The sequence below is a fragment of the Aedes aegypti genome, chromosome 2 (genome assembly GCF_002204515.2).
Source record: "Aedes aegypti strain LVP_AGWG chromosome 2, AaegL5.0 Primary Assembly, whole genome shotgun sequence".
Classification (NCBI taxonomy): domain Eukaryota; kingdom Metazoa; phylum Arthropoda; class Insecta; order Diptera; family Culicidae; genus Aedes; species Aedes aegypti.
The window spans coordinates 204,178,613-204,241,087 of NC_035108.1; the positions used below are offsets into that span (position 1 = coordinate 204,178,613).

The following is a 62,475-nucleotide window of genomic DNA, read 5'->3' on the forward strand; positions in this document are numbered from 1 at the left end:
ACGGTGGGAGAGTGTTGAATAATTCGATACTAAAAATACCGCTGATGCCAATTTTTGCCTATCGATATTCCTAGTGGAATAGGAACCTGAATCGACTGTTCTGACCTTTCACAATTATTTCTGGCGAGTTATTATGGGTAAGTGATCGCTACCATGGGGATCATCGATCACCTTCCACAGGCAATCGAATAATAGTGAACTTGAGCCCAAATACAGGTCAAGGCAGATTTCTTTGCCGTCAGATGAAATACGTGTCACTTCACCTACACAGATAAAAATATTTCAATTCCAATGCAGTGTAAACTGAGGCATAGAGTAAAAATAAACCAAATTCATCTATGTTTACGGCATTTCGTTTAGTTTTCAACCAACGATGCTTGAATGTTACATGATCGTGTAAATTTAAAATACATTTGATTGAAAAATAAGCGATTTATCATTGACATTTCAGTTTATTTTGATGCTCCAAATATGAGCACAAATATAGCGACTAGTCGAGTCTAGTACACGGCACTGAAGACGGCCTTACAGTTGAAGTCGAAATTCGCGTATTTGTCAAAGGATACAAACTCTAGTGGAATTAAATGGTATAGTACTAAATTCGGTTTTTTCATCTACTTAAGAAATTACTGCCGTGTGTGAGTAAACTGTGAAAATACGAGACAATAAGTCAAAAAGATGAGCCAACTCATCCATGATTTTTTGACTGCTGCGTTGCGTGATTGACAACTCACGCATGAAAAATCTCAAGCGTGAGTTATGAGAAATTGAGTTTTTCACTACACTGCCTTCTAATTAGAGGGTATGAGTATAAATTCTGAAATATTACTAACCTTTTACTTAGACTATAATCTGTCACTTTTTCGAAGACAATTGGGTCTTTGGACTACGTAAGTATCTTACAATTCGCCAAAAACTCGCCAGAAGATCACAATGGTTTGGCTTTCTGATATAAAATGTTCTCAAAGTTATTGTTTGAAGTATGTCAAAAATAACAGAAAGAATCCTCTTTTATTAACTGTCGCTTAAATTTTCATCCAGAATCTCGCCAGGAATTCACCAACAGAAATCCTTCAAAAATTTGCCAAGGGTCTCGAAATATTTATCAAATATTCAAAGAAATCCTGCTACAATCTCGCCAGCAATATAAGGATGATTTTCAAAGAAATCTGCTAACTGTCTGATCAACATCTCGCTAAATCATTAACAAGCAGTAGCGTAGCTAAGGGGGTGCGGTGGGTGCGGTCCGCACCGGGCCCCGATTTCGTAGGGGCCCCAAATTGTGGTAAGAATTTCATTTAATATTATGATATTGATTTCTAGAAAACTAACACATAAACAAGCAGATAAAAATTCAGTTAGAAGGTGACCTTGATCGGCAACGTGTAGAGGCCCCATGATGAATGTTATTAGTGATTAGAGTAGCCTAAATACCTATTCAAAATTCATTCTCGATAACTTGGTTTAATTTTTTAATACGATTGTGTGCCATTGACAATATTCTTAAACTAGCCGATTTTCATTTTAATTGCAGTTGAAAACAAATAAATCAGTTACTATTTTCAGGACAAGGTTTGTACATATTCAAGACTGATAGTAGATCTCATTTTAGAAGTTTAGTTTCTATTTTGATACAAGTCTTTGTTTTTAACGGTAGGTCTTGAAAATCTCTGATTAGGCAAAATTGTCTTTAAAGTCACTTTTTTTCTCTATTCTGCTTGCAGAGAATCTTCAAGAGATTTCTAAGATACCTTCAGAAACTATTACGTGATTTTTCACTTTTAGTTTTTTCAGGAATTTCTTTTCAGATTCCTAGAAGAAAAACTAAAGGAATCCTTATAGTGATTTATACAAAGATCTCTTCAGGTTCACTACTGAGATCTCCTTCAGAAATTTATCTATTGATTCCACCACCAAGCTCCCAAAAGTCTTTCAGCATTGTTTAATGGGATATTTAGAAGATATTTTTATAATTTGCTCCGAGAAATCCATGAGCACCACAACGCTTTACTTGATTATTTGATTTCCCTAGGTGTAACTTTAGAAGATCCAAAGTTTCCTACAGGAGTTATGTTGAGCAAAAAAAAAACATTCAACAGTTCTTACAGACATTTTTTTCTATCTTTTAACGAGATTTTTCGCCCTGGGCTAGTTCTTAAAGAAATATATTTAGGGATATTTCCATAAGATCCTCGAGAATTCCTATGCCAGTTTCTTCAAATCAGGAATTACATGGATTCCTTCAAGCATTCATCCACATTTTCCCTAGGTGTTGCTCCTAAAATTCCTCCTGGGAAATTTTACCTAAGATTCTTCAAGCTCCTGAAGCTCCTTCAGAAATTACTCTAAAGATTTCTCCAGCATTTCATGCGAAATTACTCCTGCAATTCTTCCAAACAATTTCTCAAGCATTTTTTCAAGTAAAATCTTCCACACTACTGCTAATACTACAGTAAATATTCAGGTTATTTCAATCATTTTAACAATTCACTTATGAAAGCCTTCGAGACCTTCTCAAGAGCTGAAGAGTTTGTTTTAGAGTACTTTGTGAGAGTTCATCAAGGGTGACTTTCAAACTAAATCGAGTTTCATCAGATGTTACTTTAAGATTTCCTTCTGAAATATCTCCGGAATTTTGAAAAATTTCCCCAATAATTACTGTAAAAAATCCTTGATCTCTTTCGGTAGATATTCTTGAGAAAATTACTGCAGAAATTGTTTAAGACAACTTTGGGAAAATTCTCTCTAGTTTCTAGAATAATTTTTGAAGGAATGTTAGCAACATTCACTGGAGTAATTCCTGAAGAAATTCATTGGTTGACATCCTAACGATAATTCTAGAAAATTCCTGGAAAAAAATTGTAGTTGAAATTTCAAAGATATTATAAACGAGAATCTTGATGGAAGTTTTAAGAAAATATTTTTTTTTCTATCTTTATTAACGAGATTTTTAGCCCTGGGCTAGTTCATCTCGGGACCAACGGCTTTACTTCCCTTCCAAAGGAAGTCGTCACTGAAATTTTTAGTGACTATCTCGGGGATGGGATTCGATCCCAGGTCCTCGGCGTGAGAGGCGTGTGTTCTAACCACTACACCAGGTCCGTCCGTGATGCTAAAATCATTGGATATAATTCTTGAGCACTTATGATTTTCTTGAGTTTTTTTAAAGAATCTTTGAAGGAATTCATGATGAAATCTGTGAGGTAACTTGAATTTTTGAAGATCTAAAACGAAATTCTTAGGAAGTCCATGAATATCACAAAATGAACTTCTGAAGAAATCATTGAAGTTCATTTGGTAATTTATTTTAAGCAAACCTTGGGCAAATCGATCGTAAAAGTATTTCTTTCATCCAGAATTTCAAATTCAATTACGACTCAAAAACACAAAATTGGGGCAATTTCCAAACATTCTTAAAATACCTTATTAAAGCTGTTATGAATAATTGTTTCCCAGCGCTAGCTTATATTTTCACCATTTCATGTTTTTTGTAAGTACTCTCAATATTTTTCAGTAAACTAATGTGTTTCTGAACAAGAATTCAGAAAAGAATAACTGTAGGCTTATTAATTGACATTTTTGCCGTTAAACTAATACAACAACATATCAACAAAAGTCCCATCACTTAATTCATAATTTTACAAAAGCTATTTGTTCAATGTTTATTTCAACAGTCGATTTCACATAAGACGGCATTCACCTTAATTTTGAGGGCCCCTAATTTGAACTCCGCACCGGGCCCTAAAAACCCTAGCTACGCCACTGTTAACAAGAACATAAAAAAATAATTGGTTATGTTACAATGTAAAAAATGTATAAAAATTCCACTTATAGAAGTTATTGGTAAGAATTTAGAATAAAATTGTATGATATTGTTGAGTGTGCCTAGAGGCATTTTCATAGATTTATTGAAGATGCAAGGAAATTGCGCTGGGATTCCTCGAATTATTGTTTTATAAAAAAATCTGGTAAGAATCTTGTTATAAATTTCACAAAGAAGCTTCCTCTATGGTTTCATAAAAATCTAGTGGGTGTTCGCCAAGAATCTCGCCTAAATACTATGATATGACCATTCAATTAATAATCATGAAGATAAAAATGAATGATAATAATCTATATTTTTGGGAGAAATCTGACAGAGATCTTATGATTCTGAAAAGCATTTGTGTAGCATATCTCTAAAAAATACTGGTAAGCTATGTTGAGTGCGACATATAAGGGATGGTACACAAATTATGTTACGCTAAATTTCGACTTTTATGACCACCAATAAATCAGGACACCTCAATAGAATCTCAAAATCAGGACATGTCCTGCAAAATCAGAACGGATGGTAACCCTACAGGCACAGATAGTTATGTTAGAAGATTCTGATAGACGTCAGAACGTGAAGTTTGTACCCCTTTGTATACAGTTTTAGACACGATTCTCACATGAATTTAACGAAAACCTTGTGCAGGATTTTCAAAAAAAGTTAGGCAAGTTTGTCACATAATCCGAAGCAGGATTCCACAGAGGTTTTAACCTAGAAAAAGTTCGCACACAATCTTTAAGGAGCTTCTCGTAGAATTCTGAGATTTGAAAACAGGATTTTGAAATGGGTCTTGGTGGTCTTTCACGGAATCCTAAGGGAAATTTTAACATATTTCGGTAAAGGATTCTCACGGGACTTCACTCTAAAAAAAACTTGGTCAGGTTTTTTATATAATACTAGAAGAGATACTGGAAAAATCCAAGAATCCAGGACTGGATTCAGACGAAATCCGGAGCACATTTTCGGCAAGATTTTCAAAGAAGCAAATATCTATGTTCAATATCTTAAAAAAATATCACCTATTTTTACCGAAGAAAAATACTACAATTGTTTGCCCGTCACACAATATTGTATCTAAGATTTCGCCCGCGAATAAAAATGGTCGGACAGGACTCCCTTTGGGTATATTTACCCCAAATTTGTATGGGAAAATGATCCTCGATAGACAAATTTTCTTTTAACATCCTGTGAATTAAATTAGCCTAAGATTTCATTCGGTGGGTGTGGCAGATATACTTCTTATGGCAAAGGTTCTTCTACAAAAGACATCATAGAATGCTCAAAACGTATCTTATTGAAAATCGATTCGATAAAGGCTGAAAGTACAAAAAAGATTGTTGTAGATACCGCTAGTTTTTCAACCCAATTGTTGTAATAATCCGGCAATCAAATAAATACATAGCGGTAAAGAGTGTCTCGATTATCCGACACCTCTTTTGAAACCGAAAAATTTAGGGTAACAGTAGCAGCGCTTGTGCTGAACACTTGAGATACAATATTATAATCATCTAAATAGATAAAAAGGTGGCAAGCAAGCCGCCGAAAATAGGCTACATTTCAAATTGCTTGAACGTCTCCATTATAGCAAGTATGTCCCGCACTTGGCGGCAGCTGTGCGATGTGATTCTGTTTTCTAATGATCCCATTGTAAGCCACAATGACCATCCAGAGAAACCGCACGCCAATAATGGTACATGTAGCTTATGTTGGAAAGCAATCGTTCATTAACCAGTCATTGGCAAGTGTACTCCAGTCAAAGCAGTGAAACGAAATAAAGCATGGCACGATAGTGAAACAGTACATTCCATCAGCCATTTAGAAAACGCCTTGAAATGAGAACGATAAGATGATCTCTTAAGACGGCCATCCAATTATCATCATCAACCTCGAATGCGAGATGGGAAGATTATCAGCCAAACCGGTTCACCACGAGAGGAGAAATTTCTTCGAAAGAATTTTCTGACGTTCGTCCTTCACCCCGAATGCTGAACACACATCAGCCGGGGAGAAACTTTCTATTCTGTCTCAGTTCAATAGCCGCGATGGCAACAGGTTTCAATCTGAATGGTCGATGTTTATGTAGATACCTAAGAAAGACGTGTCGGTTCGCGGCTCTCACTATCTATCAATTTGATGTTTTGCAGTCTGCACATCTCTTTCAGCGGATATTCCCTAAGCTGGACATGTTCTTTGTGTGAATATTTAAATAACTGTCTCCACTTGTCACTTTGAGTTACGCCTCGAGAGCGAATGACCTACATGTGATTTCGATGAGGTTCCTGGATAGATGTAAATTAACATACCCGTGTCTACATTTATGATCCCATTACGTGAATTAAAATAACATTCCGTCAGTAACCTACTTTTTCATAATAATTAAGATAAACTACATTACAAGCATCTGGTTGCTGGTACAAATGTACAAAATTCGGGATGTTCACAAGGACGAGAACCTCACATTCAACTATGAAGGGGAAGTGCAGGTAAAATAAACACCTTAAGGATTTCATCTCGTTGCCAATGAAAAAACGTATGTTTTTTATCAGTATTGTGACGTGGTAGTTTTTGAAAAGTTCCCATATTCCCTTGCTTCTGAGAAAAGAAACCATTGTAAGAATCAGCAACTCCAACAGAATTTGTTTGAAATAGTAGTGTCATTACTAATACTGTCTATTCGAAATGATTTGTCATTTGAGTGTCTCTTTTAGTCATGCTATTGTGGTTACACCTGTCTTTTACGTAAGATTAGAGTCTTAAATGTCAATTATCGTCAAATCTGAACAAATTACGCTGTTTAGTCGTAGTTCTAGTTTATTTCGTTGTTCTTGTTGGGGCCTGTTCACAAATTTCATAACGCTGAAGGGGGTGGGTGGGTGTCCTCGAAATGTTAAAGCTCATACAAAAATCGTAGAACATTAATACAAAAAGCGTTACGAGGGGGTGGGTGGGTGTCAAAATTGGCCATTTTTGGCGTTATCAGGGTGGCCACCGAACCGGGAAAAACGGGAAAAGCGGGAAAAAGACGGGAATTTGAATCCATCGGGAAAAAGACGGGAAAAACCGGGAATTTGGGATGGTCACCGGGAAAATAATTTTGAACGGACATCTTCAAGCCTTAAATCTACAAACCACCAAAAATAAGTTGTTGAAAGTATGATATTTCCATTAAGCATCTGTAACCTTGGACAAATTACATATAAATATTAATGATTCAACTACTTGTAGAAATAGTTTACTTTGTTGTTGAAGTTTATTCTTAGAAATGTTTCAAATTAGTTGGTAATGTTTCGAAATATTTTACGATTTTTTTTTCTCTTAGTGTTACTGTTCTGTTCTCTGGCTTATCTGACTCGAAGTTTTGAATCAGAGTTTTAAAATTTATTGCAAAAGTACTTGTTATTAATTATGAATCGTGGTTTACGGCCAACCAGCCGAGTGGAAGTTTAACAACCACCGAAAAGCTAAACATTACATATAATTTTCAATTGGATTAGATGGACAAATTGATGTGAAGATTTGCGAAAAAGTTACACGTCTTCTCAGTGAGAATCGAACTCACGACTCCTCGATCTCTAGTTGGGGCGCGTTACCACTACGCCATGAGAGGACTCATGAATGCAGATATGTATAGATATATATAGAAAGCGTTGTGTTTGGATGGGCATCTAATTCTTCCGAAAGAGGTGCACTTTGCGAAAAAGGACCACGTGATTATTGAGCTGAAATCGAATTCAGGTTAACTTCTGCGTTCATGAGTCCTCTCATGGCGTAGTGGTAACGCGCCCCAACTAGAGATCGGGGAGTCGTGAGTTCGATTCTCACTGAGAAGACGTGTAACTTTTTCGCAAATCTTCACATCAATTTGTCCATCTAATCCAATTGCAAATTATATGTAATAGTTAGCTTTTCGGTAGTTGTTATTGCAAAAGTTTTAAGCACTCAAACATATTGGATTCATTATATTCTTTAGTTTCTGAATAATACATCGAAAAATCTGAATATTTTTGACTACAATGCTTTATTTACAAGAGCTTCTAATGTATCAATCGTTATCTAATCGGCTAAAAATTAAATAAGTAAGGTAAGACACATGCTTCAACATGTGAAGCTTTGTTTCATCATTAGCTTAAACTTATTTACTTAAGTGAACACTTCATTTCTATGAAAAAAAAATCGAAAGATTAGGAATTGAAATACTTTTAAATAGGCTGGTAACAAAATGTACAAAAGAGGCATATCTATATAAACTAAATTGGAATGGTGTTTGTATGCCACGAGTTGGCTTGAGAACGTGACGATCGATGTGAATAATGCTTTCACTTTTTTTCATCAAGGACTCCAACGTGTGTTTGAAGAATAATATTTTTATAAATCCTCTGAGAATGTTGAAAAAACGGGAAATGCAAAATGGACATAAACTTCGGGATTTTTGTCAAAACCACTACGGCTTACTCTTCCCATAAAGGCATAACTGTCCCATATGAAATTAGTATGCATTGAGAAAACAACGCTCAAAGTTTTAAGTTTGCCATCTCATACAAATCTTTATAATTTTCTAGATATTTTCTGGATGACATTTTCATTCAACACCAACACACAGATTACTCATTTTGCTTCTATTGATCAACAAAAAATATAAACTTAGACATAAATCCAAATTCGCAGTTGATTTTGGGCTTGAAAGTTCATAAAGCGATTGTTATGCCTTTATTTTTCAATATGGGACTACACCAACTTCATATTTTTCCACTACATTTTCAAACAAAATGTGTTAAGTTTTATATGTTTAGTATAGTATATAGTATAACATGAATGTTGCGATGTAAAAAGGTGTTGGTTCGAAAATCAATATGGGACAGTTATGCTTTTATGGGCAGTACTGGTCAATATAACGTTTGCCAGGACAGCTGACAGTTGATTAATATGGACTTGGTAGCTTTTAAATAAACCCATGTCAAAATGAATCAAAAGTACCAAGAGCAGAAACCGTCCTATTCGCACAATTGGGGGGATTAAAAACTCAGTTTTGAGAAAATCGACTTATTTTTTTTTTGTTCCATACTAATTTTACGGGAGCCAAAAAAAAACAATCTTCTACGAATAATATAGTTTTATTTTATTGGATTAACTGATTTAATTTTTTAGTATATTCAATTAAAAACCGGCCAAAGGGTCATCCTTTTGCGTTTGGGCCCCTCAATTAAAAACCGGGAAAATTTAGAAAATTATACCGGGAAAACCGGGAAAAAAGCGGGAATTTCAAAATGGATATTTGGTGGCCACCCTGCGTTATGAAATTTGTGAATGAACCCTTGTTGAAACTATTTATTGGTCATTGCGTTAACATGTCCTTAAAGAAATGAGTCACTTTCCTTGTCTGTTCAACAATTTCCCGAAACTAGCATGTGTACCCTAATGATCAATCTCACACGGGAAAAAATTCTGTGGTAAAAATAAATATTTTAGCTGACTATGCCCATTCTTGAAACTACCATGGAAATTCAGACCAATTTACTATGTTTACGGTACCCCACCGCATTACTGGTACATTTGACAGAAATAATTTACAACAATCTGATTCCGACTACAGACATGGTAAAATCAAGCGCATTTCTGGTCTGCTGAAAATTGCCGGTGAGTTCTAATACTGGGTGATATGAACTCACATGGTACTGGATGGGGCGAATCTTATGACGATTATAGAGCGGCTATTTTCTATGATTTATGCGACGATTTCAACTTGAACATTTTGAACACAGGTGAAGTGACACGTATTTCATCCGACGGCAAAGAAAGCCGTCTTGACCTGTCTTTGGGAACAAGTTCACTATCATTCGATTGCATGTGGAAGGTGATCGATGATCCCCATGGTAGTGATCACTTGCCCATAATAACCTCTATCAGAAATAATTGTGAAAGGTCAGAACAGTCAATTCAGGTTCCTTTTGACCTCACTAGGAATATCGATTGGCAAAAATTTGCATCAGCGGTAACTTTTGGTATCGAATCATTCAACACTCTCCCTCCGTTGGACGAGTATCGATTCCTAACAGAATTGATTTATAAAAGTGCATTAGAATCCCAAAAGCAACGAGTTCCAAGTGCATCCTTCAAAAGACGACTAGCCACACCTGGTTGGGATGATGAATGCACTCTGTTGTATCGAGAAAAATCTAATGCCTTTAAAGCTTTTCGCAGATATGGTACCTCAGAACCTTATTTAGAGTACTCGAAGCTCGAAAAAAGACTGAAGAATCTTATTAAAGCGAAAAAGCGTAGCTATTGGCGACGTTTCATCGATGGTCTCTCACGAGAAACTTCAATGACGACGCTTTGGAGAGTGGCTCGCAACATGCGAAACCGCTCATCCTCAAATGAGAGTGACGAATACTCCAATCGTTGGATATTCAAATTCGCAAAAAAGGTCTGTCCAGACTCAGTTCCAGCTCAACCGCCATTCTGGGAAACCCAGAGTGACGATGCGTTGGACAGACCATTCACTATGCTGGATTTTTCTATGGCTCTTCTTTCATCAAACAATTCCTCTCCGGGACGCGATATGATTAAGTTTAATCTTCTTAAAAATCTCCCTGATATCGCTAAAAGACGGTTGCTTGATCTGTTCAACTCATTCATAGAGCATAACATTGTTCCACTTGAATGGAGACAGGTCAAAGTAATAGCTATTCAAAAGCCTGGGAAACCAGCGTCTGATCATAATTCGTACCGCCCGATCGCTATGTTATCATGTTTAAGGAAATTGTTAGAAAAAATGATCCTATCCCGACTCGATCACTGGGTCGAATCAAACAACATGCTTTCCAGTACACAATTTGGCTTTCGCAAGGGCAAAGGAACAAACGATTGTCTAGCGTTGCTTTCATCAGATATTCAACTAGCCTTTGCGGACAAGGAGCAATTGGCTTCAGTTTTCTTGGATATCAAGGGCGCTTTTGATTCAGTTTCCATAGAAATATTGTCAGAAAACTTGCACAATAGTGGACTACCTGGAATATTGAATAATTTTTTGTACAATCTGTTGTCAGAAAAACACATGAGCTTCACTCTCGGTCAACTGACAACTTCCAGAATTAGCTATATGGGTCTGCCCCAAGGCTCATGTCTAAGTCCCTTGCTTTATAATTTTTATGTTAAAGATATTGACAACTGTTTGGAAGAACCATGCACGCTTAGACAACTTGCAGATGATGCTGTGGTCTCTATGAAGGGCCCACGAGCGGAAATCTTGCAAAGACCATTGCAAAATTCCCTTGATAATCTATCCACATGGGCTAGAAATTTAGGGATCGAGTTTGCTCCGCAAAAAACTCAACTGGTCGTATTTTCAAGGAAGCGGAATCCAGCCCAACTAAAGCTTAAGCTATTGGGAACAGACATCGATCAGTCTTTGACTTCAAAATACCTTGGGGTCTGGTTTGATTCAAAAGGCACTTGGCGAACCCATATTAGATATTTAACGGAAAAATGCCAACAAAGGATCAATTTTCTACGAACAATTACCGGAACATGGTGGGGTGCTCACCCGGAAGACCTCATAAAACTCTATAAAACAACCATTCTATCTGTTCTAGAGTATGGCTCTTTCTGTTTTCTCTCAGCAGCAAACTGCCACCTGATTAAATTGGAACGAATTCAATATCGTTGTTTGCGTATCGCCTTAGGGTGTATGCACTCAACACATAATGCGAGCCTAGAGGTTCTGGCAGGGGTTTTACCGCTACAGAACCGATTCTGGGAGCTCTCGCTAAGAATACTTATTAAGTGTGGAGTGAGCAACACACTCGTTATCGAAAATTTCGAAGAATTGCTCAAACTGAATGCTCAGTCAAAATTCATGAGAGTTTATCTCTACTACATGTCATCTGACATTAGCCTTCCATGTTATAACCCTCCACGTGTACGCTTCACCAATGACAGTTCCTCTGTTGAATATGATCTGTCCATGAAACAAGCTATTCATGGAATTCCAGATCAACTTCGATGTATTACTATCCCACGTATTTTTAACGCAAAGTACCAGAATGTCGATTCCTACAGGAGATATTTCACTGACGGGTCCCGTATAAATGGATCCACTGGCTTCGGTGTCTTCAATGAAAACTCTTCCGCCTTCCGAAAACTTCAGGAACCTTGCACGGTTTATGTTGCTGAGCTGGCAGCAATCAACTTCGCTTTGGGGATGATCTCAAACATGCCCGCAGACCACTTCTTCATCTTCTCGGATAGCCTCAGTTCTATTGAGGCACTCCGATCGATGAAACCTGCAAAGCATGCATCTTACTTTCTTACAAAAATAAGAGAGCAGATGTGTGTACTGGTCGAAAGATCATATAAGATTACCTTTGTATGGGTCCCCTCACATTGCCTAATTTATGGCAATGAGAAGGCGGACTCTCTCGCAAAGGTGGGCGCTGAGGAAGGTGAGATTTATGATAGACGAATTTCACACGATGAATTTTTTCATTTAGTACGTCAAAGTTCTCTTCGCGGTTGGCAAAGCGATTGGCTAAATGGCCAACTGGGACGGTGGTTACATTCCATAATTCCTAGAGTTTCCTTGCGAGCGTGGTGGAAAGGTTTGGAGGTAAGTCGAGATTTCATTCGCGTGATGTCAAGACTTATGTCCAACCATTACTCGCTAGATGCACATTTGCACAGGATTAACCTCGCGGTGAGCAATATTTGTAATAGGTGTGGTTCCGGTTATGATGACATCGATCACGTAGTTTGGCAGTGCCCGGATATGAACGCCTCCAGAGCGCAACTTTTGGATACCCTTGCGGCCCGAGGTAGACAACCCTATGTTTCAGTTAGAGATGTGTTGGGAACCCGTGATTACATGTATATGGTCGCAATTTACGATTTCCTTCGCTTGTGTGGTATAAAAGTTTAATTCTCTTGTGTTTTCTTCCCCAGTTTTTTTTTTTCTCTGTGTTGTCCCCTTTGTGTTGGATTGAGGATCCTGGCCATCCGGCAGACGAATACCGACACGAAATTGGTACCAACGCCATGAGACGAAAGTTACGATATACCTCCCGGATGTGCTGCAGAGAACCCTAAACCCAATCCTTACCATGTCCTTCCTTCAACAATTGTGACCACTAACCTCGAGTTGCCACGAGTACCCTGGCTCCATCCCGTACTAATTTTGGCACTCAAAAAGTCAATACATTGTAAATAATACAAAAGATGAATTTCGGCTCCGTAAAGCGTTAAACGCGATTGAGCCACAAATAAATGAACTAGATAAAAAAAAAAAGAAAATTGCCGGTGCGAGCGCTTAAGTTAACCCCCTAAAATGGTAGTTTTTACCGCACAATTTTTTTGCGTGCAGCGTCCTACTTTTCCAAAGTCATCAATATAGTGAATAATTTGGGGGGACGCCCCAGCAAACCAGAGATCATATAAGGATGTTAATTTCGAATTATATAAATGAGCAGTTTACGTTGGAATTGGATATGAAGCAGAATTGAATTGATTGAAATTGTTTATAGAGCAAGTAATTTGATCTGATTCGAATTTGCATCTAAACAAACTCCAATTTCAAATAACAGAATATGTAACTTCCAATTGTCATTGCTTTACGATTTACACTTCACTTGATTTTATGCTATTATGATTCTGAATGTGAGATTAGATATGAGTTCATCTGAGGCAAATATCAAATCATACAGGGGAAGATGATGTGTACTCTGATTGCATCTAAAAAAACAGGCATAATCCAAACAAGAGGTATTCACGAATAAATCGACATTCTGAACAATATAATATCAATGTTTTACATTACCAGAATAACATCACTTTAGGTAACCATTTCTGTTAATTTCTTCAATAATTAACTCACTACGAGGTGGATGTACTGGGGGAGCGACTGTGGTCACAAATCGGACCGCAGATTTTTTGTTCTCCAGTCTTACGGTGCTGTTACAGCTGCATACGTTCATTCGACGGCAATCATACATGAGAAGAACTTACTTACTTATTACGTTTTACTTTCTTGTTATTATAACTATTAATATTGTATTAACTTGATAATTGATGGCCACAAATTTGCGGACTGCCTCACGATTGTTTGTAAAAATTAAATCATATAAAGTGCAACACACTGTCATACAAGTTAGTTCTAGTAAACGCCAAATCAACTTGTCTGGAGTTGCAATGGCCATGATGAATTGCCTCCAAGTTTGTACGAATAGAGAATTCGCGCATTCTTATAATTTGTATTTATCGAATAAGCGTTTTTTTATGCGGACATTGTTTTTGGCTGGGTAATAATTATAATGCCTAACGTTTTATTTTCAATTGAGGAACAAATTGATTACTTCAGAACAAAGCTGTGTCAATTATTGGAGTTAACTTGTGTATTTACGGAATGCACCGATGACAAATTCTGTTTAACATGGGTTTCAGTATGGATGAGGTAGAGACGTTCGTGCAGATGAGTTATATTGTTGGATTTATATATGCCAGATTTCCGTGTCATTCAATAGTGATTGAACGGCACAGCGGTACCCAATATGATTAGCGATCTGAAGATCATTGTATGGAGGCTTGCACTCACTTGTTTACCTTTTTTATTTTTTGTTTGTTTGTTAAACCAAAGTCATATAAAGTGCAATATACTATTATATAAAAGATTATAAAATGCACCAATCGAACTCGTCTGAAGTTGTATTAACCACACTGCATTTTCTAGAATGTACGTATATGGCCTCCACATTTGTCTACATAGATGGAATCTATGCATTTTAAACAATCTTTTATCTCCGAATAAGCATTCACTTCACTGAGTTGGATCTTAGTTATGTGAACAAATTTGTTGGCTGGGGCCATTTGGCATAAAGCCGTTTGGCATAAAATAATTTGGCATAACGGTCGTTTGGCATAATAGTCATTTGGCATAATGGACGTTTGGCATAATCATTGAAAACTGAGTTGCTATGTTTTTGGCATTACCATTGCTAACATTCTCATATGTGATTTACCCTTATTTTGGTCATAGGCTGTTCTTTCTCATTACGTTGTTAAACTAGTGGTTTGCATTGTAACTACTAACATTTTCATTGACAATTTTGCCTTCTTTCCCACGTTGGCATTATAACTACTAACATTTTCATCGACGATTTTCCCTTCTTTTGATCACCAGATCTTCTTTTAGATAGCACTATTAAAATTTCTAATTTCTTTTCTTTTATGCCAAACGTCCATTATGCCAAATGTCCATTATGCGAAATGACCATTATGCCAAACGACTTTATGCCAAATGACTTTATGCCAAACGGGGTAGCCCCGCAATGCTTCACAACGCCTCTTACTGGTTGTAAATTTTGCGAAAATGAACCTGGAATTAGATTTTAAATAGCGTTGTAGTATTTTTCATACTAAAAGCGTTATGGAGGGGAAGGGGGTCATAATTTCCAATTTTTGCGTTACGTAATAAATGGACGCTGCCTTAGTTCGGAAAATATTCACAAGATGCCGCTAGTGGACAGAGATTTTATTTGTTTGTATCTCAGTCCAGTTATGAGATACAAAATTGGTGTCTTCGACAAAGTTGAAAAACTAAATGATACCTATTCGCATAAAACCATATTAGTTCGGAAAGCGCTCACAAGATAGCACCAGTGGTCGAACATTCTATACTGCTTCGTGACTAAAAATGGGAGAACCAACGTGCGAAGTTCGATTTTTGACCAACTTGGATCGCATCTCAGCAGGCAACAGATCGGCTTGCTCTGACCGGGCGTGCTTCTCAGGCACAAACATCGATAGCGAAGGACCACTCCCCGCTTGTCTTGCTTCGCTCGAATCGAACTGACCGTCGATCGACCGAGTCAAGATGCCGTCCGAAACCAAAGCCTCACCGCTGCCGCCGCCAAGAAGAAGAAGAGGAAGCAGTCCACAGGAGAATAAGATGATTGTGGCCGCCATCGCCGCCCTAAACGAACGGAAGGGGCCTCTCTGCAGGTGATCGTAAAATACATCGGCGGAAACTACAACTGCGATGTCGGCAATATTGGCAAGAGTGAAGTGAAGTCCCGGAAAACTGTGGCTGTGGCTGACATCCGAGAATCATCAAACCTTATCAGGTCAAAATGTGTCCGTGTTACTCGAATTCAACAATTAAATCGGCCCTTTTCAGTGCCAGCAAATGTGTAATATTTCCTAATGTGTTTACCACATACTTGCTATAATCTCTTAATTCATCTCGTCATACAATATCTGATTTATTACGAGTAATCGACAATACGGCAATTTGAGGATGTTTCCGAGGACGCTGCTGTAGTGCCGTCGGGATGCAATAACAGCGTAATGCATATCTTGTACATCCCTTGCCAAAACATCAGTTTCATATAGCCTATTTCCCAGATCAGAAAGCGAAACGAAAAGCAGGAGCATCATCTGCTATTCTAAGGGTATAATATATTATATATAATATATATTATAATCAGCGCTGTAAAACGGTGTACAGAGTCTGTTCAGGCACACCAGAAAAATGCTACCGCATCGGTGGTTCATTTTATGCGATTGCGTTCTTGCTTTCTTTGCTCACGATCGCCCGAACACATATACTGTAAAGGGCATCGCATCACTTTTTTTTGACATGCAATCACGCGTCCGATTCCCTGTGATATTTCTACAATAACGCCACATATCGGTCAATTTACTCAATACTGTCGTACATTAGTTTGTAATCTATCTATTATAATCATAATCCATCCAATTATTCACGCTCTTTTTACATTTTTGTTTTGTTCTGGTTCTCCGATGCAAGAATCTGTGAACAAATCGATCGCTGTTGGTTCGTGAGCGTGTGAGCGTGGATCCTGCTTAATATTGGTTCATTTTGCGTAAACGGCATGATTCTTTCCACCACTGATTATAATATATATTATGGTATGCTTCCTTCGTTGAATTCGGTTTCATTCTATTTTTGCTTTCGAGCTGATAAAAACTCTAGAACATCAAGCTGCTGCAAATCCAGCGTCCGGATTGTGAAATCGCTCAAGATTTCTAAATTAACTTTCGCCTCAAGAATTGGCCCTGAAGGAATCGGTGCGCTAACGCAAGATTTGTACGAGATGGCTGAAGAAAATCGTCTAAAAAAATCGTCTTGTTGAAGCACCCACCGTCATCGCCACCGCAAACCTTATCGGGCGAGGAGGATTTCAACCAGTGCGCTCTCGAAATGTGTCCGTGTTACTCGAATTCAACAATTCAATCGGACCTTTTCTGGGCCAACAAATGTGTACCGTCAAGTCACCAGTCACCGTGCGGCCTCCATTCACCGTGCACATATACTAATTCCTACAGAATATTCATACAATTTTATTTTAACAAATTATTCATTGGTCAGCAAAATAAGATAAAATTAATGAAATGAAGTAGTTTTTGTCACAAAGCATTTTGAAAAACCTAGTTTATGTAGTCAAAATCATGTAAATTTTGTTGGATAATGATATTTTTCAACACTCTTAGTAGAAACGCCAAAAAATCACATTTTTCATTTTAACGATAGAGTATGAAGTTTTTCAAAATTTCAACATGTTTTCACTGTGGATACTAGAAGAAAGCTAGAAAGCTTGCAATTTATGACAATCGACTTAAATTCAAATGCAGCAAATCACATGGCGTAGTTAACGTCATGCGGTCGTGTCTTGTACACAACCCTCACTGATTTTCTAAAGTATTTTACTTTGAAATCCGAAGCTCTGAAAAAGCTAATTGAATGCTCACAATCACAGCACCTATCATTTATCATCAAACATGCTATCATCTGCAAGAAGCTACTGCGCCACTGTTGTTAGAGTCTGACCCAGAATTGATCGAAGTTGTGTCCATAATATTCCTACGTCAACCCCGCGGTAATGTAACAGACATTACCCACCCCAATTTTTTTTGAAGGTAGGACTCTTTTACAGATGATGCCCTCCAAATTTAAGACACTTGCAATAATTCAACCTATTTTTTTCAGTGATTATCCCCGAAATTTATCCACAGATTCCATAGGAAGTACTCCATTTTTGTTTTCAACTTTCTAAAGAAAGTCCTAAATCCTCCTGGAATTCATCTTGTGGTTCTTCCGTCGATTTCCCTAGAATTTTCTTACTATTTCCGTTAGGGACATCTTCGAGAATTGATCCACTAATTTCCCAGGTGATTCCTCATAAGATTCCTTAGCACCAGGTGAAATCGCTCAAAACAATAGTAGTATCAATTTAAATTTCTGCCGTATCTTCTAAAATATTTCCTTACTCAACGTTTTAACAATTTCCCGGCAATCTTCAAATATATAAATGAGACAGTTCCCTATCCAAATTTCATTCCGATTGTTCATACGGAAGCAAAGATACGGCATGCAAAAGTTGAGCATTTTGTATGAAAATCGGCATTAAATGTCATTCACTACTATTATTCTGAACACAACTGTAGATTTTTGGACCAAGATTCACTACAAACAGAAAATGGAAAATAGCGACTTCAGGTCATTTTGGACGAGAAAAAGGTTTTAGAATTCCATTAAAAATAGAGAATTTTAAGAGACTTGCATTGCAGTTCCTAAAAAAAGACATGCTACTAGCCCTGGGAACAGTACATTTTGGGAAATGAGATTTTAGGGATAATAATTTTGGGGATTCATTCAATCTATCTACCACCATCTACCATATATTTGACATGATTGATAAATGTTTGTTTTCGGTGTAGTATTATCAAATTGAGCATCTATCAGATCTAACAGATTTTTATTTTATTACAATTTTTTACGTGACCTTGAGTACAAATCATTGGGTTGTTCGGATTGAAATAAACATCAATACAGTTTTAGTACCATATGTATTGGAAAAAAATGCTGTCAACTCGCACTGTTTTGCACTTTTGATGAAAAAAAGAGTTTTGTATTTATATAAGTCATTTAAATAATAAGAAAAAAAAACTTAATCGTTCACTAAAATACTCTTATTACGCTTGTATCACCCGCACTCGTCAACCAGGACACGAATTTCTCACACTTCACCATCAAGAAAACAACTTCAACCTGTACGATGCACACTATGTTTATTTATTTGAATAGCTAGTACAATCATCTTTTGTTGAACAATTATTTGCAATCTGCATTTTCGTTTATCGAAACATGAACGCTCTGAAACTTTGCTTTATATCTGAACCACGTAAGTTTGTGTTATTGGTAATTTTGCTCGAATTTCACTCTCACAACTTTCAACTTCTTTCCATCTTGAGAAAACTATAACATAACCGAACTCAACATAATAAAATCTCTTCCATTATTTCCATATACTAAAACTGCAGATCTCACTCATAATTACTGGTGGCCAAACATGTTGCATTCACTTTCCATGTGTGATGCTGCGCTTTACAATACAAAGTAACATTTGTAAAACCAATTTTAAAATCAGAATTTTAACAACAAATGCTACATTCTATTCTCAGCGCATGAAGGGGAATCAAAGTTCAGCAGTCTCAGTGTTGCTATAAAACACTGTTGCAAACACTGACTTAAAATTTCTGAACAATCACCATACTGAACCCACTTTGCTTTTCGTACACTTTCCTCACAAAACAGGAAGCTCGCAATTGAATTTTTGGCACACATCACTGGAAGGGGAATCATAGAAGAAATGAGATTTTATTTTCAATGCACTGAAACACGTTTGCCCAAGAAGAAATTCCTTGAAATGGTCACAGAATCACCATGCACTTTAGTAGAGAAGGGAATAGTAGATAAGAATCGTCACAATATGCACATGACCTGATTCACAAACATTCAAAGTTTGTAAACAGATCAAATTCACCATTGGCGCACAAACACAAAATTTTCAAGCCACGTTCACAACCAGGCACTGGACATATATCCTTCAAAAACTGGCAAACACTAACCCATGTTAACGAAAGTAGCTCAGGATGTTGAGCTAAATTATTTGAGTCTTTGCAGAGATCCACCAGCATGAAACACCACTTACTACACAAACCACCGTCAAAAGCTAGGCTGAAGTATGAAAGATTACACAAAACTTGCTTCATCATTAGCAGCATAAATTAGATGTACAAAACCGAACCGAAACTTTATCACAAATCTGAACTAAAACGTCAAATTACCATTCACTGAGTAAATCTCAAGTTTTTTTTTGAACGCACTGATTTTCAACTATTAATGTTTGCATTTTCAATGTGAAGATAAACACGTGATACTTTTGCTTCGAGTTCTTCGATTACTAGTAATTACTTGATTTCACAAAACAGAGTGGTTTATTGCAAAAGTCTAATATGGGTTTACAATGCTCTAAATTTTCATACAATCATCGTTTTATTTAAAGCAATTTCTGTCACTTTTTCTGTTTTTTAGATTGGTTCCGTACATATTAATAAATAGTAGCTTCCAAAGTCACATTTTCTTCTCTAAAACATTAAAACAGATGCTTTTCTCTTTTCTCTTCGATCATTTGCAATGTTATTACCATACCAAATTAAGCACATTAATCTCTTTCTCGCGTTCGTTATGGGAAACCGGAAATAAAGGTGTCTTCCCCGACCCCAGAAATAGTAATAAATTAATAGTTAAAACAAAGCAAAGAAGAATGCTTTATGTGACAAAATATCGCAATGTATGTGAACTAATTATACATTTTGCAGCAGACCAGGGTCTTCTGGGGAAGATGCCTTCTTCTTCTCGGGTGGAAGTGAATTACAGAGTCATATCTTAAAGCATACATCTTCATCTGTGTACTAAAAACCGTCGAACAACCGTTAGATGTTACACTTCCACTTGATCATCGCCTGATGCACATAATCTCCACTCCACTCCACTCCGGTTCGGTTCGGTGTCTCGAATTGCGCGCGCACGTCATCATTTTCTGCAGTTTCCAACTCTATATCCACCAACTTCTTTCATCCACTCACACTGCGATCCGATATCATTTCGCACTATCATCATCATCATCATCATAGTCGTCATCACCATCATCATCATCATCATCACTACTTCCGTCGTTCGTTACACACGGGTCTCTTAAACGGACACATTTCGGATTCAAATTGCGGTACCACCATCAACTCTTCCGTCTTCTCACTCGAAATTGGTTTCTTTCTTTCGTTTGCGATCCGGAGAGATGGTGTAATTGTTGTGGGGAGAAGCGCTTCTGATGGTATCGAATGATGAGTGTGTTTTAATGATGATTGATTGATTGGGTCTTGCGCGCGTTTGTTCGTTGGTTGGGTTATGTGAACAGTTTAGCTTAAGAATAATTATATTCACCTGCAATGGATGGATTGGGACCCGTTAGTTCTGAAATATCCATATATACGTTTCTCAGCAAAAATGAGAACAGAGATAATGCGCTCAAAACAGACCACTACAAACACCACTGCTAACAGTTACTGGGGATGATCGCCTTTGGTAAAGGTGCCCAGTTCTAAGCATGCACCAGTCGGGTAGAAAGTAGGTGGGAAAGTGAAATAAAGAGCCGGGTAAGGTAAATGGTAACCGTTAAAAGTCTGAAAGCAAAACTAGGTTTTTGGTCATGCAGCTGCAGAAAAAGAAAGAAGCGAAAAACTGAACTGATTTTTCTAGATGATGATTTTCGTTGCAGGAACCACTTTGTACAGTAATGTGGAGCGAAGAAAGATGAGCACCCTAAGGATAAATCGATGTTTTCTGGAAATGATTAATATTTTTACTTCCAAGCACGTGAATCCGTTTATGTTTTCTATCATTTATATTCTTTTTTGTGCATTACAAAAACATCTTCTAAACAATTTCATACAAAATTGGCCAAAAGTAAGTCACATTTGGGTGCCTATTGGACGATTGCCAGAGTCGTGTCGAGCGAACGACTTTAGTCTAGTCGTTTTGATCGACTAGAAAAAAAAACACTCTTTTTTAACTACCTATCAATCATAAAAAATGACACTTATTTACAATGGCTCCGCGGATCCCCTAAGAAGTCGTCACGGACCCCTAGGGGTCCGCGGACCACCGGTTGGGAAACCCTGGCCTAAAGAGCTGTGTAAGGATATGTGAGCCAATATAGGCCACCTCTGAATTGAGCTTCAAAAACAGATGTTGATGCTGATTATTTTAGAACCTCATGTAGGATGCTGCAACTAGCCACCACCGTGAAAACCGTGTGAATTATATTTCCGTGTGAATTATATTTCCGTGTGTTTATATTTCATATATTTACAAAATTATGAAAAGCTTATGTTACTATGAAAATTTGTTTAAGTTTTTGGATGTAAAAATAAGCTTTTTATAAAGTTGTCTATTTTATTGTGTTTTTGTTCACAGCAGTTTGTTCTTCTACTATCGATGGGCATCTGTACACAAAATTGTTAGGATTCTGGAATAAATTTTCATTTAAAACAGAACCTATATAACATATAAAACATGCAGGAACGGGACAATATGATCATAGCCGGTTGAAACGTTCTCAATTTTGTTTAACACTTCTTTAGTATTGTACCCATGCTGTGCTTCCCGGGGCAACGGCGCAGTTGACCTTGTGTTACTTCAAGAGATTGTGCTGCTCAGTCCGAGAACAAGGATGAACTTGTGATTAGAATACTAAATCTACCTTTTCTTATCGATAATTTCATGCCTCCTTCATTCTAAGCAGGTAAGTCCCACTCGGGTTCAGATTGGGTATCACTTCTAGTACTGCATTTTGGTCTCTTGGTACTACAAACCCAGGTTTGACAAATCACAGCACACTATTCACGGCATTCTAGATTTTGCTCTATTACCTTATGTGTCATAAAATTTTGGACACCTGCAATGGATATGAAGGTCTTAATTTCGTCTTTGTTCTAAGCGAACCACTTCATCTAGCCTATATAAAGCTTTTGAAATGTATACAGTAAACCTATAGCATGCAAAGGGAGCTTCAGCAGTTCTTAGCAGAAGGTTCAGGAAGGAGAATATGTGGGACCCTGCCTCAATAAACAATGGTAGGCACCAGTAGCCGCTCATGTTCCAGTAGCCCGCTCAAGAACTTAAAAAGTAAGGTTACTTGAGGAAATACCTCACAGTATGCTTTAATACGTCGATTAGAAATGGCTAGCGACTGAAGTTCACATATTAACTTTGTTTAAACTTACGTTTTTTTTTTTCAGTGTGAGCGGGGTACTGGAACATGAGCGGGTACTGATGCACTGATGGTACTTGGTTTTCCTTCGATCAGTTGTAGATTTATTTATGACAAAAGTCAATCCAAACCACGAACAGCTATAACTGGTTTGCTTCTATCGAAGAATCATTGTCAGATCAAACAAATACGGTTTGATCAGAAAACTCTGGATCAGAAATAACAGAAAGCAATAGAAGTTCGACGACAATCAACTGGGATCTCTGTAGTTTGTATCTAACGAATAAGAATCAGTATAACAGTGAACAGTTTTACGACTGTTTCGAAACTGGAAAAGCATCTAATAATTGATCGATAATGGGTTCACCTTATCATCTAATCATCGATGGTTATCTAACAGGGATATGACTTGGTGGAATGATAAGCAATAAGTATTGAGGAATACATCCACACGGTTGTTCAATAGAGCAAAGATCACTTCTTGTTGGGTTGAATACAAAAATACCCTAACATAATACAACAGAGAACTACAGCAGACAAACGGACTGGAGATGAGTGTGTAAAAGTATCAACGACGCTCCTACAGCTGTAAACCTTCACAGAATCCTGTCCAAAGACCATGAGAATTGTCTAGGTGATTTTTAAAAAGAATACGGCAGTTTTACTTCTGACTCTTCTGAAACATTGATTGCTTGAGCACTCCTATCTCAGAATTAATCCCATATTAGGATGAAGAACAGATCTTAAATCAGTGGCTCCAAACCTTTTAGAAGTTGCGACCCTCTTTGAAGGTTTTCACAGTGCTGTCAAAGGCATGAGACGTGAATTTGACAATTTAATATTGCGAATATCTTTCATCCCTGTGGAAGAAGTCAAAGGATTTTTTTTTGGTGACCATTTCTTGATTGGGGCTGTCCATTAATTACGTAAGACAATTTTAGCGGTTTTTCAACCCCCCCCCCCCCCTCCCCCCATGGTAATATTTTTTGTATGAAAACCAAAAATAATTTGTATGGCGCGTAAGAAATCTTCAAAGCCAGCCTCCCCCCCCCCCCCCCCCCTATAAACCCTTACGTAATTAATGGACCACCCCATTACAGCGGGGATTCGCTGGTTAAAACACGACTGCCTTCCATCTAGCGAATCCGACCCGTTAGTTGGAACGACTGACAGCTGGTGAAAATGCTCCATACTCACGCATATTCTTCTTCTTGGCATTAACGTCCCCACTGGGACAGAGCCGGCTACTCAGCATAGTGTTCTAAGAGCACTTCCACAGTTATTGACTGCCACAGTTATTATTAACTTTCTTTGCCTTAGTTGCCTTCGCATTCGCATATCGTGTGGCAGGTACGATGATACTCTATGCAGGCTTGGGAACTGTGATCACAATGGACCGATGCACGAGTTCACTATTTGACGTTTTAGCAGTGTCGTGTTATTTACGTGTCCATGGTAACTAGTGAATTCGGCACCGCTTAAACATCAAATTAGTGAACTCGTGCATCTGTCCGTTTGCCACAGTTCATCGATTCTGCCAGTCAACCAAAACACAAAGCAGCAGCAGCATCAATGATCCAATGCACGCGTTCATTAATTTGACGTTTGAGCGGTGCTGAATTCATTCGTTGCCAAGGTCACGTAAATAACACGGCATCGCTCAAACGTCAGATAGTGAACCCGTGCATACACACCAAATTTTTATTGCTGTAAATCAGCAAATTTTTGCTGATTTTTTTGTGCTGTACATTCAGCAATCGATCCAGCAAAATAAAATTTGCTGAACTGATCAGCAATGCAAATTCTCATCCAAATGACAGCTGGGTTACTGACCATTCAGCAAAGCGAATTCCAATTTGCTGATTAATCAGCACTAGGTTATTTGTTATTCTCGTGGAATTTCTTGCTGATTACCAGAAATTTAAGATCGCCAGCACCCGGTAGATGAAAAATTATAGGTCATATTTGTAAAAGTTGTCATAGAAAGCAGTATAAAATGCAAATGCGTTGTATGTGATAAACATTTATTTATAAATAAACGCAATTTTCTGCGCTCTGGGGGAAAATGGACACCGTCTACCGTAACGGTAATGTTGCCACCTAGAAGTAAACATTTTGATATTTATTGAACCATCAACATCATAGGGAATGTTTAGTACTTACCAAATACGATATTACAAAAAATATACATAAATACATGAATGTTCGGGTAAACATTTGTTTTAACTCCATGCTGATATTGTGAATAAGACGAGTAAGAGAAATTGTTTCTTTTTTTAAATTTTTCGGTTGACAGATAAAACAGTTTGCTGATACGAATTCAGCAATAATGTTTGCTGGTTTACAGCAAAATTTCAAATGGATTGCTGGTTATCAATCATGTGTCATATAAATTACTGAAAATCAGCAAAACTGATGGTGATGACAAGTATCCAGCAAGTTAGATTGCTGAATTCCAGTAAACAATTTCAGAAATGCTGTATATCAGTAAAATAGTGTATTGCTGGATTGGTTTCAGCAAACGAAATTGCTGGAAGATTGATCGAAAATTTGGTGTGTAGGTCCATACCATCAGGTGTTGCGCTGCCAACGGTTCACATTCTGCTTGACTGTTTTTGTCTCTCCACTATGGCCGTTTTCGGGCAGCCATCTCGAGGTGAATGATTGAAAAAATGTTAAATAATTCAATCGCTAATATTTCGCTTGTGTTTTCAACTAATTGAAATCTATTAGCTCTAACAGCAAGAGCACAATTATTCCGTTGCGATACATATAAACAAGTTCAATTTCATGCTGCCTTTTTTATCGAGCAAAAATGCAAAACCCCGAAAACCGGAAAAATCGTGTTACCACTGTGCTCGAGTCATTTCGCATTCGGGTTTGAAAAAACGTTGCGAAGAAGAAGATTACGCGGATACCAGGGCTGCCAGATGGTTTGATAGAAAACCTGTATCTACCAGGTGAGAAAATCTGTGTCCCATACAAAAAAATCTGTGTCCATACAAAAAGTGTTGAAAGAAAATCTGTGTTCCATACAAATTGAATCCGTGTCAGAATAAAAAAATCTGTGTAATACAGATAAATCTGTATATGTGGCAGCTCTGGCGGATACTAACCACTCGGCTCACTCACGCATCTGTAGAGCATATCGTCACGATTCGCACATATACATGTACATTTGCTCTATATATGGAGGCTTCAATGCGACAAATGCGATTGACATCTGCTTTTGACATTCGAGTGCTTTTTATTTAGAATATTTTCCAACCAACGAACATCCAGCCCCAGCCATCCAGTCATTCCATGTAGCGAAGCTCCAACGAGCAAATCCCCCCACCTATCGGTTGGCCGGCCATATATGCTGATGCTATATAGTCACTCTGGCACTAAACCAAATAGCGCCTTTCATTTTTTCACTAGCACTGTCCCTTTTCTGTACCGTCAAACGGGGTGACTTGCAACACTTTTCAACTTCAATCAACCAAAACCATGATCCAAACGTCATCTAAAAATCTAAATTCCTAATAGAACTTTGAATGGCCCGCCCGCCTACAGAATGGGATGATAGAAGATTGAATCGAATTATTTTGTCATATCAAAACTCATCAAAAAGGTGAAATTTTTTAAATGTCCTTGTGCGGGGTGACTTGCAACACTCAATGCTTATTCAGTTTTTTCCAATAAAATGTAGATATTTTTTATTAGTCACACTTGTTAAGTATTGTTAATCATGTATTTAAAGCATTCGAACCAGTACAAAAGCATTTTGAATACCTTTTTGTAAGAAAATAATTGAGCTATTTTTGTATGGGAAAAAGAGGCGTTAAATCGTCAAGGTCCAATATCTTAACTGAAAATATTTTTAACGAGTGTTTGTAGTTGATTGATAAATTATTACTCTTTTAATTATAAAGTAGACCTAACACAAAAGTTTTTAGCTTTTATAAAACTCTAAATTGCTTAGAAATAAAGTGTTGCAAGTCACCCCGCATAGGTACATTTATATAAAAAATATTTTTATTTAAAAGTTGTTGCTACATTTTCGTAAAATAAAATTCGTCATATTATCACTTATTAGCTATAGAAACAACATGTAGATTATTACTTTTGTAAATTAAATGTATCTCATGTTTTCAGGTCACGATTTTGAACCTCCATCAAGTATCAGTTTTCAAGACATTTAAAAGAATTATGTTTATTGTATAAACATATTTATAATAACAGCTTTAATCGTGGCCCCTACCTGAATTGTGAGTCACACGTATTGAAGCACCGATTCAAAACAAATTTTCGTTTGCAATTTGTGTTTTATAGTGAAATTTAGTTGTAAATTACAATGTGTTGCAAGTCACCCCGCCGTTGCAAGTCACCCCGTTTGACGGTACGTTAAACATAATATTCGAAGTAGTGCGCTGCGCAGAGCATCTTAAGTTCAATACAGCGTATTACTCCCGACATTATGTTTGACGCACAGGATAGACAGCGATGGTAAAAACAAGGGGAAGGTGATTTTCGGTTCAGTGCCTAATGGACTAGGTATATTCCGCGTGGGAAAGCGCTATAAGCATATCATTTTTTCCAACATATTGATGTTCAACACTGGTTCTTCACACATCCTGAGGGGCACTTAAAATTTATTTGCTTGAAATCAAAGTAAACGGAAGGATGATTCAAAGAATCAACGGGTATCATCATAGGCAGGTACACCCAAAAGGGTCGTCTGTAATACACTGCAGATGATGTAACTTCTGCCAACAATTTATTCGTTGAAGGTATTTCCAGGAGTTGGATAAAAATTTCCTCTAGAATCTAGAATTTGAAAAATTTCTTCAGGTATCTGTAATAATATCACCAGAATCCGTGAAGTTCTCACCTAAAGATAGGTTAGGTGCTCATCAACTTCTAAGAGATGTTTTAAACTAGCAGCTTTGAAAAAAAAAATAAAATTTGGCCAGGAAGCTTTTGAGATATTTATCAAGAATATTTGCAGAAATTTTCTAAGTTTAAATAAAAAACCGTATAAAAATCCTGCTGGTAGATTCAAGAGAAATCCGCCAATGGTAGAAATATTGAACAATTTCAAACTTCTTCAATCTGCGAAACGTTTATCAAGAAACATTCAAGGAAGCTGGCAAAATTTGCCAAAGACTTGCCAAAAATCCTGCGGATACCTCTATATATGTATAGATATATCTTTTTTTCGCAGAGCTGCCCGTTCAACTCCAGGAAAAAACGGAATTTCAGTTTCCCTAGGTATAACTTTTTTCGTTTCTTTACGAAAAGACTTCCGGTTTGTTGCAGTTTTTTTCTATATAAATTGTGAAATTTCAAATCAATAATGAAAGCGCCATCAATGGTCCAAAATGTAGTTGGATTCGTTTTCCCATATATTTGGTATATTTTCTCCATACAAACTTAGTGCTCGTTTAGCCCTCCTTAGAATGGACGGTTTCCGCTCATATTTTCACTGGCAACATAAATTTTAGAGGTTACGATTTGATTTTTCTCATAAAATTGGGCCACTTTAAATGGACACGCTGATGAATAGAGGTTGGATGGTTTTGAAAGTTCCATAAGTCGATATTATTAGTCGAATATTCATTCATAAAACATGAGATTTTTGGAAAGCTGTTTCAAGGGACCATGAAAAAATAGTTCCATGAGTCGATATCAAGTCATGGGACATCTATACATTAAGGATTTTACTTGCACTGAACCAAGAAATATCATAAAAAGTATTAATAACGTCTCATACATTTAGAATAATGGCAATCTCATCAATGTTATACGTATCCATTGCAATTTATGTAGGAAGTACAGTTGTGTTCAGAACAATAGTAGTGAAAGGCGATTTTCATACAAAATGCTCAACTTTGGCATGCTGTAACTTTGTTTTCATATTCATATGAGCAATCGGTAGGTTTTGGCAGTTAACTACAAATATACTCAATTTTACTATCACAAAATTTGCAAATGTTCACACAAGGGGAAGACGGGGTAAGAGCGCCCGCCGGGGTAAGAGTTTGGCATGAAAATGGCGGTTTTCTTAACACTTCAGTCGTCGCGCTGTTGTATTTTGTACAACAGTGGTGGAAAAACCTCGCTTGGTGGTTCGAACGGTGGCAAACCTCGCGACGACAGAAGGGTTAAAAGTTTACCATGTACTTTTCATAAACACACGATTTTTGACATTCCGAACCATTTAGGGTGATATTTACATTAAATTTTTCATAACAAATATCAAAAACAAAGTTTCTGCTCGTCGATATTGAATTTGATCTAAATTTAACAGATGCTCACTTAAGCATTTCGGAAGGAATTTTGTTGTAAAAACATAACAAATTACCCGTTCATGCTTTAACAAAAATGTGAAATGTGCTTCAGTGAAATGAAATATGAATTGTAAATATTTAGCCTTGAAATAAAGCCATAGTTGTGAAAATTGCATAAGCGGGGTAAAACAACAGTGGTCGATGGGGTAAGACCGCCACCCCTAATTTATACCAAATAAAATGTCTGAACCATTTTGAAAGTTGTAACTACGTTGTATATTACTAATCGAGTGAAATGTAATCAATTTTGTTAAAAATACAAACCAAATACGCATATTTTTTTCCAAAATATGGGCGTTTCAAGGTGATGATAAGTATATATCTTTTTTTTAGTTAATTAACCCTAAAAATAGTTCAATATCCCCGTTAATTAATGTGGAATTCATAAAACATTATATTTTTTGGAAATCGCAGGGAACTGATATATTTTCTCAGAAAATTGTGTACAAAAATCGTGGTGGTCGCTTTTACCCCGTCGCTAAAAATAATCGTGATAAGACATCACTTTTTCAAGCATCAAGAAAAAAAATATTGTTTACAAATTCAACACCTTTGATATTTTTTATCATGCCTAAGGCTTCAAAATAAGACATGCTGCGTCGAAAAAGGATTTATTGATTCTTGATTTTGACATATGAATTAAATTGTTTAGGCGGGCGGTCTTACCGGTCCCCTACCGGCTAAAAAGTTAAGCACCAGGTGCATCGCTCAAAATAATAGTAGTTTTAATAATATAAATATTTGCTGTATTTTGAGTTTTTTTAATTTTTCCTTACTCATCGATTCAACCATTTCCACCCGAGCTATAAATGTATGAACAAGCCAATTTTTTACAAAATTGTTTCTGAACAAAAAATTATAAAAGAAAAACTACTATTATTTTTAGAATAATTATATGCTTAAGAATGTAGGAAATATCGTTTATATATAATATGAAAAGAAGAGGTCCTAGATGTGAGCCTTGAGGAACTCCTGATGTAACATGGATAGGATTAGATTTTTTACTATTATTGGTGGTAAGCTCCATCGAAGTTAATACGCCAATCGCGTATTATCCTCGATTTTACTATACGCGATCGGCGTATTAACTTCGATGGAGCTTACCACCATATATCTCACTATTTGTTGCCGATTTGTTAAATACGACTGTATCCAGTTCAAAGGTGATTTATCAAATCCTACTTTTTCTAACTTGAAGAGTAACATAGAGATGTCAATGCGGTTAAATGCTTTGCTGAAATCAGTATACAGAGCCTCTAAATAGTTACCGTTATCCATTGCATTCAAAGTATAATTGGTGAATTCTAGTAAATTTCTAGAAGTGGAACGGCCTTTTAAAAATCCATGTTGTGCATTTGTAATTCTGTTCTTTAATTGCCCAAACAATTTTCTATTAACAATGGATTCAAAGAGCTTTGAAATACAGGAAATTATAGCAATTCCACGATAATTACGAATATCAGTTTTCTTCCCTGATTTGTAAATAGGTGCTAAGAATGATTTCTTCCAGATTTTAGGAAATTTGCCGGATTTTAGTGACATATTGAACAGCCAAAACAAAGGATATGTTAATTCGACAGCAAGCTTCTTCATAAATACTGGAGGGATTTCATCAGGTCCTGCACTTTTTGTGGCATCCAATCCTGTCAAGCCTGATAAGATGTCTTGTATACTTATTTGGTGTACACTAATGTCATTTGCGGGAGCAGGGAAGATTGAAAAACAATTTAAGTCCCGATCCTCTTCTGAAAATGATTTATAGATTTCTTGGAAAAAGGTTGAAAAGAGGTGGCAAACTTCTTCCGGGTTGTTAGCGTCTTTATCGTCAAGTTGCATGTTTGATGGGAGGTTGTTTGATTTTAATTTTGTTTTAGTATAGTTAAGGGGACACGGGAGACCGTGTTATTTTCCCTATCTTTTGTCTCACTCTAACAATTATCATCAAAACTTTGCCGAAGCAAATCTCGAGTTTTAGTGAACCGATGAAGCTGAAAATTAAATCGATTGTGCACCACATATATAGAATATAGTGATAAATTTTTCACATCCATATATGGAGTGGTACTTGAGATCTGCTTCTTCAAATGGATAGGATGATTATAATGACGTCCCGTGCGGCCTTAAAGAAACTTCTTGGGCATGACTTTATATTGATCACAATTTTTCTATTACTCTTCAAGTGCAGAATTTGGGTCTACCCCGTTTGGCATAATGCCATATGGCATAATGATGTTGACATTATGCCAAACGACTGTATGCCAAACGACATTATGCCAAACGGGGTAGACCCGCAGAATTTATAGCAATGTTCAACTGTTTCATGTTTATTGGTTAATACGGTGATATATATTTGAACAAAAGCCATATAGAGTGCAGGGAGACGGACCTGATGTTGTGGGTAGAACACACGACCTTGGATCGAATCCCGAATTACGACTTCCTTCGGAAGGGAAGTAAAAATTCGTTGATCCCGAGATGAACGGCTAGTTAAAAATCGCGTTAATGATAGAAAAAAAAAATGTAGGGTGCAGAAACACTTGGACACTTCCATGATTTACTTTGGCATGGGGTTTTTTTCTGGGCCGAATCGTCTGAAACATTGCAATAAGAAGCGCTTCAGAACGACGCATATATCGTTGCCAAATATGAGCTCTGTAGCTTTCAAAAAAACACTACCAAGAACAGGATCCGGCTAACTATATTATCTGATAATGATGTGATTCGCAGATGTGAAAATTAGCCATGTTTTGAAGATGGCGTATTTGGTTTGTTTAATTTTAGCTGATTTCTTCAAAGACTAATTACAACCTGTTCAGTGTTAAGTTTAATATTTATACATGAAATAATCAAAAATAAATTCGTTATGTAAATTTAAAATGTACATGCCATATGACCATCACGCCAAACAATCATTCTGCCAAATGAGATACTCCCTATGCGAAGTAGATTACGAGAAAGAAGCAAAATCTTATTAGATATGCAACTACAAGGTAAGATGGAAGGGATGGGCCTGGGATTAGATGTTCTGTTCACAAATCAATAGCTATGATGCTGCCAACCGCGTTCAAAAAAAGGAGCTACACTAGCATTGATATCTAACTGATAAGCTTTCAAAACTAGTGTAACCGAGTAAGTAAACGTGGTTTATGGCTTAATCGAGGATGAAGAGACATTCCCTGGAATATGTGTTAGGTGTAAACCGCCAAGCAAAACTACGCATGCAACGCTAAATAATCGGAAGATAGTTTGAATCTCATCTTACCTTACTTACTAACGGTGCCCTCTTCATTCACTCAGGCGGTTCCTCCTCGGACCACCACGATAACCAGATGATCTTCCTTCAGCCCTTCCTCGGTCAGATTGTGACATGTGCGTTTCAACAATTCCGTTGAAAAATCGCACGGCGGGAATGAATACAGCACACCGGTTGCCTCCGTTTCCTTATTCAGCAAGGAAATGACGCCGGCTGCTTCCTTCTGCTTCAAATACGACACGAGATTACGGAGGGGACGTGTCTGAACGCTGGCGTCGTCGGAAGATGCGACGGATGATGTCGATCCCGGTAGACCAAGGAAGATAGCATGCGACGATGACGTAGATATACGTTTCTGCACATCCTCAAGCTTCGGTTGGTCGAGACGCAGTCGCTGGGTAATGCGAAGGTGATGTTTTCCTTCTTCGTCCTTCATCAAACTGTCCACTATATCGTTGTCACCGTCCGTCAGGTGCAACTTTGCAGGGAATAACGAGCTCTTCAGAATCAATGCACCTTGCCAGACGGTTGTAGATTTACGTGCAACTTCTGGTAAAGTTCTGGCATTCGATAGCATACCATTCCTACGAGTGGACGAATCCGAATCGGAATCAGCTGGACTGCGTCGCCGCGGCGAACGAGAACGAGATCTGTCGATTCCGGGTTCACGGGATCCTGAGCGACGACGTGAATCGTAGTCGCCATCAGCTCCCGATCGTCGCCATTCGTCTCCATCTCCATGGTGTGGTGGACCATCACGATGGAATCCTCCCCGGAAACCTCCACGTCCACGGAATCCTCCTCGACCTCCTCGGAAAGGTCTTCCCCCGTAGCCGTACGATGAATTTTCCTCATAGGAACCTTCCGGATATTCATAGTCAGGACCGCGACGATATTCACCACCTTCATCGAAACCTCCTCCACGCTTCGGGAAGGGTGGCGTTGTTCCGTTATCAGCGAAATCGATACGAATACGACGATCCGGAGCGCCCAATGGGAAGCCTCGCATTTCCTTCACAGCAGCCGTAGCGGCATCGATTGAATCATATAGGATAAATGCCTGAGTGTCCCCTTTGTTGTATTCGATCTTCTTGATGGCGCCAAAACGATCAAATTCACGTTCCAACTGAGTGACAGAAGTCCATGCACCAAGGCCTCCTACCCAGATTCTGGTTGTGGGCGTAGCTTTACCGTATCCTATCTTGCATTGGAACTTGCCTATGTACTGACCGGACAATTCAACCTTGGCGCGATGAGCCATATCCAAAGTTTGATAACGTACGAAGGCAAAAGCATTACCAGTTCCCGGTGGCGGACGTTTGATGTCAATGTCCTCAACGATCCCGTATTTGCCGAAAATACGACGCAATTCATCGTCGGAGATATTGATTTCCAAGTTACCGGCAAACAAAGTCCTAGTGGCCAAGGGATCATCTTCCGGTTGAACGTGATGTAGATAGTTGGGGAATTTGTCCTTCTTGGTGTCGTTCTTGTCGAAGGGAGCCCTTGGACGTGGAAGATACGGACGTGGCATATAGTGATGATGAGGAGGACCTGGATGCATGTGCGGTGGTCCATGATGATGCATAGGTGGTCCACGAGGCATGTATTCATGATGCATTGGTGGGCGGAAGTCCGGATGGTGCATACGACCAGGTGGCGGTCCGTATCCATCGTATGGGTGATGCTCTGGGCGGCGACGATCCGGCGGTGGAACTCCAGGAGAACGGGCATAATAGTGTCGGTCATAATCCTGCGGCGAGGAAGAACGTGGTCTACGATACGATTCTGATTTGGCCGATTCATAAACTGGCTCAACAAGTGCCGCTTTGTCGTACAAAGAAATTCGTGACTTGGCATGTTTCGCCTCTCGAGCATCTTCCGACGTGCGGAAGCAAACATATGCTACCCGTTCGTCCAAATCATGCGAAATGCGAATGCTAAAATCTCCAAATTTCTTGTACTCCCGATACAATGATTCTTTAATATATTCGTCAGATGCCTTGGGATGCAGAGCACTAACGCACAATACCTTGTACGAGTACCGTTCACTTCCACTTTCGCGCCCTCCACGAGAATACTCTTCGCGATGGGGAGAAGCATAACGGGTACTTCCGCCTCGTGGACTGGGGGATCTTGCTACGCGTCGTCTCATCCTGTCTGGGGTAACGCGTTCGTCCGAGCTTCCTTCGTAACGGCCAATGCTTCCGCGCCTCTTTGATCTTGCTGGGGAGTCGCGCGAGGCGCTACGTTTCATGTTACGTATCTTCACAGTAATACGATCTCTATCGCTTGACCGGTTGCTACTCATCGGCTGTCCTCATCAAATTTGGCCAGCTTTAGCTTGGTCTGCGCAAGTACCGATTACCTGTAAATATATTTATAACAAAATATGCCTGAGAAAACTCACCCCTTTCACCAATATTATGTTAATTTGCATTTGTATACCTAACAGTTTAATTTTGAAGACAAAATATACACTGTGACTCAATTATACATTCGCACACGACACTGTTTTCACATCGAGTTAGTAAAAAACAATCAAATAGTGATATATTGATATTAAAATACTGAGCTGTACATACGCAACTTGTCAATTTTAGACAAAATTTTAATATTTTTCCATTTTTACAAAGATGAAAGTAAATGAATACAGTTTATATGACCTTCATTGTTGCCGAAGTAGCTTTATATCAACTTGATATGAAAACAATGCTATGTACGAATATGAGTGTAAGAGGCGATCCATTAATTACGTAAGGGTTTATGGGGGGAGGGGGGGTCTGAGATTTCTTACTTGCCATACAATTTATTTTTCATTTTCATACAAAAAATCTTACCATGGGGGGAGGGGGGGTTGAAAACCCCCGAAAAATGTCTTACGTAATTAATGGACAGCCCCTAAGTCACTGTACTATCGGAAAAAGATTACTTAACTACAAATCTTTAGACCCCTTGTCAGCTCATAAACAGTGTTCACCAACACAACAAATTCGAGCACTTTGACACTTTCAACTCACGGCACTCAACTCACTTGTCACTGCACCACTCAATGAACTTTGAAAGATCTCACCAGGTAGCTTGCGAAGCGCCGGAAAATTGATCAAAAACAAAATGGCGACGCAACTTCTGTGCATATGGTAGCAGAAAAAATAGTCTTAAATATAAATTCGGCACTTTTTCCAGGAAATTTCAATATCTTAGCACTTTTGGCGCACAACTTTAGCATAACCATTTACTTGTACCACTTCTAATTCCACATAAACCACACAGTCATGAAATCTTGGTCAACGCCCAAGCCAATCGATCGAAGTGCGATTTCTTCACATTAACTACTCGAAATGGGGAAGCTTCACTTTGGTATAAGAAAAGAACACTTTTACTCACTTTTTACGATTCCACCGAACGGATTACCAATCAATTTTCTACGATATCCGACACTTTTCGAGGGAACTGGGCAGAGACTCGAAGCGCTTCGCACCGCCGATGAAAGTCAAATGACGTGATCGATAAACTCTCTTCTCCGTTCATCAATGAACAGAGCACTGCTGAGTGGTGGCGAGTGAGCTCCTCGCACCGTCATGTGGCGTCGTTTTGGTAGGAACCAACTCTCGCCCTCTGGTTTGTACCCAAGATTATCAACAGCAAACTGCGGGTAAGTAAAATCATTTACTATTTTACGAGATTACAACATGGCTGTCAACACGTTCTGTTCAAGCATCCTGTTAAAAATATCATTCATACAGACCACCGAACTAATTTTTGGATATCGGACTCTTGTATACATATAAAGAAGTTACCTTTTCAACTCGTTTTTCGTTCATAAAATAAACTACATATTTATATTAAATTAAGAATGAGAATTATAGTTCATTTAACAGTTTTAATATTTTAAATCGATACTAAAAACCATGAACGAAAGTTCTCTTTTTCACCATGATTTACTATGAAAGCTACTGAAACAATTCAAAAATGAATATTTGACAAACCCAGTTACGCTCTGTAAAACAGCGTTTCGTTGACAAACATTGAATAAAATAAAACAAATTGGCTTGTTTAGGGGTATCCTGTTTTTGACATATTCTGATTCTACGTTACAAACTGAGCCAGAATCCAAAGTTTAATAATTTTCCGTGCCCTGGAACTATTTTTAAAACACGTTTGAATTTAGTATGGAAATCGCGTTTGAATCACCCCTCGGCAAATTTTACTTCGGGACGAGCTGTCATTATGTAAATTGAAATGTCATTGAGTCGACGTAATGAAATCTTTTTCAATCATTTACTACACGCAAAAAAATTGTGCGGTAAAAACTACCATTTTAGGGGGTTAACTTAAGCGCTCGCACCGGAAATTTTCAGCAGACCAGAAATGCGCTTGATTTTACCATGTCTGTAGTCGGAATCAGATTGTTGTAAATTATTTCTGTCAAATGTACCAGTAATGCGGTGGGGTGTACCGTAAACATAGTAAATTGGTCTGAATTTCCATGGTAGTTTCAAGAATGGGCGTAGTCAGCTAAAATAGTTATTTTTACCACAGAATTTTTTCCCGTGTATATCAAAATTAAGATATATCAATATATTGAAGCGCAATAAAATCGTGTTACACTTAGAAAAATGTGCTCTTTCGATCAAGCTACGAAGAACTGTGAATTTTTCATCACTAAACAACCCAATTAAAACTTATAATAGAAAAGAATTATATGTAAAAAAAAAACAAGGAACGAAAAATTTCGGATCAGACGAAATAAGAGTACACACTTAAATTATTTCACCGACCTCAGTAAAATTTTTCGCCGAGAAACCAACAGCTGAGAGCTCGGTAAATTTGAACGCCGAATCTCGGTACTTATTTTACCGAGATTTCGGCAATCCGAATTTTTTGCCGAGATCTCGGCGAACGTTACCGAAATTCGGTAAACGTTTACCGAGATCTCGGTAAGAGTTTTACCGAGAATCGTCAAATTATTACCGAGATATCAGCTGTTGGGTTCTCGGCGAAACCGTTTAAGTGTGTAGAGTAGGGGAGTAATGTTGAGAATGAGCATGCCGAAGTGTTACAATAATTTGAACATAGAAGGCCTTGCTTATTGACTGTTTAACGATAAACTTGCGACGATCGATGCGCCACCATATTTCATATAACGGAGGTTATTAGAACTAACTTGGAGGTGATGTTTTGGAGGTTATTTGGCAATTTGGAGGTTAAAATCACCTCCAAACACTAGCGATTTTGCGGTGGGATGTTGACGTTTGATCACGAATTCATTAATGTCAAGACAAAGTAAAAGAAAATCAGTCTTTCAATGAAAGTTAAACAACGAAGACGCAAAATGCAGATCAAAATGGCTCACCAGGAGATGCTCCGATCACAACAATGGTATTTCTTAGTATTCAGCTGTATTTAGTATTAAGTATTTATTTCATTTAAACTTAACGTAAGCCTGTCGGTTATAGCATTTTTCAGGTCAAGGAAACGTTGAGTTTTCTTTGCCAATAGACCATTTTTGCATTCGTATCGCGTGACAAGTACGGAGATACTCTGCTCTGGGAAGTCGAGAAACCTAATGGACCGTGGAACATTACCCGCATAAATGAACACCGTAATAGAACTGTATAAAATATGGTTTACATTCCTTCCCCAACCGTACTGGCTATGGTTTAATGAACTATAAGACGACCATACTGGGGTAAAGTTTCAACTGTAATAGATGCAGTTTTCGGACTCTTGATCATGGGTTGTTAAGAATGTTTACCATTACAAATAAGCACGTTTTACATTGAAATTTTGATCACCGACAGTATTACAAAAAATACCATCTATGGTTCGTGCACAGACAAACAGACGTCACACTCTCATCATTATCCATCGACCACCCTTTTAACTGTCAATTCAAAAATATGGTAGGTGGCCAATCCGCCACCGGCAGCGCTCGCATAGTTTTTCTTCGTGTTTGACGTTTACACCAAAGACAAATTAAAGACCTCGATGTCCCTTGCAGTTGCCCAAAATTTTATGGCTCATGAGGTAATCTAGAATGCCGTGAAAAGTGTACTGCGATCTGTCAAACTTGGGTACCTTTTGTACCACCGAGGGACCAAATGCAGTACTAGAAGTGGTACACAATCTGAGCCCGAGTGTGACGGACCTGCTTCCACAGTTATTAACTGAGAGCTTACTATGCCAATAACTATTTTTGCATGTGTATATCGTGTGGCAGGTACGATGATACTCTATGACCTGGGAGTCGAGAAAATTTCCAACCCGAAAAGATCCTCGACCGGTGGGACATTTCAGATAATCGCATTACGTGGATTTATCTTGCAGAGCACAATACTTTAATCTGGTGAAAATCACTGAGCAGTGCAGTAAATTTGACTATGTCCATAGTGGCATCCCCTACAAAGCATTGTATTTCAATCCGTGACACCCACCGTACAACACAGTGCACTGATAGAAAAAACATAGTAACGGCAACCATATCGAGGGTGTATTTAAAAATATTGTACCACTTGATTTCAACGGAACATGGAAAATTATTGGTAAAACTATACCATTGTGGATTTTACTATGTTTTGACAGCATACGTTAGCATAGTAAGATTTACCATGTCTATGTTCATGATGAGCATAGGGGTATGGTAAAATTGCCTACACAGTTGTTGCAGTCCTATGGTATGATATTTGAGTAAACATTGTCATTAATATGAAAAGAAAACAACGATCTGGATGGTTTAGTTATTTTACTTCAAAAACTGAAGCTAATCGGTTAATTGTTAATTGTCATCAAATCCCATTATTTGGTCGAATACGGCTTGGGCTGCTAGAATACACTACTGGAAGGAATACTACTCGGTAGTGGCCAGATTTGTGGTACTGCCGTCATCCTCGGCTGTGATTGGTTACTCGCCCTGGGTCCCTGTTATCCTTACAGCTCAGGATGGCTGCCATTTCCTGTTGAACAAACCGACAAAAAGCCGCGATTCTCACTACGGCCAACTAGGGGAACGACACTAATCAATTTCGTTTTAATTTTCGTGCGATACGACCCCATTTCATTTGAGTTTTCATGTTTTCTCCAGATTAAATCCATTTTATCGGATTTTGCACATTATTTTATCCATTTTCAAAGTTTTTGAAAGTTTTTACTGATTTTGTGTTTTCTGCTGGCTGATTTTCACAGTAAAATGATAATAATCGACAAAATCCGAAATTATCCCAAAAATCTCATTTAATGAACTTTAATGAATGAAAATCATCCAATAGTGGTTATCACGCCCAATGGTATGGGTGCCCTAGTGTAGATGTAGTTGTGAACCTTAGAGGAAAACAATATGCACTCTGTCTCGAAAAACATCCAGAATCCGGGTATAAATTTTTCAAATTGGGTAATATTTCCATATGCATTTTGATGAGTCTGGAAAGCGTGTGCAAGTTTCTTTGAGGAAAACAAAAATAAACTGTGTATGACGAGCGTATGCTAGTCTACGTGTGTTCAAATGTCACTAAGCTGTATACACATCGAAATCTTTGCTTTATCTGTGTCGGTGTCTTCGCATCAGGCATGGAATTTGACGTTTCTTCCCCACGATAGTAAACAAGGTTGCAGTCGCTGCAGCACAAAAATTCTTTGTTGGTATGCTCGCCTTGCAATATGCAAAGCTTCTTCTTCTTCTTTCTGGCATTACGTCCCCACTGGGACAGAGCCTGCTTCTCAGTTTAGTGTTCTTGTGAGCACTTCCACAGTTATTAACTGAGAGCTTACTATGCCAATGGCCATTTTTGCATGCGTATATCGTGTGGCAGGTACGATGATACTTTATGCCCTGGGAAGTCGAGAAAATTTCCAACCCGAAAAGATCCTCGACCGGTGGGATTCGAACCCACGACCTAGATTTTACCAATAATTTTCCATGTTCCGTTTAAATCAAGTGGTACAATATTTTTAAATACACCCTCGATATGGTTGCCGTTATTTCTATGTTTTTTCTATCAGTGTACCCGTGTTTCTGAATGCACAATGGACCGATGCACGAGTTCACTATTTGACGTTTGAGCGGTGCCGTGTTATTTATGTGACCATGGGAACCAGTGAATTTGGCACCGCTCAAACGTCAAATTATGTCGTTTTCGTTTTTAGGAACTGAGTCGGTGATCAACACATAAACAAACAAACGTCAAGCAAATTGTAGTTCGGTAGAACCTGAATCGGGTTGGGGTTGAAACTGTGATTCAGAACGGGTTGCGCCAGTTCCAACCTACACGCAGCGAACTGGACTATCGAAATTCATACTGTTTGCCTTATGAAAGATGGAACGATTATCGCAATACGAACGCTTTATGTATCCTTTTAGCATCACTCCACACCAAGGCGTCGATAGGCGCGGGGTGTACGTACGAGTCTATCGATAGCAAGGTCCGTGGTTCGATTCCAGGTTGCCGCGAAAACTATTTTTGTTTTCAAATTTCGGTTTCATAAGGCAAATTTATGAATTTCAACCCGATTCCTTGTGGCGAATTTTCATAAGGGGTTCCTATGTTTATCGATAGTCCATTTGCCTGAGTGTAGGTTCAAAAACGAATTGGGTTGTTTAGTGATGAAAAATTCGCAGTTTTTTGTAGCTTGATCGAAAGAGCACAGTTTTCCAAGTGTAACACGATTTTATTGCGCTTTAATATCTTAATTTTGATATAGTAAATGATTAAAATAGATTTAATTCCGTCGACTCAATGACATTTTCATTTTCATAATGACAGCTCGTCCCGGAGTAAATTTTGCCGAGGGGTGATTCAAACGCGATTTCCATACGAAATTCAAACATGTTTTAAAAATAGTTCCAGGGCACGGAAAATTATGAAACTTTGGATTCTGGCTCAGTTTTTAACGTAGAATCAGAATATGTAAAAAACAGGATACCCCTAAACAAGCCAATTCGACATTACACTGAGAAAAATCTACACGTCAAGGTCGTGTGTTTTACTTATAGATTTGCGCAATGAGAAAAACCACATGATTTGAGTGTGGTAGCCATATGGATTTCATCATTGATTTCACGGTATAATAACATGTGTATTAATATTAGGTTGTCATGTGAAACAAACATGAATTTCCAAATATTAAATCATGAAAACCAACTGATTTGCTTATTGAATTCAAAATGTAGTAGCTTTAGATAGTCATGTGTGATAGAACATAAATGTCAAGGGACTGAAAGAAGAAATTTGGTAGAAAAACTTTTGCTCTCCAAAATATGGATCCGAGGCTCCTCTGCTTGTCGCAAGCTCTCTTGATTTTTTTTCAAACCCGTGAGCCAGCAACAAGCGGGGCGCCGCAAATCCATAATTTGGGAAGCCAGGGATAAGCATATTCCATTTTTTTCGAAACTGAAAGCCAGGAAAATCTGTTAGTGGAATCCGATTTTTCTACTAAACTATACATTATAATCAATGTTTCTTATAGAAAGGTAGAACTCTCGTATATCGGTCAACTAATAAAAGAAAAATCGAATTCACAAATTTTCATCTAACACTTTCAGCTTCAAAATTTGCTTCTTCTCTTTGGAAGCATGATGATGACTGTCGTTCGACACGAGGTCCAACCGCAATTCAGTTCACTATGCATCCCATGGGTTGATCACAAATAATTTAGAAGCTTTGAACATGGAAATCGATAGCATAGCTCATGGATTTCATCATAACAATCTCATTGCGCGAATCAATGAATCGACCAACTTGAACACGATGATTATGACACAAGATAACCATAAGCAAAACACACTGAATCCGTGTTGGAGTGATGATCTATGCGTCCATAGGTTGACACATACGAATCTGAAGAGAAAGCTTCGGGAACTTATGTGGAAAAAATATGGAATCCCTGTTGTCAGTTGATGAATCAATCCATGAAGCAAAACACAGGAATTTAATGTGTAACACACACGAAGTTTGCAAGAAAATCATAGCAAATCCTTATGGACGTTCATGAATCGATCCATAATTTTAAACACACAGATCGAGCGTGTGGATTTTTATCAGTGTAGTGAACTCGTGCATTGGTCCATACTGCCGTTGTGTACATCATTTTGAACGTGTGAAAATAAACATCAGAGCACTCACAGAGGTACTCTCTGAGAGAGTCGTCACTCACTATTTGACATTTTGGTTCACTCATCGAAATGTTAAAAAAAATCACATCCCGGTGTTTATGTGCGTTTTGTTACATAAAATTTTGTTATTAGAATTTATGGTTTATTAGTGTTAATTAAAAACTAATTTTATACAAATACAACAATTACAAAATGGTGTCCTTACTCAGGACACTGTCGAACATTCGCATTTTCACGGGGCAAGTGAAATATTGCCATGCTCAAAGGGCGAGCATTGTCTATCTAGCACAGCAACGTTATCAGCCTTTGGGAAGAAGGGCCTTCGCATCGGAAGCTAAATTCGCCGAACACTGCAACGTCGGTACAATTGGCCATGTGGACCACGGGAAGACCACACTGACGGCCGCAATCACCAAAGTACTGTCTCGGGATGGCCGGGCGAATTATGTTCCCTACGAGCAGATCGATCGAGCACCGGAAGAAAAAGCGCGCGGAATTACGATTAATGCTGCTCACATTGGATACAGCACCCTAAAAAGGCATTATGCCCACACGGACTGCCCGGGACATGCAGATTACGTGAAGAATATGATTTCGGGGGCATCGCAAATGGATGGCGCTATACTGGTGGTGGCCGCAACGGATGGTCAGATGCCACAAACGAGAGAACATTTGCTCTTGGCCAGACAAGTTGGAGTGGAGAAGATTGTGATATTCATTAACAAAGCTGATCAGGTGGACCAGGAAGTGGTCGAACTGGTAGAAATTGAACTTCGCGAACTACTGAGCGACTTTGGATTCGATGGCATCAACAGTCCCGTGGTGGTCGGTTCAGCTCTATTAGCCCTTCAAGGAGACCAATCTGAATTGGGAGAACCATCGATACATCGCCTTTTGGAAGCTATCGATAAGTATGTGCCAACACCCACGAGGGACATCACGTCTCCCTTCCTTCTACCCATTGATAATGCATTTACTGTCCCTGGTCGAGGAACGGTTGTGGTCGGAACACTTGCCCGGGGCACAGTCAAGAAAAACGCCGAAGCTGAACTTTTGGGATTCGACGAACAGGTCAAAACCTCCATCGGTGGCATTCAAGTCTTCAAGAAGGATGTTAATCAAGCCATTGCCGGGGACAATATAGGCGCCCTACTGAGGAACGTTAAAATTACGGCAGTTCAACGGGGTATGCTACTGTGTGCTGCGGGAAGTGAACGAGTTTCAAATCATTTCAATGGAACCGTATACTTGCTGGCCAAGAATGAAGGAGGTCGCTCAAAACCACTTACCTCGAAATACATTCAACAGCTTTTTAGCAAAACGTGGAACGTCCCATGTCGAGTGGATCTCGTGGGGCAGGAAATGCTCATGCCGGGAGATCACGGTGCTATCCGATTGACACTGCTCAGGAAAATGGTAATGTCTTGCGGGCAAACATTCACTATCCGGGAGAATGGGAAAACGGTGGCCACCGGGTTGGTGACGGCAGTTTTGGACTCGGTAGATTTGCCCCAGAAAAAGTTGATCAAATTGCATTTGGACCAGTTGTAAAGTAAAGAACACGATGCAATAAATTGAGTTTGAGTTGGACTCCGAAAATCCTTGTCTGGAGTTTAGTATTATGTATCCGGTAGATATCAAAAACAACATTTTTTTATTATTGTTTTCTCGGGCCCCGTGCGTCGCAGCTAATATGTGAGTAGTGCGCTGTGTTAATAAAAATCGCAAGAATGCAGCGCCACACTAAAAACTGATTTCAAAATGCGGCGAGTTGAAATTGAATTGGGTGTTATTAAAGCAGTGCAGGTTGGTAACTTGTCCTTCGAGAGACTTGATCACTATTTTAATGCAAGTTTATTTTTAGACAAAGGTTTCTAAAGTTTATTTACTGTACCAAAAACGGTCTCTAATGTCACTATATCCATTTTACGCCTTCCATTGCATAATGGTGCAAAGTCACTCAAAGTATGATTATTACCTACATCCTAAGATTTTTCAGCTTTAAGCTACATATTGTATTTTGAAGATTCTTTATTTTCATTATTTTTTTATTCTTCTAGACTTTCTTGATCATAACGTGGTTTCACACAAATTGTTGAGTAAAATTGTCACATATCACATAATCCTTATTCAGAGAATCCTAGAGCCATGATAAGTACTGAATCAGGGACATTATCCTAGAATAGGTTTTTACACAACATGATTTTCAAATAGCATTAGATGAGAGTTCAATACAAATCTATGAAACTTTCTTCTGAGTCTTCTGAGAATATTTTTTTTATGAAATCCTCGACAACATTCTTATGGGGTTTAGGGTAGAATTTTCAAAATAATCCCGAGCTAGATTCTGACGTAATCATGAGCACAATTCTCTCAAAATTTTCGACAAATGATCACAGAAGCAAATAATTATCTTTTATCAATATCTTCAAAACAAATGTTCATCACTTTTATCTGATTTTATCAAAAATTAAAACATTGAATTGTGTGAAATTTGGACCGCGATTCAAAAAAGAAAACTTTGGAGACTTTTACACGATTAATTTTAAGTTTCTACAGGAATGAAGAAGATTTCCTAGATAAACTTCTAAAATAATTGAATACAAAATATAATGAATCTTTGGGTCATATCCTGCAGGAATTCGTTGGCAAATATCGGACAGAATCCATGAAGAAATCTATGGTCGGAAGAATTACTGAAACAATTGCTGTAGTTTTAACTCGTATTGGCCTGAATTAAAGCAAAAAAAAATACTCTCATGGCGCAGCGAATTATTAGTGGATTTGAATAATTTGTTGTCAATATATTCGCACACATATCTAGTTTCTAAAAATTGGCCACAGGAACTAAAGAATGTTATTGTAGCCTGAGTTCTTCTGGTGGGTCACTGGGTTAAGTCGGGTACTAAAGTGCTATTTTTTTTTTTTTTGGAACACGCTGAGTTTGTTTCATTTATATGCAAATAGGCACAAATAATCTGTCATTATACATTGATTATATTATATTATATTGGAGATGAACCAGCCACGGGCTGAAAATTTTCCTAATAAAGCTAATAATAATTATATTATATTATACTATATTGTATTATACATTATACATTAAGTGTTTAGGACTGTTTATAATAGACCAAATTTTGATATCCGGAATTAATCCCTGGAAGAACCGGATACAGTGGATTCCATATACAGTATACCTTTTCAAACCTCGAAAAGTAGATCATATAGCATAGTTAAAAAAATGTGTTCTCATATGCTTGGATTAGAGGTTTAAATTGGCCACTTCAATCGAAATTTGTGATACCCCGGGGAACCTGAGAAAAATGATCATTGTAGGATCAATCTGTCGCAAGCTGTATGGTTATCAAATTCAACCAATTTTCAAAAGGTTCAAACAGTTCATTGATAAAATCATACCTTTATAGCCGATTCCGGGAACCCTATCTGGACAAACATTTGAAAAGGGCTCCAGAGTTCTTGAGCCTTTTTTTCAGAAACGTTTCTGTTGAGCCCTTCTTAGCTCGCCCACGAAAACTAACACCACTATCAGAAAGATTGGTGTTAACTCTTCCTGATAGTGGTATTGGTGAGCGTGATCGAGTTTGGGCTCAACAACGGCTTGCAAAGTCAATGTTCACCAAAGTCGATGTGCCCTTTTTTAATATTTATTTTTCCAGATATGTGACTTGAAACTTGCCTATATCGAAGAACCCATGGAGATTTAAGGTGACACATCTCTGAATCCAAACATGGCAGGCACAATGGCCGGCTTGTGCCCTATTCATGATTTCAAAGGCACTAATCTGCTCAAATAATGAACGTACAAAGTCAATCTTCTTATTTTAAGCTTACTGCTAGTGCACAACGCTAAAAAAGAAATCGCACTGTAGTTTGATGCTTCTTTCGCGAGATTTGTGCCTTCAAAGTTTTGGTACATTATTGAAATTTGATTCCAAGCTGTTTCACCTTAACTTGAGGAAAGGAAAAGAAACTAACAAGGATTCCCTGAGTAGCTGCGAGCGAAACGGGAAGAACTCAGCACGTATGGGCAATGCACTGTCTGTATCTGTCCGGATCCGTGAACTGGAAAGTTCGAGAAATTACCCGAGAAATGTCTAGAAAACAAATGCTAGAAAATTCAAAGTGGAGCACTTGACACCGAAGAAGTCTGTAAGTCGCAAACGAAACAGGCCTATCTGTCTGGATAAGCAACGTATTAAAGTTCAAAGGTATTTGCTCGCCTTACTAGTGATTTTTAGTATTTTATTCTTTCTTTTGCAAAAGTGAAGTGAAGTGTTAAAATTCAATTAATAGTTTTTTCTTAAACATACTTTAATAATCCCTTCCATAAAATTAAAAAGTGTAGATAAATGCAAGAGCAATTAAATGCTGGGGTAATAATACACAGATGAATGTTTGGATCATTTCCTGGAAGTAGCCGTAGATGAATTTCCAAAGAAATTAAAATTCATGAAAGAATAACTGAGAAAATCGACTTGGTAATATTTGTATGGTGTGAAGGAAAAATTATTAAACACTTTCTTCAAAAACTTTGGAATAAACCTTTGTGGATTTACTTGGAAAAAATCCTTTAGGAATCTTTGAAAGTTCTCTTTAAAATTAGCAAATGGAGCATTCGCTATAATAATTCTTGAAAATAGAAAAATATCTGGAGGAAATCCTGAGATAATAGACCATTTCCGTGAAATTTTTTTATTTGCTTAAGAGCTTTCTTTCATTTCACTGAACAAACTTTCTCAAGGAACCCATAAGATTTGAGGCCCCTAACTATTGAAAAACAATGAAAAACTGGCGGCACGCTAGTTCACCCTACGGTCCCCTACAATTTTTTTCACCTCGATTTTTTTTAGAACCCCTTTTTCCCCTATGATAAAAGGTTGGTAAAAGGTTGTGGTGAATTTTTGATCAGCTGGCATGACAGCTGACTTATGTTTATATTTACATTCGGTTTCGCTGGCAATGTTTACACCCGATGTTTTTCATCACTTTTCATAAAATCGCCAGCATCATCGTTCGATCTGATTCTCTTCCATTGCGGAATGCTGACTACCGATTCGATAGACCATTTCCGTCAGACCTAACACCACTGTTTTGTATTTTTTCTTGAAAGACAATGACTTCAAAGTATTATTTCTGATGGTATTTTTTGTTTTCATTTATTCTAGAATTTTTGACGAATTTTCAAAAATAGGCTAATTCACCACTTTTGGGGACATGCGGAACAAAAATGGTAACTCTAAGCATGGTGAATTTATTATTCACCTAACCCTATGCTCAGCTGTTATTTACGTTTTGAAACGTCAGAAATCTCTCAGATCACAACAAGCATCTGCTTCGATGCTGCGTTTTTTTTTTTTCTTTCTTCCCAGCCGTTGGGATTTCTGGGGGCATTCACTGCGGAAGGTAAGCTTAAACCCCCGGATAAATCAAATGAAAGTTATCTACAATAAAATGTGTGATTTTCAACGCAGAATGGTGCAAATCGGCAGTAAAATGATGCGGCTCAATCCTGGAAAGTTCCAGACGGATCATCGGAATCACACCTTGCGAGCCGCCAGTGGTTTGTGGTACTGTTGCCTATGCAGAGTGTTTCGCACTTGCCAGCAAGCTTTTAACATATGTAATGCAATTTACAAATTCATAGTGAAATATGTCGTTCATAATTCAAAATTTACTCTTGCTTGGTGTAGGAACTAACTGTTTATAAATCAGATTTTTATCAGCAATAGTCTTGAAATGGTAGTATGGTCACAGAGAACAGACGTTCATCTTTAATCGTCAGCGTGTGTAAAACTTTGTACGGGGCATTTCAAAGTATGTCGTTATGCTCCTGTTACGCGGCGCTGTCATCAGAATATAGGAGCTTCAATTTTGCCGCTTTTTACACTTTGGCGCTAGTGTCAGCATCAGAAATTGCCACTTGTCGCTAGCGTTGCTTTGTGTGCCAATGTATGTTGCCGTTCACTAGTGCCATCGTGTGGTCAAAACGAGTTTGTATGTCGCGCTGTCTGCGTTGGCGGCGCTGACGATTGACTCTTACCCTTACACATGATTTTGATGGAATTTTGTTCGAGCCTCCTTGTCTGTTCTCTGTGGTATGGTAGGGTGCCATATAAGGAAAATCGAAAAATCCCTTGGAAGCTTGGAATAACAATCCTCTTTTTTCTTTCAAGCTGATGTTTTCCTTCCCTGATTACCAAATCCTTGATCGTTTATTGTACCTCCCCTCAAAAATTTAGAAGGGAAAAATACCTTATTTTCTTTACGTTTTAGGTATGTAAAGTTATTGAAGTAAAAAACAGGTTAAATGACGATCTAGACCACGGTTGTATAATGTGCATAGATGAACGTTAAAAATAAAAACTCAAATATACCTGTTTTTCATTTTTATGTTTTGTTCCTTATTTATTTTTTAATACCCCCACCCCTTCTTGGACATTCCAGGCAGTTCCGGACAGTAAAGAAAATTAATGTCTGTATCAGAATTATTAATTAATTATCCAATCCGGAATTGAACAAAATTCAACTGTGCGCTGTATGACAAATACAGTGAACCCTTCCTAACTCGATATTTCATGTCTCGATATCGAGTTAGAGAATCTTAAAATTATATTTTTATTTCTATTTCGATGGTCAAATTAAAATTTGATTTTCATTGCTATTTCGATTATCCCTTGAAACGCAGTTGCATTAATTATGTGTTCCGTAACTCGATGGTCCCTTCAATATCGAGTTGTAAAGTTGACTGTATAGTTCGTATTTCGGTTTAGGCATTTTGACGCAGGTTTACTGAGAGCATTGACTAAAATTCGAGACAGTGAAAATTCTGACTGTTTCCACTTAACTATATCACCTCACCAGCAACGTTTTCGAATCATTCTTATAATATGGAAATATTGTAAAATAGTTATAATATCTATATCACACTTGTTCAACACATATGTATCCGCAGATTTTTTTTTATGAACTCAATAAAAAACTTTTACGGAGACCAACTGATTGTACAAATATTCAACTACGATAAAAACATACCGTAGGGACTTGACCGCTCAATGCATTATTTAAAAAAAATAAACAAAGATTTTCGCAGAATAGGCTAGAAGAGGTCTTCCATTAATTACATAAGGGTTAATGGGGGAGGGAGGGTTGAGGTTTCTTACGCATAATATAAATTATTATTTTATTTTCATATGCATTACCATTCGGGGAGGGGGCCTGGAAACCACCAAAATTGTCTTACATAATCAATGGACTGCCACTTACCAAAATACAATTGACAATATCCGAATAGGCTATATTAGAGCAAAATTCATTTAAAATTACAATCAACTCTTCCTTACTCGATATTCTGTATCTCGATATCGAGTTAAAGAACCATAGTAAAAGTTTGTTTTCATAACCACCTCGATGGTCCCTTGAATCGTAGTTGCACTGGTATTGTATTTTGTAAAGTCGAAAGCTCCCGAACTCGATGGTCCCATAAATATCAAGTTGCACCTAGAAGGCTAACTATTTTATACTATATCTTCTAGAAAAAAAATTACTTATATTACAGAAGGGTCCTATATAATCGCGGGCAGCCTCTATGCCAAGACACAAGCCTTTAAAATCAAAAGTAATTATTCAATAACTGCAAAAAAGTTACATTTACAAACTAATCTTAACCAATCCGACAGGGTTCAAACAAGTTAGAGGAGCCATCCCTGGCTCCGTATAAATTTATCCTAAGATAATATCAATATGATAAAATCAAGAATGGCCACAGCTTTCAGTGCCAATATCAGCTTATTTTGCAGGCTGTGTTATGATAGTAACTTGCTTCAGCTAACAGCTGCACTCCGTAGGATACAAACAGGGGTAGACTGAGCAAGATAGGCACCCTTTCTTTGTTACGTTCTAACCGAAGTTTTTCAATAAATAATGTGGGATTCTAATGAATCACAATAAATTTATATGACTGCCAATTTTTGTTACTATATTATAAACATTAGTACGTAAATATTGTTAAAAGTACATTATTGTCTAAAATGTACTTGTCCATATAAGATTTGATAATTGGGTCCTAAAATTTGTAATGAAATCTTGTTTTTATTTAATAACACGAAAAAGCATGTTACTGTAATTACTTTAGCAATTTTTCCAATTTCAATTTTTCTATATCATGTGTTCGGGTACGTTATTTATTTTGTAGCAGCTTTTCGGAGCAGCTCAAAAATCAAATAGTTTTCCTCCTGCCTTACGATATAACTTCCTTCCGGATCCTTTTGCTACTTCCGTTATCTCCTCTTCAACATCAACCGTACAAAGCAGCGCGATATTACGGTTACGATTCTTCTTCGACTCTCGTGTGGTAGAAGAGGTAATCTAGGCGACTATTTTTTAATAAATTCCATAAATTACACTCCTTGCTTGCTTACACGTACTATTAAACGAAAGAAATTTCCAAATTCACTCTTCACTTGCTCGATCTTTGTTTTGGTTTTGTTTCTTTTTTTTATCTATTTTTCGCGGTTTGCTTCCGTCCTCCACTCTCGCCAAACTGTCACTTGCGGAGGGTTCGGCTATTATGCCGACAACCGACCACTACTGCCCAGCGGTGTGAACAATCCCCTGCCCGTAACATCCGGTATTTCTTCCGGAAGTTCCGGATTTACCTGCTTCTATCTCCAACACCGCTAGATTCACCACGGCTCGCCGATGTACTTTACCGTCCGCCGTTTTGACGTCCGCTTGGCGAATCCTTCCATCAGCTCCTTGGATGACCTCCTGAATCCTTCCTCTCACCCAGTTCTTCCTGTTCTTCCCTTCGACTACGAACACTAGGTCCCCGACTTTCAGGGGCTTCGTGTCCTCGAGCCACTTTGCACGATGATTCAGCGACGGCAAGTATTCCTTCAGCCATCGTTCCCACATCCGGTTGGCCAAATATACCGATCGCTTGTAGACGTCCGTCAAGGATGCAGCCAGATCCACAGCGTCGTCCAGCAGCATGTCCGCACCTGTCACTGTTCCACGGATGAAATGGTTTGGCGTAATCGCTTCTTCGTCCGCCGCTTCTTGTGGAACGTATGTCAACGGCCGCGTGTTGATCATGTCTTCAGCTTCGGCTAGGCTCGTTGACAGAATTTCGTCCGTAAGTTTCCGTCCATCATCAAGCGCTCGAAGCGCCTCTTTGACGGACCGCACCATCCTCTCCCAGACACCACCCATGTGTGGAGTGCCGGGAGGGTTGAAGTGCCAAGCAGTAACTGTTGAAGTCACCTTTTCAGCGCACTCGATGTTGATCTTCTTGATCGCCTGGATCATCGCAGCACTCGCTCCACGGAAACAGGTAGCATTGTCCGAGAAGATTTGTTCTGGAGCTCCACGTTTGCAGGCGAACCTCCTGATCGCCATTAGGCAGGACTGCCCAAGTAACCGTACAGCTGTATATAGTTGCATCAATATCACTTTATATGCTACTATAAAATATGGCATATAAAGTCATACTGCATTACATGTCTCATTAATGCAGTATTAAAGTGGAAAAGGGCGCTATTAAAGTGTAAATACAGCTACATTTCCTAGCTCTATGTTGGCAATTGCTAAAGTATAGTTACTGTCTGTACCGTATAAAAGCTTTAGCCAAAGTGTATTTAATGCACCATTATTTTAGATCAAAAATAGAAAAACAAAAATATTATTGTATATTTTTTTGTTCGTTGGATGTAAGGTCAGTGTTGCTTACGAAGTTGTTTGTCTGTGTTTTTTTTTGTGTGACTGGTGGGATTCGAACCCAAATTAAGTGAGATGTTTTCGATGACTCGCCGCGCCTATCCTCCGGACCATGGATGCTGCATGTTTTGACCGGGAAATTGTGCAACTTCAAGCAGCGCCCTTTCGTTGCCGGTGGCAAATACTGTCGATTTCACTCCAAGTTAACCCATCACAAGTGTGTAAGCTCCCTCAAAGTGTGTAGTAGGGATACGTCGAATCATGATAATGTTTTTAGTGCACTTATTCCTTGCGGTTCAAGGAACAAGTGCACCAAATACGTTTAGATGATCCGTTGCAAGCGTGCACCATAGTTTGTCATAGTTCAATTGGGGGTGAAGTGCGCAATAAGTTGGCGAACGCTCTTTTGCTGTTGAGATTTTGTTTTGTTTTCATTGTGTTGGGCTAAAACGGTTGCTCATCTTCACGCTTTATGTATCGTTTTAGCATCTTGTCACATTGAGTTGGTGACCACACACCTGGTGTACGCATGGGCCTATCAATCGTAAGGTTTTTGGTTCAATTCCAGGGTGATGCAACATTTTTTTTGGATTTCAAATTCTGGTTTCTCAAAAGACAGACCTACGAATTTCAACCAGATTTCTTGTGGGAGTGAAAGAAAGATCGACGATAAATACTGCATTGAAGTCTTCCCGTTTTTCTTGCGATGAAGCATTGAGTAAGATGATGCAATGAAGCATTGAGCGGTGACCGTATATCACCCATTAATGCACATTTCATTGCTACAATAAAGCAATGCTACATTGCATTCATAAAATCGAATTAAAGCATTATTGCACGCATATTGCAGAATAAAAGCAATGATGCATTGCTCTCGTTGAATTAAAGTTAAAATACGATAATACCTTAATGCTTGTGGTTACTTGGGTGTGTGCTCAGACTGTGAACCACGTCCAAATGTACGGCTCGCACGGCCATACAAGTAAATACGGCGACCCACCTCTTTTCCTTCCTGCGCCCCACCGTGACTTCAACCGGACCAAGGTAATCTACGCCCACCGAACTGAAAGGACGTAAGTGAGGCGTGGATCGTTGAACCGGAAGTGGTGCCATCATAGGGACGGCCGGTTGGCAGCGGTTTACCTTGCACCAAATGCACTCCTTCGTCGCCTGCCGGATAGCAGAGCGCGCCTTCAAGATCCAGAACTTCTGCCGCAATTCGTTGAACACGGTCTCCCTGTTCGCGTGGCCAAACTTGCTGTGGTAATGCAGGATCAGCTTCTTGGTGATGTCGTGGTTCCCCGGTAGGATGATTGGGAACCTCTTATCGAAGGGCAGCTGCTCATTTTTCTCCAACCTGCCGCGAACTCTCAGGACTCCGTCTTCGTCTAATACCGGTGAGTGCTTGTACAGACAACTGGACCTTTCAAGCTTTTCCGTTGGTTGACCAGGATTCCGCTGAAGATTTTTCGTCAGCGTATTCATCTCCTCCGGGAAACCATCGAACTGAGCCTGCTTCCACAGAATGGTTTCCGCCGACTGCAGCTCCTCTCGTTGAAGTGGCTTCGTTTCAGCCGAATATTCAGCCTTGACCATTCGACGCAGGCGCTCCGTGGCTGGAATAGCCATGATCGGCAACCCGGCTCTTTTACGCTGACAGTTAGAGATGAAGCGCACTACTGTTGCCGCCACACGCAGTAGCTTTATCCAGCTCGACACGGTTTCAGCTTCCACCACCGTATGAAACAGCAGCACTCCTCTCGCTTCCTCTTCCGTTTCTTCAACTGATTCGTTAGACGGCCACTGATCGCTCGGTTGGAACAGAATTGACGGACCCTGAACCCATTCCGAGTCGTTTTGTAGCGGAGGACCCCGGCCCCACTTGGTAAGCACGTCCGCAATGTTCTGCTTCGTTGGCACCCATCTCCAGGCTCGCATCTGGGTCAACTCCAAAATTTCACCCACTCTGAATGCGACGAACTGCTGATGGAATATGCAATGCTGTTTCCTCTCCGTGCAGTATTCGGTGAGTGGTAACCAAGGTGGCAACCCTGAATGCTACCCACTGCACCGTCGAACGAGCGCGCCAAAAGCGCATCATTGAGAAAGAGAAGACGAAGCAACAGTGCAAAGTACAGTTGATTATCATTCATTCGTTACTATTCAACCCGAGCAGACGTTTATTAAAGTTTATCTCGTTTCATTCACACAAGTGTTTCATTCCAAGTCCGGTTCCTTTTCTTCGGTGTTTCGCTTCCGTTGTGCCGTGTCCACCTCTGCCCAACAGGTAATGGTCCCAGAGGAAATCCGAAATTTAATTTCCGGATAGTTTAGGAAGAAAGTGTGAGAAACTGTTTTCCTGTTTCGGGTGTTCGCGCCGCGTGTGATTGGATTTTGTTTCCTGCTGTGGTGATTCAGTTTGGGATAACAAAATGGCGGAGCCGAACAAATTCGCGTTTGCCAGGTTGAGCAACCACAACTGGCAGATCTGGAAGTTCCGGATGGAGATGCTCCTGACCAGGGAGGAGCTCTGGTATGTGGTGGGCGATATGAAGCCGGAACCGGTTACCGATCAGTGGACGAAAGACGACCGGAAAGCGCGTGCCACCATCGGTTTATGTATCGAGGACAATCAGTTCGGTTTAGTGAAAAACGCGGACAGTGCGAAAGCTTTCTGGGAACAGTTGAAAGCATACCACGAGAAGAACACGGTCACGTCGCGTGTGTCTTTATTGAAGAAACTTTGCAGTGTGAATCTCGCGGAAAGTGGTGATCTCGAGTACCACTTGGTAGTGCTGGAAGACTTATTCGACCGTTTGTCGAATGCGGGGCAACCGCTGGAAGAGTCGCTGCGGATCGCGATGATCCTGCGCAGCTTGCCCGACTCCTACGGAACATTGGTGACGGCCCTAGAGAGTCGTGCCGATGCCGATATCACCATGCAACTGGTAAAATCGAAGCTACTGGATGAATTCGAGAGGCGGAAGGAACGATCCGGTGATTCGTTTGATATGAAAGCGATGAAAAGTGCAATGCAAAGTGTGGGTGGTGTTTCACAACGAGTGTGCTATTTCTGCAACAAGCCTGGCCATGTGCGTCGGAATTGCCGGCTTTATCTGGCGAAGCAGAAAAGCGGCGAAGACGAGAAGAAGCCAGAAGAAAAATCGAGCGGCAGGCAAAATGCGAAGAAAGTGAAAAATGAAACCTGCAGTGCCGGTGTGTGCTTCATGGTGGCGGATGATGGACAGCGTGAATGCTGGTTTATAGACAGTGGAGCGAGCTGCCACATGACAAGTGACAAGAAATTTTTCACGACGTTCGAGGAGAAGGCTGGTCCAAATGTGATTTTGGCCGACGGCAAAGTTGCTGCCACAGCTGGATGCGGTGATGGTGTAGTGTTGTGTGTAGGTGGAGATGGAAATACAATCGAAGTAAAGTTGCGCGATGTGTTGTATGTTCCCTCCCTTACCAGTGGACTTGTATCTGTGGACAAGTTAACCGCGAAAGGATTTGTGGTGAAATTCCGAAAGGATGGCTGTTCCATTTGCGACGTCAGCGGTAAGGTGGTTGTTGCCGGAGAGCAGACTGGATCCCTGTACAAGCTGAAGCTGGCGGAAGTCGCAAGGAAAGTGGAAGGTAAGATGCACAATCATAATTGTCAACATCAGTGGCATAAGCGTTTCGGACACAGAGACCCGGCAGTATTGTCGAAGATTGTCGATGGCAAATTGGGCGTAGGCGTGAAGGTCACGGATTGCGGCATCAGACAAACTTGCGAGCCATGTTTGGAGGGTAAGTTGTCGCGGAGTCCGTTTCCGAAAGTAGCGGAAAGAAAGTCAAAGGGTGTTTTGGAGTTGGTCCACACAGATCTCTGTGGTCCAATGCGAACGACGACACCTGGTGGAAAACGATTTCTGATGACGATGATCGACGATTTCAGTCGATACACGGTCGTTTATCTTCTGGAGAAGAAATCGGAGGCTGCTGGTAAGATAAAGCAATACGTGAGGTACGTGGAGAACTTGTTTGGGCGGAAACCACGAGTGATCAGATCTGACGGCGGTGGTGAGTACGCCAACGAAGAGTTGCGACGATTCTTTGCTGATGAGGGTATTAAGGCACAGTATACGACTGCGTATACGCCTCAGCAAAACGGAGTGGCGGAAAGGAAGAACAGATCGCTACAGGAGATGGCTACAACGATGCTATTGGATGCTGGTTTGGACAAGCGTTACTGGGGAGAAGCTTGCGTTGCTGCTGCATACTTGCAGAACAGGCTTCCGTCCCGGTCAGTAGATACGACACCGTATGAGAAATGGTGTGGTCGCAAGCCTGAGCTGGGGCATCTGAAGGCATACGGATGTCCGGCATATGTGCATGTTCCAGGAGTGAAACGTGGCAAGTTCGAGAGCAAAGCGAGAAAGTTGACGTTCATCGGTTATTCGGAGGAGCATAAAGGCTACCGGTTCGTAGATACCGGAACGGATATGGTGACGATAAGCCGAGATGCGAAATTCTTGGAAATGCAGGATCCGAAGTGTTCATCACGGGAGAAAGTGAATGAAGGTAGTGAAGTTGAGTGGTTCTCGGGGGCACAACCTACCGAAGTAGACAATTTCGAAGGATCCGAGTTGGACAAAACTGAAGAAGAAGACTATTTTGATTTGGACAATACGGCAGGAGAACAAGATCCGTTGCAAGTGAAAGAAGAAATTCAAGATTCTAGTGCGGACGAAAATCCTGAAGACATGCGTCGATCCAGGAGGAGTAATCGAGGTGTCCCGCCTAGTCATCTGTCGGAATACGTTGTAGGCATAGCAAGAGCTGACGGCAGGAGCGCAAGAAGTCAGGAGGAGGTATTCCGAGGAATGCAGCGAGGATCAGCATTGAGGAGGAGTGATGGAATATGCAATGCTGTTTCCTCTCCGTGCAGTATTCGGTGAGTGGTAACCAAGGTGGCAACCCTGAATGCTACCCACTGCACCGTCGAACGAGCGCGCCAAAAGCGCATCATTGAGAAAGAGAAGACGAAGCAACAGTGCAAAGTACAGTTGATTATCATTCATTCGTTACTATTCAACCCGAGCAGACGTTTATTAAAGTTTATCTCGTTTCATTCACACAAGTGTTTCATTCCAAGTCCGGTTCCTTTTCTTCGGTGTTTCGCTTCCGTTGTGCCGTGTCCACCTCTGCCCAACAACTGCTTGTACTTATGTTGGTCCGAGTGCAGCCAGGACAATACAGTACGAGAATCCGTCCAGAGAACTGTGCGGTCGATTTGCAGGGAGTGTGTATTCATGACCGTCTGCCTCATTCGCGCTCCAAGTACGGCGGCCATCAGCTCTAGACGAGGAATTGACTGCCGCTTAAGTGGCGCCACCTTCGCCCGGGACATGACCAAGCTACACTTCACCGCTCCATCAATGACCGATCGTAGATACGCCACGCAGCCGTAGGCGTGCTCGCTCGCATCGGTGAAAATGTGAACCTCGAGAGATTCTATTGAAGACGACGCCGCGTCTCCCAGGTAGCACCGAGGAATCCGCAAGGCTTCCACGTCAGGCAGCAACTCGGTCCACTGTTTCCACAAACGCCAACTTTGCTCGTCGATTTCTTGATCCCAATCGCAGCCGTTTCGCCAGAGATGCTGGATGATCACCTTGCCGTGGATCGTGTACGGCGACAAGAGACCCAGGGGGTCAAAAAGACCCATCACACAGCTCAAGACGATCCGTTTCGACGGACGCACGCCGTCGTACAAGTACCGCTTGATATCCGTTCGGTGTGTAACGGAAAAGGCGAAGACATCTAGGTCCGTATCCCAGAATACTCCGAGCACGCGCTCCCCAGACGACTGTTTGTCCTGCTGGAAAGTCACCGGTCCGGATGATTTGTCTTCTCCCAGAGCTGAGAGAACTTCCGGCGAGTTCGACACCCAGTTGCGAATTTCAAACCCGGCTTGATCGTGGATGTATCGCACCTGCTTCGCTCGTACTACTGCTTCTTCAATCGTGTCAACACTGTCAAAGTAGTCGTCGACGTAGTGCCGACCGATGATCGCCGCTGCTGCCTCGGGAAACTGGATTGCATGCTCGGTCGCGTTGAGATTCTTGATGAATTGTGCAGACGCCGGCGAGCACGTTGAGCCAAATGTGGCGACGTCCATGACGTAAACGTTCGGCGTTTCACTGGCGTCGTTCCGGAAGAGGAAGCGTTGGGCTTGCTTGTCCCCGGAAATAATCTTCAGTTGGTGGTACATTTCTCTGATGTCTCCACCGAAGGCGATTCTTCGCTCGCGGAATCCGACGATCACTGTCACCAGCGGCACGAGCAGATCGGGCCCCTTCAGCAACCGGGAATTCAGCGAAACTCCTTGAACGGGTGCCGCGGCGTCCCAGACGAGCCGAACCTTTCCGGGCTTCTTGGAGTTCACGACGACATTCAGCGGAAGGTACCAGACTTTCCCTCGTTCGGTACAGGACAGCTCCTCTTCAGTCGCTAGATGAGCGTATCCTTTCGCTTGGTATTCGGCGATTTGCCGCCGAACGTTGTTGTACAACTCCGGCGATCTCTCCAACTTTCTCTCCAGCTGCTTCATGCGCTTCAGCGCCATGGGGTAACTGTCCGGAAGGCAAACCTCATCCGCCGCCCAGAGTAGTCCCGTTTCGAAGCGATTTCCTACGCGTTTCGTAGTATGCTCCATAATCGACCTAGCTCGTTGGTCTTCGGCTGACTCCCGCTGCACCTTGACTACCGATTCTTCTAGCGCATAGTGGCTCTTCAGGATATCGTGGAGTTCTTCGTTGGACACTGCTTGGTGGAACCCTAGAAACCCGCTCGCCGAAGTCGAGTTCACTTGGCGAGGACCGTAGACAGTCCAACCAAGCTTGCAGCGCACCGCGATTGGCTCCCTGGTAGTTCCAATCCTAGCTTCCAACGGAGCAAACGTATGGATGTTGTTCAGTCCGATCAAAACTCCTGGCCGGCCGTCGTACGATGCAATCGGCAGGTCACGCATGTGCTCGTACTGCGCCATCAATTCAGCAGCGTCCAGCTTCTGGTGGGGTAGCATCAGTTTCTCGACGGTGTTGACGGTATGCAGCAGAAACTTCTCCGGATTTTCCGTGCCCACTGCAGAGGTCCACAAGTTCATCAGCCTTGAGTTCTTCTCCACGCGATAGACGTCAGATGTCCAGTTGATGGTGAGCTTCTCCTTCACTCCTGTGAGTCCCAGCCGGTCGGCCAAGTCGTTCTCGATAAGCGTCACGGAGGCTCCCTCATCGAGGAAAGCGAGGACAATTAGCGACGTTTCTCCGCAATGAATCTGCACCGGAATTATCCGGAACATCATCGAGCTGGTGTCCCTGATGTGTGCGCTCATACCGACCGTATTGGTGATCGGATGAAGTAGCGGATTGTGCGCTTCCCTGCAGTCACCCATGTCGCAGCGAATCTTGAACCGACACGATCCGTTGTGCTCATTCAGGCAGGTCTTACACAACTTCCACTTGGCGACGATTTTCATTCGATCCGCGTAGGGCAGGTCCCGGAAGTCTTGACAGAACCGCAAACGATGATCTTCTCGTTGACACACCCGGCACGGCTTCTGCTTTTTGCGCTCGGTCATGTTGACGGTCGAACGGTTCGCTTCGCTGTGGGTGTACAGTGCACTTTTCTCCTTCGGCTTGCTTCTTCCGGCCGCTCCTGCAGTGGTCCTAGTATCAGGCTTGTAATCGAAGCTGACGTTTGCCTCACAAGCGTCTGACACGATTCCCGCGACGAAATCCGTGAACGTTCGCAGAGTCACTACCTTCTTCTTCTTTTTGTACTGCACCCACTGCCGCTTTTCTCCGTCCGGGAGCTTGGCGACCAGGTCCTGGATCAAAATCGGGTTCACCAGGTGGAGTGTCAGTCCCGCCGCCTCTAGATGCTCGCAGAGCTGTTCTACAGCGTTTCCGAAAGGGATGAAGCTGGCCAACTTGTCGGCTCTTGGCGGATCCAGTCGGCGAACCTTGTCCAGGTGGCTCTGAAGAAGTTGTTCGGGCCGTCCGTAGAGCTGGCGGAGTTTCGCGATCACTCGAGGAACCGACTTTGGGAGCAGAAGCTGACCACGAACCGCCTCAAGCGCTGAGCCTTTCAGGCTGTCTTGGAGTCTTACCAGATTTTCTACGTCAGAATAGCCGCAGGCTTCGTTCGACGCTTGGTAAGCTCCAAAGAACAAAGGCCACTCTTCTGGCTTACCTGAGAAGACCGGAAGCTTCCTCGTCAGCCCATTCCGCGCGGCTAGTTGAGCCCTTGTTGGCCCAATACGCGGCTGTCCTTGCTGAGACGCACTGTCGATCTCCGTTCCGTTCTTCTTACTCGTCGATGAGTCCCCACCGGAGCTGGTCGAGCTGCTTTTATCTTCATCTTCTTCTTCGTCCTCCTCTTCGTCGCTGGTGTCGTCTCCCTGTTCCGCGAGAAGCTTCAGGTTCGCTTGCGTCAGTTTGCGAACAAGCGACGGTTGAGATGGACCAGGAACTCCCTCTCGCTTTGCGATCGCTTCCGATGGATGCTTCTTTCCTTTCTTGTCGACGATTTCCGCTTGTCGAGCCGCTTGTCGACGGCAGACATCCGCTCACGGTACTTCTTCTCCATTTCCTTCATGCGGGTCAGGTGGTCTTCTTTTTTCTGCAGTTCCTGCTGCAGTTGCATCTCCTTCTCTTCAATTTCCCGCTGGCGCAGGGCCCGCTCCTCAGCTAGCTCTTTCTCACGCAGTCTCTGCTCCAGGGTCAATCTTCTTGCTTTGAGTGCGTTTTTCATCTCCATCTCCTTTTCTCGCAGCAGCAGCTCCGCATCCATTTCCTCCTCTAGGCGTTTCTTTTCCGCTTCCATCGCTATCAATTTTTCCTGCACGGGCGCGGGTAGTGCTACCGCGTTTCGTTCCGACACAGAACTGTGGTTATCGGAATCTCCCGTAGCCGCCGCAGGTTTTTTGGTGCGCGCTATTTTTTTCTGCTTCTGGTACTCCTTGAACACGGCTTGGCAAGTCGGGGCCTTGCAGTACCATTTCTTGTCCTTCTTCGGCGCCGTCGATAGTCCCACGCAACGTAGGTGAAACCACCGGTCACAGCCGTCGCAGGCAATCATCGGCTCATTCTGGGTGGAAACTTCTTCGCATTCTCCACAAGGCGTTGTGGTTAGGTCCAGCTGCTGATCCATCGTGATGGAGGGTACCGAATCTCGTTATTTGATTTTTGAGATTGTTCGGGTACGTTATTTATTTTGTAGCAGCTTTTCGGAGCAGCTCAAAAATCAAATAGTTTTCCTCCTGCCTTACGATATAACTTCCTTCCGGATCCTTTTGCTACTTCCGTTATCTCCTCTTCAACATCAACCGTACAAAGCAGCGCGATATTACGGTTACGATTCTTCTTCGACTCTCGTGTGGTACAAGAGGTAATCTAGGCGACTATTTTTTAATAAATTCCATAAATTACACTCCTTGCTTGCTTACACGTACTATTAAGGTGAAACTCCGTTGAATCCGTAAATTTCTGTGTGCAAGTAGTAGTATACAAGAAATATTCTCGTAACTGCTAGTAATAGTGAAGTGATAATTAATAATACGTCGTTGCCAGTAATCATTGCATCAGTTTGAGTCTTTTTCACTTCGACTGAATAATATTGCTTGATGCCGTACCCAAGCATCAACATTCCTGGCAGCACTGCAAGCGATCAGCCGACCCAAAATTAGAAAAATAGAAAAAGCGAAAAGTTGTAATCGGGTGATTGTTTTGAGCACGGTTTCGCAAAGTTTTAAGTTGGTTACTTCAGAAATCAACTGTAAAGTGTTCTTTAATGAACAAGTAATGAAAGTAAACTAAATACGATGGCCTACGTGTGACGAAAATGATAAAATTGTGCGAAAAGTGTCCTCCGTTCGCGGGTCAATAAGTGTAAACAAACGTAGCAACGTTCGCCGCTCGTGTTGAAAATGAGCACGATTCGTGAAAATTTGACTAGTTACTAGTAACTAAACCATGAAAATTGTAAGGTAGCAGTGTTCGGATGTCCCTTTAGCAATTTGGGAGTAATTAATTACAGGTAAGTGAAATAATTTGAGAAAAAAT

At 40.1% G+C, this 62,475-nt stretch overlaps 2 protein-coding genes across 5 annotated transcripts; one reads left to right on the plus strand and one right to left on the minus strand.

The window, feature by feature from the left end:
* Nucleotides 1-18,875: 18,875 nt before the first annotated feature.
* On the minus strand, nt 18,876-36,032 carry LOC5575925 (putative RNA-binding protein 15). 4 transcript variants are annotated; one of them, XM_001655866.2, is made up of 4 exons: nt 35,908-36,032; nt 34,553-34,888; nt 32,530-34,273; nt 18,876-21,107 (listed from the first exon to the last, which is right to left on the minus strand). In XM_001655866.2, exons 2-3 carry the CDS (start codon nt 34,829-34,831, stop codon nt 32,561-32,563), a joined length of 1,992 nt encoding a protein of 663 aa, XP_001655916.2. In that variant the 5' UTR covers nt 34,832-34,888; nt 35,908-36,032; the 3' UTR covers nt 18,876-21,107; nt 32,530-32,560. The 4 variants fall into 4 exon arrangements, with proteins under 4 accessions (XP_001655916.2, XP_021699451.1, XP_021699450.1 ...); XM_021843759.1 differs by adding an exon at nt 35,555-35,649 and having other exon boundaries at nt 32,530-34,888; nt 35,908-36,030; XM_021843758.1 differs by adding an exon at nt 35,457-35,649 and having other exon boundaries at nt 32,530-34,888; nt 35,908-36,030.
* Nucleotides 36,033-42,682: 6,650 nt separating this feature from the next.
* LOC5575924 (elongation factor Tu) lies at nt 42,683-44,202 on the plus strand. Its single transcript, XM_001655865.2, has one exon. It carries the CDS (start codon nt 42,821-42,823, stop codon nt 44,177-44,179), a length of 1,359 nt encoding a protein of 452 aa, XP_001655915.2. The 5' UTR covers nt 42,683-42,820; the 3' UTR covers nt 44,180-44,202.
* The last annotated feature ends 18,273 nt before the right edge of the window (nt 44,203-62,475 follow it).

Excerpts from the sequence above, each read along its gene's own strand:
- LOC5575925 (XM_021843757.1), bottom strand. The coding sequence starts at position 34,831 with ATGAGTAGCAACCGGTCAAGCGATAGAGATCGTATTACTGTGAAGATA.
- LOC5575924 (XM_001655865.2), top strand. The coding sequence starts at position 42,821 with ATGGTGTCCTTACTCAGGACACTGTCGAACATTCGCATTTTCACGGGG.